General features: G+C 37.9%; 2 protein-coding genes across 5 annotated transcripts; both read right to left on the reverse strand.

The window, feature by feature from the left end:
- Window positions 1-23,267: 23,267 nt before the first annotated feature.
- On the reverse strand, window positions 23,268-24,161 carry LOC104242682 (large ribosomal subunit protein P1-like). The gene is made up of 3 exons (XM_009797758.2): window positions 23,928-24,161; window positions 23,618-23,827; window positions 23,268-23,501 (listed from the first exon to the last, which is right to left on the reverse strand). Exons 1-3 carry the CDS (start codon window positions 23,997-23,999, stop codon window positions 23,445-23,447), a joined length of 339 nt encoding a protein of 112 aa, XP_009796060.1. The 5' UTR covers window positions 24,000-24,161; the 3' UTR covers window positions 23,268-23,444.
- A 557-nt stretch (window positions 24,162-24,718) lies between these two features.
- On the reverse strand, window positions 24,719-30,424 carry LOC104242681 (serine/arginine-rich splicing factor SR34A-like). 4 transcript variants are annotated; one of them, XM_009797756.2, is made up of 14 exons: window positions 30,319-30,424; window positions 28,852-29,216; window positions 28,590-28,708; window positions 27,903-27,968; window positions 27,703-27,777; window positions 27,495-27,609; window positions 27,332-27,378; window positions 27,195-27,252; window positions 26,328-26,377; window positions 25,951-26,007; window positions 25,618-25,721; window positions 25,460-25,534; window positions 25,258-25,336; window positions 24,719-25,101 (listed from the first exon to the last, which is right to left on the reverse strand). In XM_009797756.2, the coding sequence occupies exons 3-14, from the start codon at window positions 28,674-28,676 to the stop codon at window positions 25,081-25,083; spliced, it is 834 nt and encodes a 277-aa protein (XP_009796058.1). In that variant the 5' UTR covers window positions 28,677-28,708; window positions 28,852-29,216; window positions 30,319-30,424; the 3' UTR covers window positions 24,719-25,080. The 4 variants fall into 4 exon arrangements, with proteins under 4 accessions (XP_009796058.1, XP_009796057.1, XP_070027181.1 ...); XM_009797755.2 differs by lacking the exon at window positions 28,852-29,216 and having other exon boundaries at window positions 30,319-30,422; XM_070171080.1 differs by lacking the exons at window positions 28,852-29,216; window positions 30,319-30,424 and adding an exon at window positions 28,781-28,804.
- Between the last annotated feature and the right edge of the window lie 41,665 nt (window positions 30,425-72,089).

Raw genomic sequence — 72,089 nt, forward strand, 5'->3', positions numbered from 1 at the left:
ATATAGGCCTGCTAGACTGACCCCTCATGACTAACCTCTGCCCCCAGACGGAGCACCACTAAACCCTCTAGAATAATGAAATCGCTTGTCCTGCAGCATCTGCTCTTGGCTTCGCTGACGACACCCTATATCCTCTGAGCTATCTCCACAACTAGCTCATAAGAAGTCCCCATCTCAACCTCTCGGTCCATAGTGGTGAGGATACCAAAGTGCAACCCTGCAACAAACCTCAGCACTTTATCTGCATCAGTGGGAAGTTTCATAAGTGCATGGCGAGACAACTCAGAGAATCTCGCCTCATAGTCGGTCACTGACATTTGACCCTGCTGGAGCTGCTCAAACTGAAACTGCAACTCTTCCCTCTAAAAGGGTGGAAGATACGTGTGAACTGGTCCCAAGTCAAGGGAATAGAACATGCTGGTCTTCCAAGAAGATAGGACTGCCACCATCTACGGGCCTTGCTCTCCAGCTGAAAGGTGGTAAAGTCCATCATAGGACTCCAATATCATCATGTTGTGTAGTCTGTCCCGATCAATAAAGTCTCGGGGGTCCTCATGTCGCTCACCTCCAAAGATAAGAGAATGTAGCCTGATCCACCTATCCAAGAGCTTTTGCGGCTCGTCGGCCACAACTGGTATGGGCTCAGGTATAGTTGCTGCAACTGGCTGGGCTCCGTCTACGGGTAGTGCGCCCGGGGTCTAGTATACGCCAGTTGCATTCCCTGGAGCCTGAGCGGTAGGGGTATGTGCTCCTGCTCCCGCCTGAGATATGGTTGGGTATGCTAGAAATAAACCAGCATGAGTCATAGAATCCATGAACCGCAGCATACGACCCATGACCTCCTGCAAACCTCGTGCGGACATGAAATCCACTGGGGCTGGCACCGCCGCAGGCACCTCGCTCCGCTTCTTAATGATAAGATCGTCCACTGGATTCACTGGTGGTAAAACTGGAGCAACTCAAGGACGCCCTCGTCCTCTACCTCAGGCTGGAGTCCTCCCTTAGCCTCTACCTCGGCCTATAGCAATATGGGGAGGAGCTCCTCCATGTTTGGGTACATCGTCCAGGCGCTTCACACCATCTCTAAGAGAATATAAGAAAGATAGTAAAACATCAACTTCACGATAGGAGATGAATAAAGAGTAGTTTCCTAACGCCCTATAGTCTCTCAAAGATAAGTACGAACGTCTCCTTACCGATCCACAAGACTCTATTAGGCTGCTCACAACTTGTGAGACCTACATGAACCTAGTGCTATGATATCATGTTGTCACAACCCAAATTCTCCTATAGGCTGTGATGGCGACCAACGTTGCCGCTAGGCAAACCAACGGTCAACTAACCATGCAATTCATCTTTTTTGATAAATTTCTAAATGGTTGAATCTCATTCATTAAGAAAATAAGGAGTATAAAATTTAATATAGTAAAACGAAGGCTAATGAGTGAGCAAGTGCATTGAAATAAATACTCCAAAACCATAAAGTCTACTAGTATGTGTTCTAAGACCTGGTATCAGAAGTGTATAAGTCACTAGTAGAATATACAAAACTCTAACTACTATCTGAAATAAAGTAGACTGAAACTAAATGCAAAAGAGAGACTCTGGGTGCTGCAAAACGACTCAGGAAGCAACATACCACTAGGCCTGGGGGTATCGGTGGTACGCGCCAGTATGACTGCCTGATGCACCTGCCTCAGATCCTGCACGATTAGTTTTGAAGTGTAGCATGAGTATATAAATAGCATATACCCAGTAAGTATCTAGTCTAACCTCGAAGAAGTAGTGACGAGGGATCGACTTCGACACTTACTACGGGCCAATAATAAAATATAAAAATTCTTATAGGCGTGGGTACATGAATAACAACAATAATAATAACATAATAACTACTTCAACAGTTTTAGGCCATTAAATAAATTATAACCTCTTACATCATTAAAGCAATATCAAGTGTATTCGGGCTCCAAACATTATCACGCATGATTTATGTCGAGGTCGTACGGCCCAATTCAGAATAATGCGTACATTGTCGAGGGTCGAGCGGCACGAACCATATATGCATCTATTCTATTGTCGAGGCGTTCGGCCTGCTCCACAAGAAGAGAGGATACTCTATGAATATGTGATTTAATAGTTATTACAAGGATAATACACAAAGGGCACAATTTCTATTAACAGTCAAATAACCCACCAAAACCCAAGTAAGTGAAATTTGGTCTTTTAAAATTCCTTTATCAAGTTCCAATATAATTTTGGGCACTTTAACTAACAAGTAGGGTGCAAACATTACAAGTATTTCATGATTTGGGTCCTAAACTACCCGGACATAAACATAATTAGTAGCAATGCACTGACTCTCGTCACCTCATGCGTATCCCCGACAATTAGAAGCAAATAGTAATTCAAATCACCTAGGGGTAAATTCCCTCTTTCAAGGTTAGGAAAAGGACTTACTTTGTCTTAAAGCTCACTTTTCGTCCCACAAATTCGTCCTAAAGCCTCAACTCAGTGTCGAACAATCCGAAACTAGTTAAATGTTACATAAATTAATCAATACATGTTCAAAAGTTCATAATTTAACTATTACAGTAATTACCCAATCCAAATTGGAAGATTCCTAAAATTCACCCCTCGGGCCCACGTGCTGGATTCCGGAAATTTTCAAAGATAAACGTTACCCATGACCTCAGGAATTCAAATGTTTGAAGTTGAATAAAATATCAATCTCTCTCTCCCTATACTTGTCTTTGATTTATTTACTTTACAATCTTTATTTTATAACACGTTATCAGCACGATAAACATATATTTATTCAAGCTCGAAAGACATAAAGAACATAATTTAATAGTAGTACTTATCTTAATAATACCAATAGGATTGCATCTCAGGTGTTCAGAGAAATGGAATTTATAACAAAGACTAGCCAATTACTTCACGAGAGAAGAAGTACTCCACTTCAAATATATAATCTGCTTTATGATGCTCGGAATGAACAAGATCTAACCACGGACGTAAGAGCGTCGCCTTACATTAGAGATGAAGACTGAAATAGAAATTAAATTCGAATTAAGTGCTCAAATGGCAAATGAAAACTTCAAGTTTATCATTGCATGTGCTATCTCTTAGTAAAGTTCTGGTTTGCTATGGCATAAACTTTTGTGTTAGTAAACTTCTAATTTACTGTGGCTACTTTTGTATTAGTTTATTGTTTTAAAATTTGCTCCTGAAGAAGTAATACAATTGAAATTTTCTCCTGAAGCAGGAAAATATTATGAAACTCTGTCTTTATGTGGTTAAATAAAATATATATAATTTTCACCGAATTCCATAATCATTTTCGTGGTTAAATCTCATTTTTGTCAAAACCTAGGTTTTTCAACTAAATCCATAATTTTCACAATTTTACATATTAAAATCTACACAATAATCTATGTATTAAGATTCATTAGGCAGGAATAACTTACCTTTAATAGCTAGGTTGAAACCCCTCTCTTTCAAGCTCCAAAATCGCCTAAGAAATGAAATAAATGAACCCAAAATGGCCTAAGTCCAGTTTTAAAAATGTTTCTGCCCAGTGGTCCTTATACGCAATCACAGCCAAGCTCTCGCAATCGCGAAAGCTAAACTGAGGAGCCCAGGAAAAAGACTCTACGCGGACGCGAGAGTACCCATGCGAACGCGATACATTGGGCCGCCTACTCCTCGCGAACGTAGGGACCAACACGCGAATGCGTAAAGCAACTGGGTTGCACAGGCCCAGGCCAGGCTTTTACGCGAACGTGGCCTTCCGAATGCGAACGCGAAGGCCAAAGGGTCCAGGCTTCCGCGAACGCGGCCTGTATATGCGAATGTGAAGGGCAAAAGCCCCAGTTCCCAAATCCTTCATCGTGAATGCGAGGGTCCTTCAGCTTTTGCGAAAAAGGAAACGAGAATAGAAAATTCTGATGTTTTCAACTTAACTCCAGCGGTTCGAAACACACCCGAGCCACTGGGACATCATCCAAATGCACCAACAAGTCCATAAACATGATACGGACCTGCTCGAACTCTTGAAATGTGTAAAACAACATCGACACTAAGAATCGCACGCCAAACCCAAATTGAATCAAATTATGAATTTCAAGTTTTCAGTTTGCTCCGAATACGCCGAATCATGCTTAGACTACTTTAAATGACACCAAATTTGGCGTGTAAGTATTAAATCACCATACGGAACTATTTTCAGGCTAGGAATCCCAAACGGACTTCGATAATACCAAAACCTACTTCAAACCAAATTTAAAGAACTTTAAAACCTTCAATGTGCCAACTTTTAGTATTAAGCGCCGAAACGCTCCCGGGTCATCCAAAACTCAGTTTTATCTTTATTTTTATATTATAATTAGTGTTTTGAGTTGAGAAAATGGGGATTTTTGAAGAAATCTTTCAAAATGTAAAATGATGATTTGAGGGACAAATTAGTATCGAAATTTGATAATTTTAGTATAGTTGAACTCATATCGGAATCGGTGTTCGGATTTTGTGAATTTTATCGGGTTCCGAGGTGCGAGCCCAGGGGTTGACTTTTTAGTTTTTGTTAAAGATCAAAACTTTATTATCCAGGATTGTCTCTTATGAGTTTTATTTATTATTTGAAGTTATTTTGGCTAGATTTGGGCCGTTCGGAGGTTATTTCACTGAGAAGTTCATTTTAGATTTGCAGCATAGTCGTCGCTTCTAACCTTAGAGTGTGGAAGTCTTTCGTCTTATGTCCTCGGTCTTGGGGGAACTCACAGAAGGCGTCTGACTTCCTTGTGGTTGGGTCAGACCTCATCTTTGGTTGCCACTTCACCTTCGATCTGAGCTTCACGAGTGAGTAGACTACCTCTATTGGTGACATACAAAAATTATGAGCAGATAGTAAGGGGACCATACCTCGGTCATTTCTGTGGATGTCTGATCTTTTCCTAGAGGGGCTTCCTTCATGGCGGAAGCTGGGGACGGGTGGTTTGATATAAGGTTGATGTCAATCTCTGCCCAATCGCGGCATTGGAGGGTCTCTCCTTGTGTTGTCCCTACGTTCCCTCTTGGGTTTGGATTGCACTGAGATGAGTCGCCAGGTTGGCCTATTGAGGTCTTCGTCGTATGCTCTGACCACAGCGCAATAGGCATTATGGATCTCGTCCCAGGTGGCCAGTGGATATTTCATCAATACGTAGCAACTTTGAGGTTACCCTCGACCCTTCTCTGTTTAGCCCGTTCTGGAAGGTTGTTATGGCCATTCCTTCTGAGACATTCGGTAAGGTTATCCTCACCTTGTTGAACCGAGCCAAGAAGTCCCTCAGTCCTTCCCCTGGAGATTTTCTAATGGCGAAGATGTTGTTTACCCTGGTTTCGACTTTCTTAGCCCCTTCATGTGCCATTAGGAACTTATCTTCCATTTCCTCGAATATTTCTAAGGAGTAGGCCAACAACTGTGAATACCACGTCAATGCCCCCTCCCCACCGTGAAGGTTTCGCCAAACTTTTTTAACAAGATGGAGGATACATTTTATTCAATGAGGTCGTTGCCTTTTACTAAGGTGACGTAATGGGTCATATGGTCCTTCGGATTAGTGAGGTAAGGGGGCATCTTGAAAGTTTTTGGTATGGCAAGAAGAGTTGCCTCCTTCTTGTATGGCTGTTCCACGAACCTGCCGGCGTCTCTTTTTGGCATCAGGTTATAGGAACCTGGTATTTTATCTACCTGTTCTTGATGCTCTTTCATATTTTCCTTGAGTGCCTTATTCTCGTTCTCCATTTCCTCCATTCGTTTTAATACAGCGGCAAGAGCGATGTCACCTGCACTGTTAGCAGTTGTATGGGTATTACCTGTAGCTGGGAGATTTAGCTGATCGTCCTGCCCACTCTTGTGTTGGGCCGCATAGACCATTGGGGTTTCCACGGTCATGCATGTGACCTGCTTGCTCATCACGCTGACCAAGGTATCCGTTAGCCAGGCTTCCAAGAGCTTTCTGATGGCTGGTGGTGCTCCTTCTTCCGATGATGCGGAAGCCTCTTTGCCGTTTTGTTTGGTCGTGCTACAGAAGGGTGCAAGTGACTTCCCTGATGTCGTAGGAGTTGTTTCTTCATCCTGAGTTTTGTACGCTTCATCGATGGCACTCATTAGATTGAGGGGGATGTTGTTTTCCGCTTTTGTTCCTTTTCCTTGGTCGTCTTTGTCACACCACCTTTTTGCGCGCCCGCCCCAAAGGGTTGAATGCGCGAGGAAGTTTTTCCAATTTAAGTGACAATATTCGAAATGGGATTATTTATTTAATTCAGAGTCGCCACTTGAGAAAGGTTTGGCTTTTGGTGTCCCAAGTCACCGGTTTATCTTGAATCCCATATCGAGGAAAATATTCGACTTTCCAAATGAAGTCTGCGAACCAGAAATTCTATGTAAGGAATTCTGTTGACCCGAGGGAAGGTGTTAGGCACCCTCGAATCCCGTGGTTCTAGCACGGTCGCTTAAATTGTTATAATGGCTAGATATCTGATTTATTACATGTTATTACTTATGTGCTTTCATTAAGTTTAAAACCGCTTTTATTATTATTTATTTTTTATGGAATTGCAACATTGTAAAAATGCATTTCGAACCATGTCACAATCAATGCGCCCATGGTTGTTAATACATTCCGACTCCGTTGAGATTTGGATTTGGGTCACATAAATGCGCACCCGAATTTAAGAAGGTAAGATTATTAAAATGCACGCCTGAAGCAATTATCGTATTATTATTTCTGGGTAAGGCCGTGGAATTTTGCTAAACGGCTCATCCCGAAGTCTAAGTAATTTTAATTAAACATTTATCGAGGGCCCCGCAATTTGTGCGTTTTATTTGGCGAGGCTCATCTCATTTATTTTTATCAGGATAATCCTAAAGTGCCTACATTTTCTATTAAAATTGTCTCTACAAAAATGAAAGAGAAAAGGTTTTAATTTATTTACATGCTTGAATTGTTATAGTTGAGTTTCGAATATGATTCGTAAATTCTGAAAAATGATACAAGCAAAGCAGTCCGTTGCCAATACGGGCACAGGCTCACGTATTACTACCTAATTATATTATACTAGGCATGTTCTCAGTTTGTCAAATTAAAAAAAAAACTTGGCAATCTAATTTTAATCCTAAAACAATTACATGCTGGAATTAACCAATATTATTTAACTAAACAATTTTCTTACAAGTTCCGAAATGGTCTATTCGTTTGATTTTTAACTTAGACGGAGTTACTACATCATTTATTTATTTACTTGGCAATCTAATTTTAATCTAAAACAATTACATGCTGGAATTAACCAATATTATTTAACTAAACAATTTTCTTACAAGTTCCGAAATGGTCTATTCGTTTGATTTTTAACTTAGACGGAGTTACTACACCATTTATTTATTTTTAAGCAATATATAGATAGTTCATCCGTTAAGCTATCGTTGGATGTTCCACTATATATACATTAAATAGCTACATGATTCCGATTTTTGTAAGCTAAATAATTTATATATACAAATAAAATTAAGAATATAATTCAAAATAAATTTAGAACTTCAATTCTTCATTTTTCGTATTCATGCTTCCTGTTTCAGTTTACAATAATCAGCGTGTCAGTTGTGTACCTGAATATTGGAAGCAAAAGAAAATGAAGATGAGAATCAGCAACAGTAATAACAATACAGCAACAACAACTGCCCAGCAACAGTAACAACCCAGTAACAGACCGGTGGAGTAGTAATCCCAAAAACAAAAGCTTCAAGCTTTCATGAAACAACAATTAATTCTGATTTCAAACAATGAAAGAAAGCAGAATATTTTTTTTAGTTTTTAATTTTATTTTTGAAAGCTTAAATATTTTTCGGAATTTTTTCTTTCTCTTAAATTTTTTCTCTCTCTATCTCTATCTGTCTTTTAAATCTGATTTCAAGACTTCTACTTATATCCCATAACCCATAAATCTTTTAATCAATTAAAATCAACTCATTTTCTCTACCAAACTCATTATCTTCTCACTCATCCCCATTATATTAAATAAATATATCACACCACCCCATTATATTTTGTCCCCCATGCCTAACATAAAATAATGCAAGATTCCCCCCACTAAATTTTGTCTTGTCCCCCTTTATATTAAACAACTATATCACAACCCATCCCATTACAATTTGTTCCCCATGCTTCACATAAAAAATTACAAAAATGTACAATTCCTAAACTACCCCTCCGGCCTTATTGCAATTACTAAACTACCCCTGAACGTACTGCAAATTACCAAACTACCCTATCAGCTATAACAAATCAATTAATCAAACTCAACCAAAATATAGCCAACATGACCAATTTCTACACGAATTCAAACAACAAATCTCATGAACATGAATTCTTCAACATTTCAACAATAAATCACATGAACATGATTTCAACAACAAATCATATGAACACAAATTGAACAACAAAGAACAACTAAAATTTGATTGAACAATATTTTAGCAACAAACAAACCTATTTTCAGATTTAACAACAACAACAACAAACAAGTATATTCAGATTTCTAAATTCAATAATATTAAACTTAAAATCAACTTTAACAACATTACAACAAACAATTCCTATATTAAACTTAAACAAGATTATGAGACAAATTCAAGAAATAATCATAAAAGATAAACAAGAAATCAAACTATACAAATTTCGGATTCAAGATCAACCAAACAAAGTATGAACATGAATGAAAATATTCAATAAAAATAACAAACAAACTTTGTTCAAACTTCGAATTAAACTTAAACAAAACAAATAAACATATTCAAATTACTAATCTTCAAATAGTCAATTAAATCCAACCAAAATTATAACAAAGATATATGATCCAAAATTAAGAAGCAAAACATTAACTTCACATTAAATTACTAAATTAAAAACGAACTTCAAACAAAGATGAACATGAATTAAATCTATTTTTAAACAACAAAACATAACGGATTCACATGATTTAAACAATGTTAACAATTTCTGAAAATACATAAAACACATGAAACAAATTGAAGAAACAATTAATGTAAACTTCAATTTGAATCTAACAAACATTAAACTAACAATTCCCTTTTTTACAAAAAATAAATAAAATTAACATGAAATAAACATGGAAAAAAAACAACTAATTAAGTTTCCATTTGAATCTGAAAATTAAAACAACAAAACACATGAACAAACTTAAAAAAATTTAATTCAACGATAAACATGAACAAAACAAGAATCGAGCATTCATCGATTTTAGATTCGAGAAATATCACAACGAAATACGGTCAAAAACCAACTAACCGGAAATGAAACGACGAACAACGAACGACAAACTTGAACTATGTATGGACTATTTTGACGACCCCAACTTTAAAATCAGCCCATGAATCTGTTTCCCGAGCTGGGCATGTCGCAACTTCGAACAAACCTGAAGGTTGGCCATGGCAGTCGCTAGCAGCAGCATCGGAGCAGCAGCACGCAGCAGCGTCGGAGCAGCAACGGCGACCCAGCAGAGGCGACCCAGCAGCGGTAACAGCAGCAACAGAAACGCCGGCAGCAGCACGACGGAGGAAGCCGGCGCAGCTGCCACGACGAGGCAGCAACATGGGTTACGAGCAACAAGCATGGCGGGGGAGGATGTGCTCGTGTGAGTGTGTTGACGCAGCTGTGTGCGTGTGTGTCGATGAGGAGCTTGGAGGTGGGGAGGTGACGAAGACGAAGAAGAAGGTGAAGCAGCAGCTACAACGCTGCGTTGTGCGCGATGACGAGGATGAAGAAGACGATGGGTTCTTGAAAGATCTCAACACAAAGTTAGCATCTTTACAAGAAGGTGAAGTGGGTGGTCGTTGGAGCAGGAGGATGACGATGGTGGACTGCTGGTCGTAAGGTGGTGGTTTGGGTGTTGAGGATGGAGGGGCAGCCATTGATGCTAGGGAGGGGAGCTTGAGGAAGAAGAAGGAGAATAAGGGGGGGGATGGTTTAGGTATTTTTTAGGGTTTTCATCTTTCTTTTTATTTGTTTTGTGTTGTTTGTAAGATAATAGGGGTGTTGGGTCATGGACTAGGTCGTAGGGAAGATTGGGCCATTTTTTTGGGCCTGTGGCTTGAAATCGAAGAAGAGGCTCAATTCCGACTTTCTTTATATTTTCGCTCTCTTTTCTTCTTTTATTTTTCTAAAAACTAAATTATAAAAATACTTAAATTATTATTAAGAATTAAATTAAGTTATAAAGGCGCAAATTAACTCCCAATAATAATTAACGCGCAATTAAGTAATAATTAAGCGTAAAATTGTATATTTGGACATTAAATGCTAAAAATGCAAAAGATGCCTATTTTTGTAATTTTTAATTTTTGTAAAACAAATTTAATTACTAACAATTGTAGAATTAAATCTTACATGCAAAATGCGACATATTTTTGTATTTTTTATTAATTTAGCAAATAAACACGCACAGACAAATACAAATAATTATTCAAAATATCACAAAATTGCACACCAAGGAAAAATCATTTTATTTTTGAATTTTTTGGGAGTAATTCTCATATAGGGCAAAAATCACGTGCTTACAGTCTTTTCCCTGGTTACCTGCCATGGAATTCTTGTATGCAAAGAAAAAAAATTAGATATTAGGTTAATAAGTTACGAAAGTTGTAGATCTAAATGAAAACTAATAGTTTGACTAAGAAATTCCCACAGACAAAGCCTCTATATGACCCAAAAATTAGATTTTGATTTTTATACAATTAGATTTTTAGAAAAACAGGGTTAATCATAGTCAATATTAATATTTAATGACAGATCTAATACTTTCAGGGCGCCGTATAATATTAAATAAGACTATCTTGGAGCAATAAAGACTAATAAATGTAAATGGTAGTAATAAATGATAATAAATAGCTTTTAGATAGTAAATAAGACAAAGATCACCCGACAAGGATGAAGTCATCAAATATGCTCTCTAACAATGATGGATGATGACAAGCAAGTGTATATTCTGATTCTTCTTGGATCGCAAGAGATGGGTAAAAGAAAAGAAGTGTAAAGTCAAGCTTTGCTTCGATTCAATAAAGTGAGAATCTTTGCACAGAAAATGTTGATGATATTCTTTATAAAAGGTCTGATCCCCCTCTAGCCTACAACTCTTTCTATTTGCAAGTGCACATGTACCACAAAACACTAGATAGTAAAATAAAAACAAAATATTCACTAAAATATTTTTTAAGGAATCTAAATTCTTAAACTAGTCATCACTTCGTACTGGAGGGTCAGCTTTTGCAAATCCTAAACTCGGACTCCATCTATGTCAAAATTAGTTGCCATGATTAATTAGTTTGAATTGTACTAAAATTTCCTGCACTTTTCTAACACAGTCTTCCTTACTTTTTATATTTCAATACTAGTTTTGAATAAATTGTCGTTGAAGCGGTTCTTTAACCGTATTTGATCGGGAGTAAAGATAAACAAAGGCTAAAAAAAAATTATATGAAATAAAGTACTTCCAACAAGCAAATCAAAATAATAGAATATCAGATTTAATAAATTGTATCAACGGAATTTACGGTTACATGTCCATGGTTAATTACAACCAGACAAGAATAAAGAATTTCAATTTTAACCCCCAAAAAAAAAAACAATTTTGGAATTATTGTAAGAAAATCAATAGGGAAGGATGGTTTCGAAACAGTGGATGCCGTCCAATTCCAGTGCAAACCTCGGCCTCTTTTGCTGCTGTGGTCGCGAAGATGACCGCGCCGCCGCCTCGTCGCCCTTCTTCAGTCCACCGGTTGAAGAAGTTGACGGCGGAGAAACCTCGTTCTTGCGATCGGATACAAGAGGCGAAACCCCTTGTTCTTGTTGTTTCTTCTCAGTACTGGCCGGTGCCCAAGAGCGGTTCACCTTTTGGCCAAACATCTCAGCAGAGAGAGCATCAAAAGAACTGAATATTGACATCATCATGATTGCTGTAATTTTTTCTTCATTCAGAAAAAACAAATAACACGAGAAATTAAAGTACTTATTGCTTTACTAAAACTTGTTTACGAAGAAAAGAAGCTGGAGAAGGAGGTGTATTTATAAGGGGGAGGAGGTTAAATATTGGAAACCTTTTCCCACGTAAAATTGAAACATATGGAATCAAGTGGATTTTTGAGGAGAAAGGAGGTTTCCCCTATTGTTCCCTAATTTATAATTCGTTGAATTGGTTCGCAAGTAACACTCTCCTGTCAACACGTGTTACTGGATTTCTATTATTGCTAACACGATGTTATAATTTTCTTGCGGATTTAACTGGGAAGTTTGCCTAATTCCTAACTAAAATTTTCTTCTGTTTTTAGTTAACGTGACGTTATTTAATTTAATGATTTTTAAGGAAAAAAAGATTTTTTAAAAAAAAATTATGATCTTTAAATATGTTATGACATGTATAACAACAAAACAATTTTATTAATAAGAAGTTTAAAGCTAATTCACTTTTAAATATAAAGATATATTTATTATTATTTTTAAATAAACTAATAAGGCAATATTGTTATATAAAATAGAACGGAAGAAGTAAATTTTCTTTTCTACTTTGGACCAAAGGAGATTATAGTATTAACTAAAGGTTAATTAATTAGGGAAATAATATATAATGTTAAGCGTGTCTTATTACCTATGGTTTGAGCATATGGATTATTATACCCCGTCTTGGAGCATGTCAGCTTATATTTGTTTATCCATTATTTTTTCGTGTGGATAGGTTTGGACCAACTCAATACTGGTGGTAGGACTTTCTTTCGTAACTAAATCAAAGTATTGCTGACCTGGTCAATGAGTTGAAAAGTTGACTATTATTCAAATTGTATATGGGGTCTCGATTAGTCAACAAAACTTCAAGAGGTCAAAGAGCAATTAATATTGACTTCGGCATAGGAGGTTAGAATCGGAAACTTCGGCCTGGCCTGTTTGTTACACGTAATGCTGCAAATAAGGATCTTTCCTCAACTCTGAGAATTGAAATATCCACTTAATTTCCAGCATTTTAACAAAGTTTGTGTTAGGTAAGAACCTGAAACTACAAGCTGCAGTGCTTTAAATTAAACTACAAGCATTTTAGAGATTAACACAACGTTTGTGTTAGGTAAGAACCTGAAACTACAAGCTGCAGTGCTTTAAATTAAGGACCAGAAATTTTCCTCTAAGTTAATTTTTGTTCAGCATTTTGGGTTAAAGATGAAGTAGATTGTTGACAAAAAATTAAAGGTTTTCCTAGTAAAAAGTAATTACTTTTCCTGATTCTCTTGTTTGAATCCGTCTCGGTTCTCTCATTTCTCAAGGTAATTAACCACAAGGTCCTATTTATGTATTTTTAATACCAAATAAATACAAACATATATCGTTCATACAAACATTATTAATCACTATAAACATATGTCTTTCATATACAAATTAATCACTTAATCATAATTAAGATATGGAAGTCACTTTAATTCTTAACTGCTTACGTTAAATTCCTTAGTTTAGTTTAAACACCATGAAATATTTACCATTATCAATTACCTCATATCACATTATTAGATTTATTTGCATAAACTCTAATTTAGCTTGCCAAAAGTTTCTATCGTTGTAGCTTCAACGAGGTTTTATTCGAAATTTGCTTTTAAAGGTTTCTTTTTATTAAGCTCATTTAGGTGAATCCGGGAGTCTCACATGTCATGATTTATTTGGATTACGTTACTCATTTTCCCCTTCAATTCACTCGTTATTCCTGCTCATCAGTTTAGCTCATATGATAGTTTTTACTGGTCATACAGTTAAGAAGGCAAATTAAATTTTTAAGCTTTGTGATCTAAATATTTATGTGGTTATAGATCTCTCATTAATGATATAATAAAATTTTAAAATTGAATTATTTAAATATATTAAAAAAATTCTTTTTGAGTGTCACACAAAATGGAAAGACGATATCGGAGTAGTATTTATATGCATTCTCACCAAACAATCTAGGTAGACAATTAAGTTGCAAGAAATCTCGCACATGAACAATACAGTCATAATAACCTTTCCGGAATACAATATAATCTTCCCTCAATTTCATCTTACAAATAAAAAGGCAAAAAAGTGAAAAAATGAATTGTATATCAACTTCCTGAATTTACAGAAGAGTACATGACCATGATCATGACTAGACAAGAATAATGAATTACTTAGAATTTTAGTTTAAAAAAAATCAATAGGGAATGATAGTCTCGAAACAGTGGACACCATCCAATTCCAGTGCAAACCTCTGCCTCTTCTGCTTCTGTTGGCACGAAGATGACGGCAGCGGCGATGCCTCTCCGGCCTTCTTCAGACCACCGGTTGAGGAAGTAGACGGCGGAGAAACACCACCAGTCTTGTGATCTGATACAAGAGGTCCAACCTCTTTTTGTTGTTGTTTTGTCTCAGTACTGGGTGCCCAAAAAGAGTTCACTTTTTGTCCAAAAACTTCAGCAGAGAGAGCATCAAAGGAACTGAATATAGACATCATCATCTTTGATATTTTATTGCTTCTAACTTGGAAAACAAATGGAGTTAAAGAAGACGAAAAACTGAAAGTATTGCTTTGTTGGTTTGTATAAGAAGTGTGCTTATAACCAGTGTTTTAAACTTGTATATGAAGAAAAAAGGATGCAAAGGAGAAGTATATATAGGGGTTGGATTAAAGAATAGGAAATCTTTTACCAAATAAATATAGAAAGATCTGGAAGTGGACATAGGGGAAGGAAATTTCGGCTATTCTCCAATACGTTGAATTGGTTCGCAAGTTTGGAACTTCGAAAACTAACACTCCCTGTTAACGCGTTGATATTTTGGGTCTATTATTTGTTAAACGACATGACATGATGTATATCTTCTGGATTTAACTGGAAGTTGCCTAATTCCAGTTATTCATTTAATTTAATGGGTATAAAAGGAAATATCAATAGAAACGTGTCATGATTTTTCTGGTTTAAGGATGAATACGTGTCCTTTTACCCCTTTTTTGGAGCGTGCTATATTGTCGAGAGAGAAAGAGTTGCGGATAAGATCGGACCAAAACTATATTGGTGGGGCTTTCTTTCATTAAAAACTTAAAGGACTGCTGACCTCTGATCAATGAATTTTGATTGAAAGCTGCTCAAGTTGTATATATATATATGGGGTCTGGTGGTCAACCTTCAAAAGTTCAAACACACCACGATTGACGTAAAGGAGGTTAGAGTCACAAACTTGATTTGTTAACAAGTGTTGAAATGTAGGAATCTTCTTCGACCTTGATTATTGAATATCTAGACTCGGGGAAATCCAACCAAGAAGCGAGACAATAACAGTGTATATGTGAGTCCGAAACTTAACTAGTGCCAAAAATGGCACAAAATACGTTTTTACTGTTAAAAAAAAAAGTTACATAAATACATAAATTGTAGTATTATACTGTGTTTTACTTTAACGAAAAGTTAGCCGTTAAAGTTAAACGCAGTATTATATTACGTTTTATTAAAAAATTAAATTTTTTAGGAAAACGCACTACAATACTGCGTTTAAGCAATATTTCCTTAAACGCAGTATTGTACTGCGTTTTCCTATAAAAAAACTATAAAATGGCCCACCTTAATAAACTTCTGCAAGACTGCAGAGAATATTTGTTTTTTTAGTGTAAAACATAGTATGATACTGCGTTTTACACTGAAACGTATTATTATACTGCGTTTTACACTAATTTTTGGGTCCACCAAGTGTTCTGCGGATAACTGACATAACAATAATTGAAATATATAAAACGTGGTAGTATACTGCGTTTTACATAAAAAAAATCTGCACCCCAAGCTCGAACTTGCCTTATTTAAAGGCGTTTGAATTTTATGAAAATCCATTCAAAACTTTCCTTCAAACTTCCGTTCATACTTCTCTCTTCTTTTTATCAATCATTTTTTTATAATGTCTGAAGAGCCAAAAATAAGGGTTTCATTATATTGGAGGTTGAGGTTGTGCTGGAGAATAACTCTGTGAGGTATAGCTCATCTCCACAGTGTAATGTTAAATTGCCGCTTACAATGGAGTACGATAAATTGGTATCGTTGTTACGTAAAAAAATGAGTGTGAGGAAACGTTCGGTTAACCTTAAAGTAACCGGTAGATTTTCGTATTCAGTGACTCCGCAGGGGTTTGCTTATTATTCTGAGTTTAACATCAAAGAGGATGAAATTCTTAGAGATTTTTTGCGGATTCTGGATGAATACAGGGAATTTATTGTAATAAAATTATTGGAAATATACGTCAAGGTTGAAGACGTTCCCAATAATGAGGGCGTGCATAGTAGGGATAACCCCCAGCCATCGGGTGGTTATTCTAGAGCAGTTTTTGCCGGACAGATTGTTGATGAAAGAACTTGCCTTGATTTAAACTTGACACCACCGGCGAATGAGCAGCCACAAAATAATTTTTTAACTTTATATAATCCACAAGATGACTGGTAAACTTTAATTTTTCTGCGATTTAGCGATGTTTATTTTATGTTTTAATTGGATTTGTATTAACACTCATATTTTTCATAGGGGGTACCGTCCGGATATGAATTTTACAAGTTATGACCCCGCCCTAGTTGGAATATGCGTAGTTCTGGCGTATTGGATTACGGTTGTCCATCCGGGAGTCATCACCAACAAGAAAATATACATCATGAAACGGCAAGACAGTACGACTTGTAAGTAAAGTGATATAGCTATATGTAAAGTATTTATCTAGTTGGGTAGCTTATCATTTTGTTCTTTTTGTGCAGTGAAAACGAGCATCTTGATGTTCCTGACCTCATACAGTTGCCCATAGACGACGTACTGACTCGTGATTTGGCAGATGCGCAGAGTCACGAAGATGATAGTAATTATGACAACAATGCGGATGAGTCTGGAGATGACACACCCTTCCATGATGAGGGTGATGACGAGGAGGAAGTGGATGCCGAACCTGAGCTGACGAGGGAGCATGCTCCTCCACCTCCCGCTAGACCAAGAGTGTACGAGTCCCATGTGACATTTCATGAGCGAAATATTCCCTACATTGATAATTTGCCAAGTATGCCGGACTTGGATGCCCTCACAAGGGATGATGACAAAATTCGGCCAGTGATGTGGGATGAGTCTAGACCAGCGGTGCTGGCAAAGGGCATGTATTTCCCCGATAAAGCTTGCGGGCACCTCTGCCTCGTGGGACAGCCTTGCCTCGTGGGGCACCCCTCCCTCGTGCCCTACCCCTGCCTTGTGGGACAGCCCTACCCCGATGGTAATCCTCTGGCGCCGCATACTCAGCCTCGTGATCCAACCTCGAGCCATCTCTCGCTTGATACAGGGTCCGACGAGCCAGCTCTTCCACTCGCCGGCCATACTCAACAACTGCAGCACTGTCGCCATGCTGCTGCATCTCCTGTCCCAACTGGTAGAACATGTGATGCCCAATAGCCTGCGCAACATTTAAAATATTTATTAAATAACGCTATATCACAATTATAAGATATTAATAAGTCACAAAAACATACCAGTACCTCGTGCCTCCCGGCGTATGGTCTGTACCGATTGCCAAGTACATGAATGGGGTTCCCGATCATCAGTCGGGTGTGACGGCGGTACCATGACGTATGCAGCTCAATAGTTGCCTCCTGGATATGCGAAGGTGGTGGCGGAATATGGTACTCTCACTGGTCCCAAATATGGGCCTGTTGCTCTAGCCATCCTACAAATGCATCGTCCACCCTGGTATGGTCATCCCGCTGATAATGTGTAGGCACCCATGCAGGCTCCCCCGGTATAAGCTGGGGACGGTGAAACTGGAGAAGCACACGCTCTGTGGCATGATGCTCAACCACATCGAAGAAGATCATCGGGATGGAAGTGCTCCAAAGCAGTCGGTCGACTGAGAAATAATCGGGCACCTAGGCTAGCAACTCGTCGTTGTATGGCGTCCAGATAAACTATAAAATAATAACATAAAAGTGAGTATGCACAACACAAGTGAATTTATAACAAGTAAGTTTAGGTACATATTTACCTGTCTGGCCACCAGCATATCTAACACATCCCTGACAAGGGGGAGATTATGATGAGCATCAGTCCCTCGGTAATTCCCACGTCGGAGAACCCACCTCGTAGCTAGAGGGAGAAACGGAGGTGCTACACCCGGCTCTAGTGGTGGTAAAGGTGGTTGCAACGGCAGGATCCGCTGTCAGGCCCAAACCTAAGATAAAAGGTTGACGTAAAATTTAAGAGCCATTTTGACCCTATAGAATTCAGAGTAATGAATAGAGTATTCGAAAATGTTGTCACCTATAGAAGCGGCAGAAAACCACATATGTCCACTTGGCTGCCCATGCTCGCCCGACACATACTCCTGTACAAGTATGCTAGAATAGCAGCACCCCAGTTGTACCGGGGTAACTCATCTAGCTGCTGCAGATGATGTAGAAAGCGCATACTCACTAGATTTCCCGAAGTTTTCGGGAACAAGACACCTCCAAAAAGAAGGAGTAACGCCAACCTCGTGTACCGCTCAATATGGATAGCCTCTGTCTCGCCGGTAATGTCTGGGTGCAATACCTCCATATGCTCTCTGATAGCTATCATAGAAACGCGACTGCCCCCTCTAAGTGCAGCCTTACCCTGTGGTCTGTAACTAGTATATTGCCTCATCAAATCTAAATACTAGGGACGCGCCATAGATCTCATGTACCGGGGTAGTGCAACGGCCAATCCAACTACATGCAGCCCATACAAAACCTGAACATCCTCAAGCGTGATGGTGGCCTCTCCAGTGGGCAAGTGAAAAGTGTGCGTCTCCTGTAGCCAGCGCTCTATCAACACCGTGATGAGAGACCAATCGAGTTGCACCCGCCCAATCTGAAAAATCCTAAGGAAGCCCGTAGCCTCGAGGCGATGGACTACGCGGGCATGGAAATGTCTCTACCTCAAAAAGTCCCACAAATCGTCAGGTCTCCTGGCGCGGAGAGTCTGATCCAATAAATGTCCCTCTCATACATAGGAGGACCTATGGTCGCCTTGCAACACTAATATCTGATCCTTGGTTGGTCCAGCATGCACAGGCGGCAAGTCCATATCATCTACTGTAATTTAAACAATATTAATTGTGTGTTTGTGTTATAATAAATTAAATAATTAATTATTTAATTGGACTAAGTAATTATCTATGGGTTCCAGGCTCGATATTTGAGGCCTGGTAGCACCAAGTTTTCCTTAATTATTATGTGTGTCAATTTCAATATTTTTAGAATTTTGTTAGTTTAATAAATTAAATAAGTAATTATTTAATTGGACTGAGTAATTATCTATGGGTTCCAGGATCGATATTTGAGGCCCGGTTGCACCAAGTTATCCTTAATTATTATGTGTGTCAATTTTAACATTTTTAAAATTTTGTTAGTTTAATAAATTAAATAATTAATTATTTAATTGGACTGAGTAATTATCTATGGGTTTCAGGCTCGATATTTGAGACCCGGCCGCACCAAACTATCCTTAATTAGTAATTATCTATGGGTTCCAAGCTCGATATTTGAGGCCCAGTAGCACCAAGTTATCCTTAATTTAAGTTTAAAATTTTGTTAGTTTAATAAATTAAATAATTAATTATTGAATTGGACTAAGTAATTATCTATGGGTTCCAGGCTCAATATTTGAGGCACGGTTGCACTAAGTTATCCTTAATTATTATGTGTGTCAATTTCAACATTTTTAGAATTTTGTTAGTTTAATAAATTAAATAATTAATTATTTAATTGGACTGAGTAATTATCTATGGGTTTCAGGCTTGATATTTGAGGCTCGGTCGCACCAAACTATCCTTAATTAGTAATTATCTATGGGTTTCAGGCTCGATATTTGAGGCTCAATAGCACCAAGTTATCCTTAATTATTATGTGTGTCAATTTCAATAAGTTTAAAATTTTGTTAGTTTAATAAATTAAATAATTAATTATTGAATTGGACTGAGTAATTATCTATGGGTTCCAGGCTCGATATTTGAGTTAATTTGACAACATATATTAATTTTTTATTTTTGTATGTTTATTTTTATAAATTAAATAATTAATTTTGTAAAGAGTAATTGGATAGAGTTTGTAGTTAGTACATACTTAAACTACAGCGACTCTACGCTAAAAGGCTCTATATTTTACTACGCTAAAAGACTTTATATTTTACTACGCTAAAATACTCTATATTTTACTTAATATTTTACTACGCTAAAAGGCTCTATATTTTACTACGCTAAAAGACCACTATTACATATAAAAATAACAAACATAACATACATATGAACAATAAATTAAATAAATAATTCAAGGCTAATAATTAACTATTTTTTGTCCCAAGGCTAATAATTTAATCCGGGTAAAATAACATACAAATTTAAACACAAACATAACACAAATCAACGTGAAAACACATTCAATAAAACAAATATGCATATGCTCTACGAGTTTCGACATAAACAAAATCGAAATACCTCGATTTAAGTTTTTTGAAATAGATCCAAAATGAATTTTTCAACCCGAAAGAAGGAATCCAAGGCTTGTGATGTGTGCGGGACCTATACTCTTCGCTTTTTGTGTACGGGTGGGGCCCAAGAATTTATTTTTTTTAAATCACGGGGTGGGGTGGACCAGCAGTGGTGGGGAACAATGGCTTCTGTCGTGAAGCCAAGGAAGAAGAAGGGTCCCTATAATTTATTATAGGAAAACGCGTTACAATACTACGTTTTCCTTAAACGCATTTATTATAGGAACAATGGCTTCTGGGCCCAAATATTATAGGAAAATGCAGTATTGTAGTGTATTTTCCTTAAAAAATTAATTTTTAAATAAAAAGCAGTATAATACTGCGTTTAACTTTAACGGCTAATTTTCCGTTAAAGTAAAACGCAATATTATACTGCGTTTTATGTATTTATGTAACTTTTTTTAACAGTAGAAATGTATTTTGTGCCATTTTTGGCACTATTTAAGTTTCGGACTCGTGTATATGTAACTTAAAGACCTGGAGATACTGTAATGTGAGACTGTCTGACTCAGTATTGGTATAGTAATTCCCAAGGGTGCATATATGGCAATAAGGAGAGAGAAAATACCAAAGTGATCTAATTAAACAGAGTTAAGGGTAGTGATTAATAATTAACTTAGCTCCCATCCTTTCTTGGGTGCCTAATAATAGACCTGCGGGACAATGAATATCAGAGAATTGGATCACTCCACGAGAGTTTTGGACGATCAGCTAATAGAAAAGAAAAGAATCGTACTACTTTGTTTACACGCAGATAATATTAACGGTAGTACTACAACAATATATCCAATGTGATGGGAGGGAGGTTAGTGTGTACGCAGACCTTACCCTTACCTTGTGAGGATAAGATAGAGAAGTTGTTTCCAATAGATCATCGACACATGAAAGTATAAGCACCACATTAATGAAAATATAGACAAAAAAGGACAGTACCAAGAAGCCATATAAAAGCAGAATAAAAACAACCAGATAGTAAGGTGATCAACAATGAAAGAAAACAACGGTTAGTCATAAAAAACTACTACCAACAGAAAGCGAGAGTGTGTGTCAATACTATTGCTATGACCACTCTAGACTACCTACTCTACTACCATAATCCTCGACCTCCATACCTTCCTATCAAGGTTCATGTCCTCGGTCAATTGAAGTTGCGCCATGTCTTGCCTAATCACATCTCCCAACCTCTTCTTTGGACTACCTCTACCTCTCCGTAGGACCTCTAATGTTAATCTCTCACACCTCCTTACCGGGGCGTCTGTGCTCCTCCTCCTCACATGACCAAACCTCCTAAGCCGCGCTTCCCGCATCGTGTCCTCAATAGGAGTCACACCCACCTTATCGCGAATAACCTCATTTCTAATCCTATCTAATCAGTTGTGCCCGCACGCACATCCATCTCAATATCCTCATCTATGTTACCTTCATCTTCTGGACATGAGCGATCTTGATTGACCAACACTCAGCCTCATACAACATTATTAGTCTGACCACCACTCTGTAAAGCTTACCCTTAACAGTAGTATTGTCGGGAAAAAAATATTTGGAGTATCGAGTTATGATAAGTCCTCTTGTTCAATAATTGGTACTCTGAAAGAATTAATGCCTAATGTTTAATGGTTGCTTAGAAGTTGAAAGATAGTTTGGTACAAATGGAAAAAGGACCACACAATGAATCGTGGAATTATTATGTGGATTATCTTCCCTTCCCAACTTTAAAATAGTCTTCCAAACCTGCATCTGCTGTCAGAGTAATATACATGTATATTCCAAGTGGGATTTAACTCTCATCTGGAGCTGGATACACTAATAAAACCTGGTGAGAGTCCGAATAAGTACTGCCTTTTATTTATTTTCTTAAATGGCGGTCTCATCAGCACGTAAAATGTATATCTGTTCGTCAAAACCCATTTAGATGGTCTTCCACAGTTATCATGGCTAAGACATAGACTTGGAATAATTTCTAGGAATAGACTACGAATAACTTCTAATCACTGTGAGACAAACAATTGAGATAGGACATCCTTGTGTACCAAATCACTAGCAACATAACACGCAGAATCTATTGCAGTAGTAGAACCACTAAGCGCTTAATGTGCAGATGACAAAAACAAAAGCCATAACAAACATTCATGTAACATATGTCAAAAACCATGAGAACAAAACTCGCAAATCACAGTAATATTTACACACCATTTTAGTGTCAACAAAGGTTACATCTACTGAATTTGACCTATCAATTTGCTTGACAAAGAACTTGGGATAAACCTGACCATGATAGATACTAATCAGCAACACAACAAATGGTAATTAGTTTGGCTATGGAGTTGGTAGTAGAAAACATAAAGTTTCTCACGAATTAGTAAATTACCTTGCCTCAACGTACTTACACTCTGTACAAAAGGATGGGTGCTAGTCTTGTCTCTTCAATAAAATTTGCTCCCCCCACCCCACCCCAACCCAAGGAAGCATCAAAGGAAATGTCCGGCGTAACCAGTAAGGGATCGTTTGTAGGAGGGATAAGGGATTATTAATTCCGGGATTAAATTTGAGATGAGTTTATCCCATATTTAATTGGGATAAAATTGGGGTATACTTAACAATCTCGAGATAACTAATGTTGTTTTCCAATCAAACAACACCTCAAAGTGAAAACTAGTACTGCAAATAAATGTCCTATGAAAGGAGTTGATTAATGACGGAGAAAACAGAATTGATCCCTCATATCACAAGTCAAGGACTCAAGTTTTTATGAAAAGGGAAAGGAAAACAGAGGATAAAGGATAAAACAAAACATGAATAAGCACTGGCACTATGCTGCATATATTAAAAGAAGTTCCTAATCAAACAAGCTCAATCCCAAGTCCTCGTCGTCGCTCTCCTCTTTTTTCTCCTCCTGCAAACACATAATCAATTACACACGTCATAATCTAAAAAAAAAATTAACGTTTTTCTCATCTGTTTACCAATCAAAAAACTTGTACATTCATAATAATATTGTGACTTTCTTACCTTTTTCTCCTCAGCGGCGGGAGCAGCAGCGGCAGCACCACCTCCGGCAACCGGCGCAGCAACGGCAACGGCTGCACCACCGCCACCTATCCCAACATTCAAGATGAGGTCCTCGACGTCCCTCTTCTCAAACAGCTTCGCAAAAAGGCTAGGCCAATAGGACTCCACTGAAATATTTGCTGCCTTCACCACCGTAGCAATCTTCTCAGCCTGAAATTCCATGTTCCATATTAAAAAAAAAACATTATGTAACTAACATTAGCTTTCATATGTAAGCAAGATTAATTAGCGGGTAACGAAAGATTATTACAGTGATGGGAATGCCATCATCGTAGAGAAGCAATGCAGCGTAGGTACAACCAAGTTCCCCAACTGATGACATTTTTGCACGATAGATCTAAATCTGAAACTGGAAAGGTATGAGAAAAATATAGCAAAATCGCTTTGAGAAGGAAAAGACGTTTTGATTATAGAAGAGTGGTAAATTAAGAGGTACGAAATATCAAGCCTAATCAAGGCGTACGTTACGGATTACAGGTAGCCTAGGTGTTGCCACGAATCTAACGGTTCTACGCAGAAATAGCTTTCCTGACCTTTATAATCGTTTTAGTAGTATCTTCAATATTTATTCTGCTATTTTCCCAACAGGGGCAAGTATCAATGTTTAAAAGAGTCCTTCGGAGACATCTTATAAAATTGGAACTATACAAGTATCAATGTTCGTTAGATTATATATGTCGTGTCCTTGTACTAGTTGTGAAAGGTAAATATGCATCAAATGTGTTGTACCACTTGAATTCAAATCGAATTGGTCAAGAATATGAAATGCCAATAATCACCTGTCCCATCTTAGTCGAAACCAGTCTCCATCTAAATTTTTTTCCCATGTAGTTACCTAAATTAACAGACGTGTCTTACACCCATTTTTTATAAAGCACCACACCTGTAAGCCGATAAGACAGACTACATCCTGCAATATTCATTCAAGGCCCGTCTTAATGTTATTAACTGGCTACCTCTTACACAGGCGTTTTCCGCAACAAAACTTCAGAGGTAGTTACAAGGATTATCAACAGAATAATACTTCATCATGGGTAAGTATTTAGGCGGAACATCAAAAGCTTCAATGAATGCCAACTTCGAAATGAGACAATCCGTTAGTCAACACTAAAATAGCAAACTCAACAAGCCAATGTCCAACTTTGATAGTCAGAACTCCACTAAGAAGCAAAACCACTTGAAAAAATAGCTCATACACGTTGATTGACCATAGACTACTAACAGCCGAGAGAACAGGATACTGCAGCTCTCAGATAAGAACACATATTACTAGTACAGACCTCCAAAGGTTCCACATTTAATACATAGCTCTAGTCCATAGCATATTCTAACCAAAACTAAGCACAAAGTTTTAGACTCTCCTTTCAAGAGGAGTACACCACTAAACAAATCTTGCATCAGCATCAGCCACTGTTTGATCGTGCCTGAAATATGACCATATTAAGCAAACATTAGAAAGGTCTTAAGGCACGGACAAATATAAATCATCCAAAGTTCTGATCAGTACTGTCTGCAACAAGACATAATTAAGCTTCTACCAGACTTAAAATCAAACATTAAATACAAAAACATAGCCTAACCTGCCGTGGTGATGCCGATCTGGACCTTGACAGTGACCTCGATATAGACCTAGACCTCGACCTTGACATTGATCTGGACCTGAACGCAAATGAAGAGCTCGAGGGTTTAAAAAACTTAAAAAGCTAAACTGAAAATAGAAAACAAAAGGCTATAATTAGTACCTACGACAACAATATTACGTAGCAATGCAATCTCATATACCTGGTTGGCTTAACAGGAGACGCAGATCTAGACTTCGGCGTTGGTGATCTCGAAAGTGATCGGCCGGGTGATTTGCTGCAGAAGATACTCCTGGTAAGACATCAAAAGGAAAAGGAATGTGCATAAACAGGCTCATTTATTATCTGGAACATCAATACCTCCTACTCCTCTTTGGACTTCTGCTTCTGCTCCTGCTCCTGCTCCTCTTTGGACTTCTGCTCCTACTGCGACTTCTTGAAGGACTTCGCTTGTATTCTTTCACCTATACGAAGGGGGGGAAAAATAAAGTGAGCATCAAACTAACATGCATTAACACGTTACATTGTGAAAACGAACATCCCTGCTACCACCCATACAATTAGGCAATCACCACCATCCCCCTTAAATATGTTGAGAGATTAAACATGAATTAAAGGATGTGTTCCCAAAAGTTCGGGTTGAAGGAAAAATAAAAAATGGTAGCATAAGGAAAAACAAAGATAGACAAATACCCGGATGTAGGTTCTTGTCCAAGGATTCCTGAACTCAGTATCATCAAGTTTCCTTATCTGAACAAGAAGAAAACATGTTAGCCATAAGCCTGGACTTTTCCAAAGGGAAATAATGAACAAATTAACTACTATCAATGGAGTTCAAAATTTAAACATTTGTGAGTACTGAAACTAGAACACAAGAATTACTCATATTTGAGGAAATTGTTAAAATCCAGAAAATAACCATGCTTCCAAATATTAATGAAACCAAGAACTTAAGGTTTTGGAAAAAGTAACCTTGCAAGTAGGGTTTGGACTCCTCAACAATAGAAGTAGATAGCAGCATCTAGACAAGTGTTTAAAACCATTAGATGGTGACGCTGAAAGAAACTTACAGCATACTTCATGTCTTCATAAGTTGTGTAGTCAACCATGCCAAAGGTACCTGATATGGATAATAAAATTCAGAACTACAGGCATAAACACAGCAAGAGAACAGAACACGAATGTCACCTAAAAACAGCTTTTCTGATTTATTTATCTTTGCTAAGGAGATTTCCTGAATATTTAATTCTCGCAAAAATAAAAATATAATATTTGCATTTTGTTCTTGCAGTCCATTTTTTTTTCAAAAGTTTGCTTGAAGCACAATAAAGGCCAAAAGCTAAGTGCATTGAAGCATGGCCTTCACCTTGCTGTCTCAGCACTTCACTACGAGCACCAAGGTGCTAGGCTCTACAAATCATTGACCATGCACTGTCTTGAAGAGGGCAAAACTAATATAGTTGGCAAAGTGATATATTAATCATCAAAGAATCAGTATAAATGAATAACATAGTGATTAGAATTAGAAAATTGGGAATTCAGAATTAAGAAAAATACATTAAATAATGAAGACCTTAAGCTGATATGCATTTAAATTAGAAATTAATTAAGGTTTTTGAACTAGAATGGCATGATTTTTATTCCATGCACTTAATTGAAGCTTTCTAATTCTTTTGTTCACATAAGTTATACTAGTTTCTCTGTAGCGATTTGCCCTTCCATGATATGTGTATTTTATTGTCTTTCTTCCTTCATTTGACAAAAACCCACTCTTTAGTTGCACTTAAATCCTCAGTAAACTTCGGCACTTTTTCTAATCTTTTTTGCCTTGGAGAACACCGTCGCATTCATGCAGTTTCTTCACCAGGATTCTGGGATTCTTGAGCATTGTGCAAATTCACACGTAAAATGATCCTGCAAGCTATGTCAACTCATACCTTCACTGTCACGAGAAACTTCAGCAAAGCACACTTCACCAGCTTTCCGCATATGATCCTGACACATTTCCAGCAGGTTACTGCAATTGCTACACATACGAGCCATCAAAAGCAAATATCTTAGCCATTTCACTTACCTTCAAATCTTGCCAAGAAGCAGAAGATGGAAGACCTCGAACAATAACTGTATATGTATGACAAGAAAAAGTTAAAGAGACATCTACATCATCAGGGACAATTACATCTACAGCATTCAAGACAGGAAACTTCATGAGACATCCAAACAAATTATAGCGGAACCTCGGTAATCAGAATGCCGAGAAACACCATAACGCCCTCCACCACCACTGCTGCCATAGCTGCCTCGGCGATCACTTGAAGATGATGGCCCTCTTCCTCCATGAGCAAGCTCAACCTATATCATGTATCAACCACGTGGATGCTCATATTTCCTACTTAGGTCTTTGTATCTATGAATATGACAGAACCAAGTAAGAATTGTTCTTACCCTCAGGCGACAGCCATCAAAGTTGTAACCATCTCTACCCCTGATGGCATCTTCTGCATCTCGAGAACTTTCAAACTAAAGAATAGAAAACAGAAAGGAAATCACAGACAATCAGCAAACAAAGGCAGTAATTGACAACAGCAATTCAACCCTCAAACTACAGAAAACCATATATATGTATATATACAAAATAAAAATACCTCCACAAAAGAAAAGCAAGGAGGGCGAGGTGGAATCTTCAACTCAATATCCAATATACGACCATACTGCAAAAGAGAGAATATCTAAAATCAGGAAGCAGCTTTCTAAGTTTATATAGTTTAGCAAGAATATATGCTAAACCAGCTCTACTTTCCAAGACAAGACTGAATGCTTCCAAATCAATGCCTCCAAACTGTTTACTCCCTATTGGGTAAATAGTATACTGGTGGTATTGACCACTAATGTCTAGCTTATATTACCAAGTAGGGAAGAAAGCACTCAGCCTCACACAGGAAATAAAAAGGACGATACAGTGTAGGATATCAAAGAAGTAGCATCCTCACCATTATGTTTTCAGCCATAACTTAATATGGGTACTGGTACTGCCACGGCTTAAGAGACTCACTTAAGCTTTCTCTTGCATAATTTTGCAAACAAGAAGCAAATCAAAATTTATCCATTTATACAGATGACATTGCTAAAATGAAATTCAGCGTACATCTCAGGATGCATTCGTGTGCAATGTAATCTCAAGCAAAGGCCATTGTATTTTTTTTAACAAGTATAATTTATGCACCAAATGTTGAGTCTAGATCCCTATGAGTTAAGTACAATTGATGTCTACATTCTCCTAAAAAAAAAGTCTTTGTAGCTGATAGTGTCTAAATAGGTGGAAGATGACCAACCTTATAAAATAGATCTTCAACTTCCGATTCCTTTATATCAGCTGGAAGGTTGCCAACATAAATCGTGCGTGAAAAACGGCCACTCATTCTCAGCAATGAAGGAAGAATTCACTGCAACACTGCACAAAGATGTAACTTATAAACAGTTGAACTTCCAGTTAAAACTGATGAGAAATAATTAAAACAATTACAATGCAAACTTCTATCATTCTGTATTTGACTTGACAATAACAGATTCAGGCCAAAAAATTATGAAGCAAACCAAGAGAGCAATCCTCCAATTGAGCTGTGCTCCACAAGCTCCATTGCCTAAATGCTCCATGATGCTCCAAAATAACAGATTCAAACAGAAAAATAATGAAACCAAGAGAGCAATCCCCCAGTTAAACTAAGCTCCACAAGCTCCATTGCTCATATGCTCCAAGATGCTCCAAATCAATAATTATTCGAATTAATATTTGATCTCCTCATCCACTCAATAACTATTGCAGATGATAGCTCTTCTGAGAGTGAGGAAGAACTTCCAACTATACATAAAAACCATAAACTCCACCCTGACTTGTCCCACTCCCCAAATACATCCCTAGGTATGATTCCAAAGCTCATTTTTGTCCAAGCGCTTGAAATCTATCATAAAGAAAGCATTCGTGTCATAAGATGAGGTAAGATCGCCATATACTTTATGCATTTTACCTTTTCTCAATTTACTTTTAAGACCTGAGAACCATCCTACAAGACATGCAATATATCCTTTCCTATTTAAGTTAACAGAAAACCAGTTTCCTGCAAATGATGTCATTTCCTGAACCCTAAGATAAGACACGAAAAAGGATTTCTAAGTAACCAGTGCTCAGTAAAACATTGCTAGAACTCTGGGGACAACTTCCAAGATAAGAATAGGATATGATTAAAATATTGTCCGTGGAAAAGGATTCACTTTGGCAACAATTAAATCATCTTCAATATTTGGTTGGGTCTAAAAATAGAGTATGTATGGGAATCGTAAAAGATGAAAGACAGTGCTTTGGTGATATCTTTTAAAGCTAAAGTTGACAAAAATGTTTAATAGTTGGCTGAAGCAAGTCATATAGTAAGATTCAGAATATTTGCACTTCATCAAAAAAAAAAAAAAAGGTTCGGAATATCCTCAGAGGAAAATGACTAACTAATAGTTACTTTAACCCTTTGCTGGAGAATTTTTCAACAAATAAAAGTAACCAAACACACCCCTGACATTCAAGAATTTTCTTATTACACAAGTAAAAAAAAAAATCTTTTCATGACATCTTGCAATTCCAGCATTCCAATTATTTCCTGACAGTCTCGCCCTTTGGAGCAAGTGTGATGTTATGGTTGAAGCTCTCTGCAGGGGAAATATGCTAATATTTGAAAATAGAACTTCACTGTTGCTTAACACAAGTAACATCACCTCAGGAGGTAAGACCAAAAAAAATTGGAGCTTTTCTAGCAAAAGACGATAAATGCTGAAAAACAACACCAAAAACAAAACAAACTCTAGGGATAAATGTATGAACCCATTCTGCCACGAACATAAATCAATTCGCAACACAAGGAAGGCAGGAAATACAGAAATATCGGAAGCCGATGAGCATTTTAATAGATTCGTAACTAGGGTTTCTTCCCGTCTCGACCCTTTCCAGGGAATGGTGATCAACAATGTACCCTAAAAGTAGAACAGTGTGGTGAGGAAGAATCCATTAGATATTACCTGGATTATCAATTAGGGTTTGATGAAATTGGCGATCAGCTTCTTCTCCGCTTCTTACCGGGTTCTCTCCTAGTGCTGCACTCGTGACTCGTCGTCGTTAGAGCTCGTGATTTTAGGGCTTTTTGGGCTATAAAGCGCACGGTGTAGATTTATGGGCTTTTTTCACTTTTAGCCCGCTCCAAAAATTATTTACGTTCTGTAGCCGAAAAAACGTATAAAATTTATATAATTTTTATATATAATATATAAAATATATAAATATACAAAAAATATATACTTTTTTAATTAATAGTTTGAGAGCGACTATACAGTATCATTTTTCCTATATTTATTACCTCGATTTTGCTTTATTTTCTTTTAACCCCTTCTGTTTGACTGTTTACAGGTTTTCTCTTTTCGTACTTAAGCGGTTGTTTGGTTATCGGGATTAGGATTATAAAAGCGAAATAAAATTTAAATTTTAGTATTTATTTGATATTTAGTTATTGAGTATTAACTAATATGGATATAAAATTTATATCAAAATGATGGTATTGGACAACCGATAGCGAATGTGGGATAATAATCTTAGAATTATAATTTTAGGATTATTAATCCCTAAATAACTTTCTCTGGAACCAAAAGACCCCTCAAAATTTTGATTGAGAAAAGTCATAGTCGTGTTATATATGAGATTTACTTAACTATAGCTAACATTTCATATGGCATCTATCCACAAATGGTGAAGTTTTTGAGACTGCAGACTAGCAACGAGGTTTTATAAAACGTGAAATGTATTAAGGATATTAATGAAATATAACGCCTTCGATAAATAAAGCGAGTTATACTGATCCTTAAAGAGGTAAGTCTAACCCATATTGAAATAAATGAGATATTAATTTAAAATTAAATTTTTATATGCAAAAAATTACTGACCGTGTATCAAATTAGTAGGTTATTGATGTAAGGATTAGTAATAAAAAATTGTAATAAGTGATTACTAGTGCATGAATTGTATTGCATGGATTAAAATAGACATTGTATTTACGTTTTAAATGTTATTTAATACATAAAGGTTATTTTGGTTGTTTCAATACGTATATTACTAAGCCATATTTTTTTTTGTCAAAAGGGAAATTATATATATCAAAAACTACATTACAAAGTGCTGGTTAGCTGGGGGTATTGTAATCCCCCCCTAAAACGGACATGTTCTTCCAGTGTATCAATATTACATGTCAAAAAATATCAGGTTACTTCAGTTCCTAGGATGTCTGCCCAAAATAATTCATTTGTAAACATCGGAGGAACTGTTAGCATGGTAGTTCTTCCAAAAAATTCTATTTTTGCTCCCTCTTTTACCAATGCATCGGCCACTCTATTTTGCTCTTTGTAACAGTCTCTCACTACTACTCCATCCTTTGGATCAACAACCTGTGTTCACATATAATAGGAACATAAGTTATATTTCCAGTGATTAGCAACCTTATTACCTATGCCGAGTCTGTAGCTACTTCCAGCGGTATCCATTCATTTTGTTTTGCAATTTGGAGACTTTTTAGCAATGCAATTAACTCTGACACGGTGTTGGTGGTGTGTGGCATGTTTTCCATATACCCCAGAACTCAGTCTTCATTATGTGTCCTAAATACCCCACTAATTCCTCCAATGCCTAGGTTACCCTTAGTCGCCCCATCAGTGTATAGTGCTCCCTCATTGGGGGCTCCCATTTAACTCTGATAGGAAAAAACTTCCTAATCACTCCTTTGTGTGCTATTGTGTAGTACTTAGTTGAGTTGGCAATAATGTTGTCAGTTGAGATGGTATCTTCCTTATTATTAAATAGATTATAGTTCCTCGTTAGCCAAATGTGCCAGAAGCAGAAAGGGATAATAGTTTCTCATAAGATAATGTTATTAAAGGACAGTTTCCTTAACTTATTCCATGTGGTTGGCCATAATTGGGCTAAAAAGATAGGATTCGATTGTTGGCTTTCAATAGTTCCTTCTGATATTAGATCATGCTAGAATTGGGTTGCATTGGGGCATTCAAGGATGATGTGATCACTACTTTTAGGAATGGTAGAGCAGAAACAACATGCAAGGTTGCACTTGATTCCAATTATGTGTAGGAAAGCACCAGTGGGAACCTGTCATGTGCAAGCAGCTAGATGAAGGTTTTTATTTTGTTTGGAACTTTTAACCTCCACATCCAGCTGAAGTTAACCCATTCCTCATTCATCAGAAGCTTATTGTTGTTGCTAAGGAAGGCATAGGCTGATTTGGTGGTAAAGGAACCATTTTGAGTCAGCCCCCAAATTAACATATCTTCCTTGGCAGAGTTTATAGGGATGAATGTGGATTTGATTGAGTTGGTTATATTCTCATGGAGGTTCATGGAGATGGATGAAGTATTTCAATTTTCAGAATTATAGATAGTGTCCACTTTGGTAGGAATATCATTGGGGTAAGTGGACCCTCAATCATGTCCCTAATGGTTGGATGATTGGGAATCCAGGCATCATTAAGGAAGCTCGCCCTATTTCCTTTGTGGAACACACATCTATTGGCCTTATTACATGTATCTCAACCTTTGAGGATACATTGCCAGATTGGGGACTTATGCTTCCTAAAGGTATGTTTCCAGTTACAATGTTTGGAGATGAGGACTCTAGCCCACAAGCTAGAGGTGTTGTGGTAAATCCTCCAGGCCAGTCCAGCATGGGAGGCTTTGTTCTTGCATTCAGTTTTCTATAATCCTAGCCCACCATGAGATTTCTGCTTAGTGATTTTGTCATAGTTGACCAAGTGCATTTTCTTCTTATTTGGTGTAGTACTCCAGATAAAATTCCCTTGAGTTCTATCAATTTGGTTGGTAGCCTTGGTGGGTATCTTGATGTATTGCATGACATGGCTTGCAATACTGCTAAGAGAGGCTTTAGCCCGGACAATTCTTCCAGTCATATTTAGGTAATTTGTTTTCTAGCCAGAAAGATTGGATTGCATATTATCTAATATGAACTTGAAATCACTATTGAAGGGTCTCTTATGGAATATTAGAAATCGCAGATACTTACCAAAGGATGTTGTAGCTTGAATGGAAATAGCACTTATAAGGTTCTATATAGTGTCAGGCTTTATGTTAGAGGAGAAAAGTACCCTAGACTTAGTGATATTTATTTATTTGCCAGAACCTTCATAGAAAGACTGCAGGATAGGGTAGATTGTGTTGTAGTTCCTGATGTTTGCATTTGCAAACAAGGTAAGATCATCAGCAAAAAAGAGATGGGATATCTTTGGGACGGACCTACTAATACTGATGGGAAGCCATTGCTTTTCATGTAGTCCTATAAATGAGCCTGGAGATCCTCTCCATGCACATGATGAACATGTATAGGGAGATGGGATACCCTTGCCTAATTTCCCTAGAAGGTTTGAAGGTATTAGTATTACCACCATTAACTAGGATAGAGATGTTAGAGGAGCTAATGCAGGATAGGATTAACTTAGTTAACCCAGGTGGGAAGTTGAAAGCTTGTAGTGTGTCTCGAATGAAGGACCACTCCTTCTTGTTAAAGGCTTTTTTAAGTCAATTTTAAGGATCATGTGAGCCTGATTCGTTCTCATTTTACCAAAGTGAGTGATATATTCTTGGACTATAATGGCATTATCTGAGGCCCTTTTGTTGGATAAAAAACTTGCATAGCTAGGGCCAATTATGTTAGGGAAGAGTGGCTTGATTCTACTAACAATGACCTTTGTAATGGTCTTATAGATGGTATTACAAAGCCCTATTGGTCTAAAGTTTTTTAGCATAGTAGCTTGGGGACACTTGGAGATGAGGCAAAGTAGAGTCTGGTTCATGGTTTCATCCATGGAATGTGTGTCAAAATAGGACTTACAAAAGTCTATCATTGATTTTCCCATAATGCTCCAGTATCTTTGATAGAAAAAAGGGTGTAACCCATCTGGACCAGAAGCCTTAAAGGGTATAACCCATCTGGACCATCTGTCCAAGTTTTCTCTTTGACAGTTTGAGAGAGTATGGGTCATGTCTAGATGATTGGTAGTGTGAATGGGGGCTTGGGTGTGGGCGGAAATGTAAAGGCTCCTGAAGAAGTGCTATGGAGTTCTTAATCTCCTTGGTCATAGAGCCAGTTCCCACTGTCATCTTTAAAGGGTAGGATCATATTACTCCTTCTCCTATTAAGAGTGGAGGTGTAAAAAAAACTAGTGTTGGCATCACCTTCAGTTAGCCAATTAACCCTTGACTTGAGTTTTCAGGAATCTTCCTCATTTCTGAGGATAAAGTCCAAATCTCTAATCAGGCTACTTTCAAGATTCAGTAGGAAGTTGCTAAACTAGTAGTTGAGGGATTTTTAGATTCCAGCAATTCTGGCCAGGATCCTTCTAAGTTTTTGTGGAAGATATTGACAAAGGTGTGCCTGTTCCACTTAGTTACTATGTTTTGAAGGTGCTGGTTGATTGGATTAGCGGAGAGTTTGGGGTGAAAGCCTCAGTGATGATACTAGGAAAGGATGGGGGCTAGTCCACATGGATTCAAACTTGAAGGGCCTATTAGTATTATTGACAGTATCCTCATTTAGCATTATTTGTAAATGGCAGTGATCAGAGTGGGTCCTAGGAAGATGGTTTACACAAGCCTCAGGGTACTAAGAAATCCAGCAGTCATTAGCAAAATATATGTCTATTCTTTCTAAAATTAAACTGCTCCTATTTTTATATCTTTTGTTGGTCCAAGTGTATTTATTACCCTTGTATCCTAAGTCAACTAACTTCATTCATTAAGGCACTTCCAAAAGAGGTTGCTACGGTTTGGTTTAATGGGGTTGCCCCTAGCTTTTAATGCTTCATTAAAGTCACCACCTACAAACCAATTTTCAGTATAAATTTTAGAGATAATAACTAAATTATCCCATAATAGTTTCCTATCAACTAATATGGTGCTAGCATAGATGACCGAAAATAACCAGGGAGTTTGGGAGGGGAGTACCTTCACCATGGCATGAATGCCTTGTGGAGTAGTGGACACCTCATCAACCTGCACACAATCTGCTTTTCACATCATGACAATCCCACCTAACAAACCCACGACTGGAGACTGGATGAGCATATCAAATTGTAAATCCTCAGTCAGCTTCTTATGATCAACCATTTTTGGCTCTAGCAGAACCAGCAGTGCTAGTTTGTGGAGTTGAACCATGTCAAGGCAGTGTCTCTTGAACTCTGTATTGTTTCCACTCCTAATATTTAACATGATGTAGTTCATTAAGGGTGGTTGCATGGTGGGGAACTGGTTTCTGTGAGCCTTCTCCATCCCCTAGGGAGGTATCATTAGTTCCTTCTGGTTCTTGCTCCTCATGTTCAGCACTGGGGTTAGGTTCAGAAGTGGCTTGATCACTCCTCGACTGTGGTGAGAGCCTAGACTCATGTCTTGGGACACAGGGGCCCTAGACTCTTGATGTTCTCCATACTTAACTTTATCGCCCTGATAGAGCCAGTAGAAGGGAGTCCGTGCGTAGAGGTCCATAACCCTCTCCCTCCATTTTCAAGGCATTTTTCCTTTTCAGAAGCTCTACGGCTCTATTGATCTTCTTTGTAATGTTCCCTAGTGGTAGAGACTGGCTCTTCTCTGCTAGAGCAGAAAACGATGAAGTTTGTTGGGATTGGGGCTCTTTAGTCGCAAACATTGGAGATGTCGCCGGGTCCGATTGAGTATGGACCCAATTGGCTGATTGGTTTGAGGAGTGATGGCCCAAACCAGTAGATCTTGTCAGGTGTAGCCTTGAAATTGGGCTAATGATGGGGGCCTCTAGCGATGCAACCTGGGCGGTCCCAGTTGACTTGTCCGTATCTTTTCCATCAAGCCTCGCCCCCACCTTTCTTTCAGAACTGTGCTTGGGCTAAGGTCTTATGAGTTGGGCTACTGGGGAATGAGGGTGGGATTGTGTTTGTTCATTGGTCCATTGGGCCTTGTTTGTGACTATTTGATTTTGAATTGTGTTAAAAAGTTTTGGTTTCCAGAAGCTTACCAAAATTTGCATCAAACATCTTTACCTGGATCTTTTGTGATTTTGGTGCATGATGTTGTTCATTTTCATTTCCTACTCTATTGTTATTCCCTTTATGGGTTGGTGGTTTGGCCTCTTCCATCTTGGCAAGGTTACTATCTTCCATCCATCATTATCTTCCTTTTTGTGGTGCATTTCTGAACATTAAAGGACTTCTTGTGATGGTGTTGGTGCAACTTTCTTGAACTTGCAATTTTTTATTGGGTGTCCAATTTTTCCACATGTTGTCCTGTGATGACCCAAAAGGTCATCACTTGATTTACGAGTCAATTATGTGTTCCAAGGCCTTAAAACCTCCTTTTATCTTACCTCAATTTGCGTGTGCGGTCCGGGCGTATATCCGGAATGCTTTTATGTAAAAATTTGATAAAAATGCTAATTTTACCTTTAAAATTGAATTTAAGTTGACTTCGGTCAATATTTTGGGTAAACGGACCCGGACTCATGATTTGACAGTCCTTGAGGGTCCGTAGAAAAATATGGGACTTAGACGTATGCCAGAAATTGAATTCCGAGGTCCCAAGCCCGAGAAATGAATTTTTAAAGAAAATTATTTAACTGAAATTTTAAGAGTTTTTAGAAATTTAAATGTGTTTGAATTTGATGCTATCGGGCCCATATTTTTGTTCCGAAGCCCGGTACAGGTCTTATATGGTATTTAAGTTGAGCATGTAAAATTGGTAAAAACGGACTTGATATGATGTGAATCAGACCCTCGGTTGTTAAAATTTGAACTTAAGAGTTATGGAGATTTTTCTTTGATTTTGATGCTAAACTCGTAGTTCGAGGCATTATTTTGGCGATTTGATCACATGAGTAAGTCCGTATGATTTTTTTGGGTTGTGTGCATGTTTGGTTTGGAGCCCCGAGGGCTCAGGTGAGTTTTGGATATGCCACGGGATGTTTTTACACTTAGGAAAGTTGCAGGTTTTGTTACTTCTGGTGCACAGACATTTTGTGCATCACGATCGTGTAGTAACTCTCGTGATCGCGAAGGGGAACTGGGCTGGGGGTGGAATTTTCCCTATGCGAATGCGAGACCCAGGTCACGAATGCGGAGCATTGGGGGGTTTGCTCTACGCGAACACGACCGGTCAACCACGAACGCGTAGCTTTAGGATAGGCTGGTTATGAAACCTAGGGAGAACTACGTGAACGCGACCCCTCTATCGTGAACGTGAAGGCCAGGTTGGGCTAAGCCTTCGCAAACGCGAAGCTTCTCCCGCGATCGTGTAAGTCCACTACTGGTAGCTCTTCACGAACGCGACAATGCTCTGGCGAACGTGATGAACACTGTCGCCCAGCACTTAAACAGTAGCAGAAACGGGAATAAGCCATATTTTCACATCTCCTTCCCCAAAGTCAGAACCTAGGCGATTTTTGAAGAGCAAAATCAACACCAAATCATAGGTATGTGTTCCTAAACCTATCTCCTTCATTTTCCATCAACACCCATTAGATTTCTAGGCCTATATTGTCCTTCCATGGTAGAATTAGGGATTTTGGGTAGAATTAGGGCTTTTTGAATAATTGGAATTTAGACCTCGTTTTGGGGTCAGATTTCGAAACTAATTCCATATTCAGACTCCTGGGTGAATGGGTGATCGGATTTTGGTCCGAACCTCGGGTTTTGATCAAACGGACCCGAGGTCGATTTTTTACTTTTTGGGAAAAATGATAGAAAACCTATAATTAAGCATTGGGTATGAATTCTTTAGCACTTATTGATGTTGTTAAATTAATTTGGGCTAGATACAATAAGTTGGAGGTGAATTCTAAAGGAAAAGCGGTGTTTGAGGCTTGAGTTGGCCGTGGAAGTTCGAGGTAAGTGTTTGGTCTAACCTTAGCTTGAGGGAATAGGTATTGTGCTTTATTTGCTATGTGCTAGTATAGTGTACGACGTATAAGTGTGGTGACGAATATCTATATGTTGGTGTCAAGTATTACCGTGAGTCTTAAATTGTGATCATTGTGTTTCTTAATAAGTACTTCAATTGCCAAAATTGTTGATTATCCATGTTGAGCAAGATGTATGATTATTTTCTTGGTATTTGTTTATTAATGAGCATTGGCTCTAGTTGAGGTTTATTTGTGAAGTTAATTGTTGGTACAAGTTTGGTTATAATTGATTCCCTTGCCGGGACGTATTTATTTCTTACTGTTGATTCTCTTGCCGGGATGTTGTTGTTGCTATTGTTCGGGTGAGGAAAGAGAGATAAAGCACGAAGGATGATGCCGTGCACATTCATACTTATGCATTTTGTGAGGAAATAATGATAAAGCACGAAGGGTGATGCCGTATACATTTTCATTGATATTGATACATATGGTGAGGAAGAGAAATAAAGCACGAAGGGCGATGTCGTGCACATTTACAATATTTACATGGTGAGGAAGAGAGATATAGTACGAAGGGTGATGCCGTGAATATTTTCATACTTGATTGCATTGGTGAGGATTGAGAGCAAAAGCACGAAGGGTGATTCCGTGCACTTATTGCCTGTTGTTATGATTTCTTGCTGTTTTAGGTTCAAGTACCTTAATTGTCTTATTCCATTATTACCGTGATTCTTTACGTTGGTATTTCCCCCATAGCATGTTACCCCTCCCCCATTACTTTTGAATTACTTCTATTACTGTTATTCTGCAAGATACTATTTCACTGCAGGTTATGATTGTTTGTGTGTCCTAGCCTCGTCACTACTTCACCGAGGTTAGACTCGACGCTTACTCAGTATATGGGATCAGTTGTAATGATACTACACTATGCACTCTTTTGTGCAGATCCCGGTACTGGAGCATACGGACCTTAGCTAGGGGTTGCTGCCTTCAGACCATCAATAGACCCGAGGTAGTCCTGCAGGCGTCCGCAGGCCTTGGCGTCCCCTTCCTATCTAGTTTTCTTCTATTCTTTACTATTTCAAATACATACATGTATTTATTTTGTTCGGACCCTATTTATAGTATTCTTAGATAGTCCGTGAGATTGTGATACCAGTTCTGGGTGGTTTATGTTTATGGATTCGTATTGGTATTAGCTTAATCGTTAAATTTCGTTCTTCCGCTTTATTATTTCCGATGTTTATAATATATTAGCTCTCAATTGTAAAGAAGTTAAAAATAAAGATGATAAATTAATCGGAATAGTTGGCTTGCCTAGCTTTCACTAGTAGGTGTCATCACGACTCTAGAGGGTGGGAAATCCGGGTTGTGGTAGTTGGTATCAGAGCTCTAGGTTTCTTAGGTCTCAAATTTCACGGACAAGCTTGGTAGAGTCTGAGGGATCGATACGGAGATGTCTGTGCTTGTCCTCTAGAGGCTACAGAGTTAGGAACAGTTTTACTTCCATTCTTCTTTATCGTGCGATTTGGTTTTTTAATGCTAATTGAACTTCTACTCTATTCTTTCACAGATGGCGAAAACACGTGCTTCTTCATCCGTTGACTAGCAGCCCGAGCCTTCAGCAGCAGCTCCCACGAGGAGTTGAGGATGAGGCCGAGGCCGTGCTAGGGGCCGAGGCAGGGGCAGAGCTTAGCCTAAAGCAGCAGCCCTAGCGGCGGAGCCTCAGGTAGAGCTTGATGATGAGGTTCCGTCCCAGACAGTTTCGGTGGGCCCAACTCAGGTCCAGAGGGGTTCATTGCTACCCTAGTACTTCAGGATTCTTTGGTCCGTCTAGTGGGGCTTATGGAGAGTGTCACCCAGGCAGGCTTACTTCTTGTAGCACTAATCGTCTCTCAGGCTGGGGGAGGAGCACTGACTCCCGCTACCCGCACTCCAGAGCAGATGGCTCCCCAGTTTCAGACTCCAGCAGCTCAGCTAGTTGGAGTAGTTCAGCCGGGTGTAGTAGCTCAGACCAGTGATGGAGCAGCTATGTCTGCCAAAGCTTTGTGGAGGTTGGACAGGTTCACCAAGCTGTTCACTACTACTTATGGTGGTATATCTTCAGATGATCCCCAGGATTACTTAGACAACTGTCATGAGGTTCTTTGGAACATGGGGATAGTGGAAACCAATAGGGTCGACTTTGCTGCTTTCCGTCTGTCAGGTTCCGCCAAGAAATGGTGGAGAGATTATTGTTTGGCCAGACCAGTTAGATTACTGGCTCTCACTTGGGACCAGTTAGATTACTGGCTCTCACTTGGGACCAGTTCTCACAGCTATTTCTCGAGAAGTTTCTTTCCGTCACTCAGAGAGAGGAGTACTGCAGGCGGTTCGAATGTCTCCAGTAGGGTTCTATGACTGTCACCTAGTATGAGACAAGGTTTATTGATTTGGCTTGTCATGCTCTTCTGATACTCCCTACCGAGAGAGAGAGAGAGAGAGAGAGAGAGAGGGTGGGGAGGTTTATTGAGGGACTCACTCAGCCTATTAGACTGCAGATGGATAAGGAGACAGGTAGCGAGATTTCTTTCTAAGATGCGGCCAATGTGGCCAGGCAGGTTGAAATGGTTTTAGCTCAGGGGAGCATTCAGGGGTATGATAAGAGGCCTCGTCATTCTAGAAAATTCAGTGGTGCCTTGTCTGGAGGCAGGGATTCCTTTGGTAGAGGCCATCCTCCTAGGACATTTCAGTCAGTACTTCAGGTTTCTCATGGTGCTCTAGGTGGCTGTGGTTCTCACATGCAGTATTCTGATCACTTACCCTACAGTGCACCACCAGATCCTATCAGTGCACCTCCGCTCCAGAGTTTTTAGGGTGGTTATCCAGGCCGTCAGGGTCAGCAGACCAAGTTTTGCTATACTTATGGTGATACGAGGCACATTGCTAGGTTTTGCCCTCGAGCCTCGAGCAGTTCTCAGCACTATGGTTCTCGTGTTATAGTTCTAGCACCAGGATTTTCACCACTCGCTCAGCTAGCTAGAGGTAGGTATCGTGGTATTAGAGGTGGAGGCCAGCTAGCAGGAGGTCGTCCTAGGGATGCAGTTCAGAGTGATGGGGCCCAACCCCGATGTTATGCTATGCCAGGCAGACCTGAGGCTGAGGCCTCCGATATAGTTATCATAGGTACGGTTTCAGTGTGCTGTAGAGATGCCACAGTTCAATTTGATCCAGGGTCCACATATTCTTATGTATCATCTTGTTTTGCCCCTTGTCTGGTTGTGACTCGTGATTCTTTGAGTGCTCTTGTATATGTGTCTACACCGGTGGGTGATTCTATTGTGGTAGATCATGTTTATCGTGCTTGCATGGTCGTTATTGGGGGTCTTGAGACCCATGTATATCTTTTACTTCTCGATATGGTGGATTTCGATGTCATTCTGCGGATGGATTGGTTATCCTCTTATTATGCTATATTGGATTGTCATGCCAACACCGTGACCTTAACATTGTCGGGGTTACCTCGTTTGGAGTGGATAGGGACTCCTGGTCATTCTACCAGTAGGGTTATCTCATATATGAAGGCTCGGCGTATGGTTGATAAGGGATATTTGGCCCATTTGGCGTATGTTCGTGATTCTAGTGCTGAGGTTCCTTCTATGGATTCTATGCCTATTGTTCATGAGTTTCCAGAGGTATTCCCTTCAGACCTGCCGAGGATGCCACCCAACAGGGACATTGACTTTTGTATTGATTGGGCTCCGGGTACTCAACCCATTTCTACTCTGCCATATCGTATGGCCACGCTAGAGTTGAAAGGATTAAAATAACAATTGCAGGACTTGCTGGATAAAGGCTTTATTAGACCGAGTGTCTCGCCTTGGGGTGCGTCGGTGTTATTTGTTAAGAAGAAGGATGGGTCGATGAGGATCTGTATAGATTATCGATAGTTGAACAAAGTCACCATCAAGAACAAGTATCTATTGCCGAGGATTGATGATTTGTTTGATCAGCTTCAGGGTGCCAAGGTATTTTTGAAGATTGATTTGAGATTTGGCTACCATCAGTTGAGGATTAGGGCATCCGATGTCCCTAATACAGCTTTTCGCACTCAGTATGGGCCTTATAAGTTCTTAGTGATGTCATTCAGGTTGACAAATGCCCCATCAACTTTCATGGATTTGATGAACCAAGTGTTCAAGCCTTATTTGGATTCGTTCGTGATAGTCTTCATTAATGATATTTTGGTTTATTCCCGCAGCCGGGAGGAGCATAAGTAGCATCTACGAGTCGTTCTTCAGACTTTGAGGGATATTCAGTTGTATGCTAAGTTTTCGAAGTGTGAGTTTTGGTTGAGTTCGGTTGCATTCTTGGGTCATGTTGTATCAGCAGGGGGTATTCAGGTGGATCCTAAGAAGATTACGGCAATCAAGGACTGGGTCACATCAACTACAGAGATCCTGAGTTTCTTGGGTTTGGCGGGTTATTACCGATGGTTTATGGAGGGGTTTTCATCTACCCTGATGACCAGGTTGACCCAGAAGGGTGTCTAGTTCAGGTGGTCGGACGAGTGTGAGGCGAGCTTTCAGAAGCTCAAGACAGCTTTGAGTACGGCGCCAGTGTTGGTATTGCCCACATGTTAAAGTCCATATACAATGTATTGCGATGCATTGCGTATTGGACTTGGCGCGGTGTTGATGCAGAATGGCAAGGTTATTGCATATGCTTCGCGACAGTTGAAGATCCACGAGAAGAATTATCTAGTTCATGATTTGGAGCTAGCAGCCATTGTTCACACGCTGAAGATTTGGAGGCATTATTTATATGGCGTGTCATATGAGTTGTTCATGGATCACAAGAGTTTGCAATACTTGTTCAAGCAGAAGGAGCTAAATTTGAGGAAGAGGAGGTGGTTGGAGCTGTTGAAAGACTATGACATCACCATCTTGTATCATCCAGGAAAGGCCAATGTAGTGGTCGATGCTTTGAGTAGGAAGTAAGCCAATATGGGCAGCCTTGCATATATTCCGGTCGGTGAGAGGCCACTTGCTTTGGATGTTCAAGCTTTAGCCAATCAGTTCGTGAGGTTGGATGTTTTTGAGCCCAGCCGTGTTTTAGCTTGCATAGTCGCTCGTTTTTCATTATTTAAGCGTATCCGAGATCGGCAGTATGATGACCCTCATTTGTTTGTCCTTAGAGACACAGTGCAGCACGGAGGTGCCAAGCAGTTTGCAGTTCGAGATGATGGAGTTCTAAGGATGCAGGGTCGCATTTGTGTGCCTAATATGGATGGACTTCTTGAGTTGATTCTAGAGGAGGCCCATAGTTCCCAGTATTCTATTCATCCGGGCGCCGCTAAGATGTATCAGGATTTGCGGCAACACTATTGGTGGAAGAGGATGAAGAAGGATATTGTTGCATATGTAGCTCAGTGTTTGAATTGTCAGCAGGTAAAGTACGAGCATCAGAGACCTGGTGGTTTTTTTCAGAAGATTGAGATTCCTAAGTAGAAGTGGGAGCGGATCACTATGGACTTCGTTGTTGGACTCTCATGGGCTTAGAGGAAGTTTAATGCAGTATGAGTTATTGCTGATAGGCTGACCAAGTCAGCACATTTCATTCCTGTGGCAGTTTCCTATTCCTCGGAGCGATTGGCTGAGATCTATATCCCGGAGATTGTTCGTATTCATGGAGTGCCCGTGTCTATCATTTTTGATCAGGGTACGCAGTTTACCTCGCATTTTTGGAGGGCAGTACAACGTGAGTTGGGTAGCGGGTCGAGTTGAGCACAACATTTTACCCTCAAACGGACGGACAGTCCGAGCATACAATTTAGATTTTGGAGGATATGCTCTGAGCATGTGTCATTGACTTTGGAGGTTCTTGGGATCAGTTCTTGCCATTAGCAGAGTTTGCCTACAACAACAACAACTAGTCAAGCATAGGGGTGTGCATTCGAATCAGTTTATTGATAAATCGAATCGATTATTTGTTATTGGTTTATCGATTTATCGATTTCGATTTCGAAATTTTCCTAATTGAGTTATCGATTTCGATTTCGATTTTGTCCTCTTCGGTTATCGGTTTATCGATAAACCAATAAGATATACTAAAAAGACAAATATACCCTTATTCTATAATACTACCATTTCCTTCACTTAAGTCCCTAACCGGCTAACCCTATTATTTCTTCCTTCAGCGCTGCTTTCTCTTTAGTCTTCAGTCTTCACTTTCTGCTTACAAAGTACAAACATAGCTCTGTTCTATCGCCACTCGCCACTGTCGCCGTTGATTATCGCCGTTTCCAGAAAGCTCTTGGCAGGTACCATATAAAGATTATAGTTGTTTTAATACTAATAAAGGTTCTATTTTTGTGATAGATGATGAACAATGACAAAGTTTTAGTGATGCATAATTCCTTTTTAATTCTTAATGTTCTTCTAAGTGGATACAAACCAAAGCTGAAACTTTTACTTGCAGTTGCGCTCACTTGACATCTCTAAGACGAGATTCAATTGGTAAGACACTGTTCTTTTAAATTCAGTTTTTATTGAAAGTTGCTGAAAGTTTTGGGTTGTCTTGTTTTATATCTGAAAATAATTGTGAAAAAGGGTTCCTTTATCTAGAACATCAAGAGATAAGAGAGGTTTACCTTGAATTTTTGATTGTTGTGAGCAGCTTGTGGTTAGGGTTTATGTCTGAGTTCTTATTTAAAGTAGGAAATTTGAAAAAGTAGCTTCATCACATTGAAAGTAATAGATGCACTTTCTTGCTATCCATCAGGTGCTAATGAAAGGCACATGAAGTTCTGTTATGTATTCTATTCCTTGTTATAGTTTGGTATCAGTAAGAACTTTGCACTAAAGAGTCTAATAAAAATGTTATTTTAAAAGGGACCATGTCTTGGCCAGGTTAATGAATCTGATAAAGAATCTAGCGTAGGGTGAGACAACTATTAAAAGTAGTATGTATTTTTAAGCTGCCCTGAAGTTTTAGTTTGGAATGTATTCATGTATGTTGACTGCAAGTATGTGTAAATGAACTGAAGCTACTTTTTCCTAGTAATTTGATAAGGAACTTATTTAAATTGATTTCTTTCCAGCCATAATTTTTAGGTCAAGAGCGAGGAGTGCTGACATCGTCTTGCTTTGCTTCATTCAACTCGTTTAAGACTGTAAGTTACATTCTTCATTCACTTCATATGGCTGAAAATGATAAAATTGATCAAGTGGTTGATGAAAGTAGAGGTTCTGAGTCTACTGCTGCAACAACTCACTCGACAGTTACAAAGAAAGGAAAAAAACGATCTCGAGCATGGGATTTTTTTGAAGAAAAAGTTGATGCTAAAGGAAATAATAAATATGCATGTAGATTTTGTGGACAAAAATATTTTGAGACAAAAGGCAAAAGTATGACACAAATGAATAGTCATATCAGTAAATGTCCAAGGAATCCTTATAAAGTTGAAAAAGGTCAAAAACTATTACCATATCAAACAGTACCGGGGGATAATAAAGGTGATCTTATTCCATGAAAATTTGATCAAGAAGAGTGTAGGATGGCTTTGTGTCATACAGTGATTGTTGATGAACTTCCATTTAGTTTTGTTGAGAAAGAAGGCTTTAGAAACTTTATGAAAGTGGCACAACCTTGTTTTCATATTCCTTCCCGTACTACCATTACACAGGATTATTTTGCTCTTTTTAATGTGAAAAAAATAAATTAATGAAATTTTTTAAAGGAACAAGTCAAAGAGTAAGTCTTACCATTGATACATGGACTTCTATTTAAAAAATTAACTATATGTGCATCAGAGCCCATTGGATTGATAGTGAATGGATTATGCATAAAAAAATTATTAACTTTTCTCCAATTACTAGTCATAAAAGTGAAGATATGGCAAGGTGTATTATTGATTATTTGCATGAGTGGGGTTTGCAAAAGATTTTCTCTGTCATAGTTGACAATGCTAGTTCAAATGATGTGATCGTGGAGAAGTTGTCTGACAAATTAGATGATTGGGGAACCAATTCCATGAATGGTCAACACCTTCACATGAGATGCATGTCTCATATTGTAAATCTTATTGTGAAAGATGGTTTAAAAGAGTCAGGTATTTCTATTGCTCGTGTTAGATGTGCAGTCAGATACATTAGACAGTCTCCTGCTAGGTTGAGGAAGTTTCAGGAATGTTGTAAAAGTGAAAATATTGTCAAGAAGTCTTTATGCTTAGATGTTCTTACAAGGTGGAATTCCACCTACTTGATATTGAGCGGGGCTATTGAATATGAGCGTGCAATTAAAGAATATTCTGATCGTAATATCGTCTTGTCACGTTATCTTATGTTTGATGCTATTTCAGATGGAAAGCCTGTAGGTATGCTTACAAGAACTGATTGGGATGATGTAAAGAGAATTGCACAATTTCTTGAAATATTTTATAATCTCACTTTGAAAATGTCCGGATCACTTTATGTAACATCAAATGCCCATTTTCTTGAAATTGGTCAAGTTGATGATTACTTAAATCGATTAATAACAAATGAAGATGAACTTTTGAGTGAGATGGCATCAAGTATGTGGAAAAAATTTGAAAAGTATTGGGGTGAACCAACAAAAATGAACAAAATAATTTTCATTGCTTGTGTTATGGATCCTCGCTACAAGTTTACTACTGTTAGTTTTGTACTTAAGAAGATGTTTGGAGATGAAGGGACAATTATTGAAAAAGAGGTTCATACTTATATGAGTTCATTGTTTAATGAGTATGTCTCTAAGTCGGTTTCAAAAGATACTGGTGGTAAAGTTTCTACCTCTTTGCCAAGCTCTTCATTCAGCACAATGGAAACTTCAACTCCTGGTTTAGGTGAACTTTTAGATGAAATAAGGAAACATAAAGATGCAAGTGGAGGTGTAGATTCTAAAATAGAATTGGAAAAGTATCTTACAGAAGATCCTGAAAATGAAAGACCAGACTTTGATATCTTGGCTTGGTGGAAGGTGAACACACCTAGATTTCCTATTCTTGCTAAGATGGCTCGAGATGTGCTTGCTATTCCTATTTCAAGTGTGGCATCTGAAAGTACATTTAGTACTAGAGGGCGTATTCTTGACCAATTTAGGAGTTCATTAACTCATAAATTGGTTGAAACTCTAGTGTGCCTTCAAGATTGGCTTCGGAGTGAATCACTTTCTGTAAATGTTGAGGAAGATTTAGATTTTCTCGAGACACTCGAGGAAGGTTTGTATATTTTAATTAATTTTATTGTATTGCTTAAGATATTTAAATAATATATTAATTGCTTGACTTGTTAATATATATTCTTATTAGATTTTACTAATCTTGGCAAAGAAGCTTCCACCGACGATGTTTGCTAGAGTTTGTTAGCTGCTATGTAAGTTCTCCATTTTAAATAATATACTTATAAAAGAATGTGGCGTATTACAAAGTTCTTAATATTTTTCTTAATTTCTTCCAGGTTCAAAGGTTAGGACTTTCAGCAAGGGATACCATATTTAAGGAATGATCATATTTAAAGCTCAAGGGAATGAAGTTCAAATTAATGATGTATTTTATTTTGCTTAGAGGAAATGTATTAGAACTTACCAGTTTGGTATAAGATTTGGAGAGGATGAGGCATTTTAAGAGTTGACTCAACTACCTCTTGAACTATGCTTTGGAAATACTGTTTGTTTTGTTAAACTAGTATTGTTAACGGATTAGTCACCTTTTAAAGATGTTGCTAGTTCTAGTTGCCCTACAGCAGGGAGAGAGTACTAGTTCATGGTTTGTTTTGTCATGCTTTCTTAGACTTGAAATAATGTCATTTCACTTGCGACTTTAAAAAGTAGTAGTTGGATTACTACTACTCGCAGCTTGAATTACCATAAGTTCTTTTAGTATGCTAGCGTTCGGATATAACAAGTGAGAGGTTTAAGTAATGACACTCAACCAACATGAGTGATATATCGATGGAATGTTAACTGTTTCTAACACTTTTATTGTTCTTATGGATAGGTGGGCGATTGTGTATCTTGCCAGTTGAAACCACTCATCGTACCAATCTTGAGCGAAGGAGAATGAGATGCTTATGGAATCCAACAACCATCCATTATTAAAGGATGATTGATGAAAGGAAGAAGTATTTTGAGGAAATTATTCTATTAGCGTTTCCTGTAACATGGCATTTGCTAAAAAAGTCTTATTTTAGCTTTTTTTGTCCATATTAGTTAGGCGTGATTATAGTGATATACTTGCTTGGAATCCCGCAAATTTTTTTATTGGTATAATCGATAACCGAATTTTAAGCCCCCAAAAATCGATAAATCGAAATCGAAAAAATCGAAACCTTATTGAAACGACAATGATAAGCATATGTACAAATCGATAACTAATAAGTAATTATCGATAAGGGTCAAAATCGAATCGATACATCGAATGCACACCCCTAGTCAAGCATTCAGATGGCTCCCTATGAGGCATTATATGGTAGGCGGTTTCGGTCGCCGGTTGGGTGGTTTGAGCCGGGAGAGGCTCGGTTGTTGGGTACAGATTTAGTTTAGGATGCCTTGGATAAGGTGAAGATCATTCAGGATAGGCTTCGTACCGCTCAGTCCAGGCAGAAGAGTTATGCCGACCATAAAGTTCGTTATCTGGCATTCATGGTCGGAGAGCGAGTGTTGCTTCAGGTGTCGCCCATGAAGGGCGTGATGAGATTTGGGAAGAAGGGCAAGCTAAGCCCTAGGTTCATTGGTCCTTTTGAGATTCTTGATCGAGTGGGAGAGGTGGCTTATTAACTTGCGTTACCGCCGAGTTTATCAGCTGTGCACCTAGTGTTTCATGTGTCCATGCTTCGGAAGTATCACGGCGATCCATACCACGTGTTAGACTTCAGCACTGTCCAGTTGGACAAGGACTTGACCTATGAGGAGGAGCCGCTAGCTATTCTAGATCGGCAGGTTCGTCAGTTGATATCGAAGAAGGTCCCTTCAGTGAAGAGGTCAGCCTGCCAAGGCAGCTACCTGGGAGTCCGAGTTCGATATGCGGAGCCGATATCCCCATCTTTTCCCTGACTCAGGTACTTCTTTTCTATGTCCGTTCGAGGACGAACGATTGTTTTAGAGGTGGAGGATGTGATGACCTTTTGGGTCATCACTTGATTTACGAGTCAATTCTGTATTCTGGGGCCTTAAAAACCTCCTTTTATCTCATCTCGATTTGCGTGCGTGGTTCGGGCGTATATCCGGAACGCTTTTATGTGAAAATTTGATAAAAATGCTAATTTTACCTTTAAAATTGAATTTAATTTGACTTCGGAAAATACTTTGGATAAACTGATTCGGACCCGTGATTTGACGGTCCCGGAGGGTCCGCAGAAAAATATGGGACTTGGGCGTGTTGATACCCAATTTTTTCCAAAATAATTTTAAAATACATATATGTCTTCAAAATCATGCATTAGCATCAATTGGTATTTTTTCCATAATTTCTACACCTTTTATTAATTCGCCTAGTATTTTATTTCTAATAAATAATTACAAAATCGCATCATAAATGAGTTCAAAAATATTTCTTGATTTAATTTACTATTTATGGTCTCATTAAGTCCAAATTATTCCATAAATAGCCTAATTGATATCTTTTGGCTATAATTGCAATGACTTTACAATTATAGCCCAAGCATACAATTCTTGCATTATTTTTCCAGAAATTAGTCTTTTGTATTTTTAAATACAGGAATAACCTTTTTTTAAAAACATTTCTATGCATGAAATTCATTTTTATAATTAGTAATTATTTTACAAATTATTTTAATTAATTTATTTGGGGTATTTACAAAGTGGCCTTATTTAATCTCAATTTCAGCCTAATTAACTAGCCCAAATATCCTTATAATCAGCCTAGTAAACCCAAGCCCAACCCCTTTACCTACCCGACCCAAGTCTTGTGGAATCCTGGTTGTTGATCATTTTGATTAACGGCCCAAATTATTCCTACCATAATTAAACCTAAAGACCCCCCCCCCCCCCCCAAACCTCTCATTCTCTCTTCTCACCCCGCCATCACCCCTTTCCCTTCTCTCTCAGATGCTCTCTAATCCTAACCCTAACTCTCCCTCTCTGTCACTCATCCACCGCCGTCCATGGTGGTTTCTCACCACCCCCAAGCCTCTAATGGCCTCTCCTATGCTGGGTACCGTCGTCTCTAAGGTCCTCGAGGGACCAGGGTCAGTCCTCTCACACCTTTGGCCCTCTCTTGCCTATTTCAAGCCGTTCTGGTTCGATTTCGAGTAAGAACTTCCTATTTCGCCTTAAACCTATGGATTTCGAAGCCTGTGTCTTCATCTCTGTGTTATCTGTTTTAAAACCCTAATTTCGTCCTTTGAACTTCTCAGATCTGTACAAGATCTGAGATGGATTGAACTTATTTCACATGATTTTTGTGAAAATCTTCTGATTTTCGAGTGGCTTTTCACTTTCCTAAACTAGGGTTTCCTGAAAATCTTTTTCCTCAAAACGTTTTCTAGTTTTAAATGTTTCATCTTCTATTCTTATATGTTTTTGACCGATTATATTAAGTTTGCCTCAACCCTAACTAGTTTATGCTAAAACCCCAGTTTTTTGACATTTTTGTTTGGATTCTGAGTTTGTCCGTGTTACTTACTACATGATTTTGTTCTGTGCTTTGATTCGCATGGTTTCTCCTTCGTTTAATTTTAATGTCTTGTGATTTTACCCTAATGTGCCTCTATTCAGGTTCCTGATTCGATTCTTGACTAATTCTGTGTTTATACTTGGCTTATCTATTTATTCATGGAAACCTATTAATTCTCCTTAAATTAGTATTATTTTTTTTGAGTATTTGATTCACAATTTGCTATATTGATATTTATGTGCTAATTTCTCGATTATTCTTTTACACCTTTTAATTATTTTCTTACCTTATTTTCATTAGCTGTGACACTTACATATTCTTCACTAATTGTTTCCTTAATTAAACTCCTGTTTATTTACCCCTAATTGCCTACTCTGTACCTAAGTCTCTTTTTGATTTCCTTCCTTAAATATCTGTCTTGCTCTTTACCGTTGATTGATTACCCCTTGATTAGGGGAGACTTTACTGATTTACGTATGATTGATTCTGTAAATTTTTCTTATTGCTACATAATTAATTCTTTACCTTATTCTGTTTAACTCTTGACTACTATATATACTCTCTTCTATTCTCACTTCTACACACGAACACTAGTTCAAAAAACTCTCTTACACTTAAAAGCTCTCTTTCTTTTCTTCTTTTTTACTTGCAATTTTCACTGACCTAGCCGGCTGTAAGCCAAGGCTAGCTATTGCATACATCTGCTCTACACTCTGTGTTTTTCTCTCCTTAACTGATATATCTTGATTCAGTTTCAAAGTCCAAAACTCTATGTGTTTTATTACTGTTCTAGTTCATTAGTTATGACTCCCAATCCGGTTTCTTGTTTACCATCATGCTGTTTAATATGTAACTAGCATGTCTAAATTACACTACTTGATTACTGTTTCACCTAGCATGTCTAAATTTGGTTTCTGTTAAAACCTGTGATTAGTATGTCTAATTCTGCCTACTACTTTATCCAGCATGTTTCAATCTGCTTGTTAAGTACACCAGCATGTTTGAACTAGGAATACTCATGATGTTTGCCTAAGCTGTTCACTTAGGTTCTTGCTTAATCTGCTTTGCTCAGTTGTCTAGTATCTCAAAACTGTGTGCCAACTTGTCCAGTGTTAATATGTTTTTTTTCTACATGGCTGTTTGTGATCTTTGCTCTATGTCTCTTCCAGCCATTCTTATGACTAACTTCTTAATCTTGTAAAACTATTGAAAACTTCTGTGCATCCTGTTGTTTATGTGTTGCTACTATACGCTAATGTGTATTCTATGTGTCCCCAATCCCCCACTATCCCTGTGTGAAATTTGTGTTGAATGGTGTTAAACTTGTTTTTCCTATAACCAATCAGGCTGCTTGCTGATTTTTCAAAAGTGTTTATCTAGTTCTCAAACTGTTTTACTACTAAATCACTTCTTATTTTTCAGAAAAACCTCTTTACTTATGGAGTCATTTTGGTACTATTTTCTTGTCAAAACTATTTCAAGCACTCTCACTCTACTCTTAAGTCCCTAGGTTCTGCCCCTCCAGTGTGTGTACGGCCTTGGGATCTTCTTGAGATCTCTTTGAACTCTGGCATAGTGGGATGGCTATTCCACACTGCACTTACTCAAGCCTTATTGTGAAAAGTCTGGGTGCGAGCATTTCCGGGGATCCTTGAGGTCCTTAGGGAACTCTGACACATCTGGACATGAAATTGACTATGAAATCCTTGGCATTTGAGACTACTGAAGGCCTGACATTACCAGGATTTGCTTCGGGCCTACTTCAGGTTCCCTATAATTAATTTCTATTTTATTTATGTAATTTATTCAACCATTGGTTTGTAATAATTAATTGTAAACTGATATTGGGGTGGCTAGTAAAAAGGGAGGGTAGTTATATGATATTGCTGGTAATCCTGGGTAGAAAACATGCTATAGGTTTTATATTGTGTGAATCTGCATTAGAAGCCATGTCTTAGGATTGATATGCTCATTTACATTCAAACCATGTCGAACCTGCATTAGATATCCTGTTTTAGGGCTTCGCACTTATTACTTCAGCATGTTTTACATCACTATTCCATGATTCAATTTTGCATAAATAATTCCACTTAGAAATCCTGCTACTAGGTTAATAATCTCGCCTTAATAAACTGTCATCCTTGTATGCATTAGATACCATGTTTTTAGGAACTTTGTTTGCATTTGTTTGAACCTGCTTAATTCAATTGAAATAAGTCAATGTCCATGAAAAGGTATAAAAGTAACTTCCTGTATAGATATCATGTCTTTAAGCACGAATCAGTATAAATCACCTATTATAATTTGTGTCACCTAGAACATCATGTTTGTAGGTTGAACAATTTCTAAAACTGGTAATCATCTCCTGTAATTGTGATTGCATACAATCCCACGCCTAGGCAAGCCTTAGGTAACCTATCTCTATATGAAATCGGAAACTGCGTTCTGATTGTGTTAAACTGCTAAAGTTTTACAGGACTTAAAATCAGTAGGCACATCGATTAGGACCCTGCCATTGAATGTTTTGCATATTCTGTATATTAATGTTCACCTGGAGATCCTATCCTAGGATTGTTTCTAAAAAGAAACTACATGTATTTGTGTTTGAGACGTGCTGTTTATTTGTTGTATCTGTGCGGAGATAAACATGAGCCTTTTAACTACTTCTTGTCCCTATTTGCTGGTCCTATATGTTATTTGACTGTCGCCTAGATTTTTGCCATTTTAAATACCTTAGGATTGTCTTGAACTGCCCAGATTTAGAGTTCCCAAACACCTCCGGGACCACAAGGAAGAGACGGGTAACAACACGTTTAGAATTCGTTAAGTAAAACTCTCTTAATAACCACTAAAGGGTGGGATAATGGGTAGAAAAGGATATGATGAATTGTGCGCTAATGCAACGTATAGCCCCTCATTGAGGAGTGATTACCGGGTATTGCATAGATGTGGTCCTATAGGATAAACAACTTAGGACCCCCCTTTATCCTTTTACATATGTGTGCTTAGATTGCTTAACTATTAAAATCAATGTTCCTTTCACATATGTGTGCTTAGACTGCTTAACTATTAAAACCAATTTTCCTTTACATATGTGTGCTTAGACAGTTTATTTTCATCGGATTAATTCACAAAGTAAGTTTGGACGGAACCCACCGTTGTGGACTTTGAGGGGTACCTAACACCTTCCTTTTGAAGTAACTTCAAGCCCTTACCCAATCTTTGGTTGTATAATTAGTGTTGTAAATGACCTATAATAGGTTCCCTAATGCACCTTAATTCGTTAGATGGCGACTCTTCAATTCCTTATATCCCTTTTCCCAAAAGGAAAAGAGTTGTTCAATGTCAAAAACCCCTTACTAATCCGAAAGGAGAGGAAAAAGGGGGCGCAACAGGGCGTATGCCCGGAATTGAATTCCGAGGCCCCAAGCTCGAGAAATGAATTTTTGAAAAAAATTGTGTAACTGAAATTTTAAGAGTTTTTGGAAATTTAAATGTTTTTGAATTTGATGGTACCAGACCCGTATTTTGGTTCTGGAGCCCGGTACAGGTCTTATATGGTATTTAAGTTGAGCCTATAAAATTTGGTAAGAAACAGACTTTATATGACGTGAATCAAACCCTCGGTTGTTAAAATTTGAACTTAAGAGTTATGGAGATTTTTCTTTGATTTTGATGCTAAACTCGTAGTTCGAGGCATTATTTTGGCGATTTGATAGGACGAGTAAGTCCGTATGATTTTTTTGGGTTGTGTGCATGTTTGGTTAGGGCTCGGGTGAATTTGGGATAGGCCACGGGATGTTTTTACACTTTGAAAATTGCAGGTTTTGCTGCTTCTGGTGCACAGACATTTTGTGCATCACGATCGCGTAGAAACTCTCGCGATCGCGAAGGGGAACTAGGCTGGGGGTGGAATTTTCCCTATGCGAATGCGAGACCTAGGTCACAAACGCGGAGTATTGGGGGTTTGCTCTACGCAAACGTGACCGGTCAACCGCGAACGCGTAGCTTTAGGATGGGCTGGTTATGGAACCTAGGGAGAACTACGCGAACGTGACCCCTCTATCGCGAACGTGAAGCTAGGCTAGGCTAAGCCTTCGCAAATGCGAAGCTTCTCCCGCGATCGCGTATGTCCACTAGTGGCAGTTCTTCATGAATACGATAGTGCTCTCGCGAACATGATGAACATTGTCGCCCAACACTTAAAACAATAGCAGAAACGGGAATAAGCCATATTTTACATCTTCTTCCCCAAAATCAGAACCTAGATGATTTTTGAAGAGCAAAATCAACACCAAATCATAGGTATGTGTTCCTAAACCCATCTCCTTCATTTTCTTTCAACACCCATTAGATTTCTAGGCCTAAATATTGTTCTTCCATGGTAGAATTAGGGATTTTGGGTAGAATTAGGGCTTTTTGAATAATTGGAATTTAGACCTCATTTTGGGGACGGATTTCGAAACTAATTGCATATTCGGGCTCGTGAGTGAATGGGTGATCAGGTTTTGGTCTAAACCTCGGGTTTTGACCAAGCGGGCCCGGGGTCGATTTTTTACTTTTTGAAAAAAATGATAGAAAACCTATAATTAAGTATTGGGTATTAATTCTTTAGCATTTATATGTTGTTAAATTAATTTGGGCTAGATACAAGTAAATTGGAGGCGAATTCTTAAGGAAAAGAGCAGTTTCAGGCTTGAGTTGGCCGTGGAAGTTCGAGATAAGTTTTTGGTCTAACCTTAGCTTGAGGAAATAGCTATTGTGCTTTATTTGCTATGTGCTAGTATAGTGTACGACGTATAGGTGTGGTGACGAGTATCAATACATTGGTGTCAAGTGTTACCGTGAGTCTTAAATTGTGATCGTTGTGTTTCTTAATAAGTACTTCAATTGCCAAAATTGTTGGTTATCCATGTTGAGCAAGACGTATGATTATCTTCTTGGTATTGGTTTATTATTGAGCATTGGCTCCAGTTGAGGTTTATTTGTGAAGTTAATTGTTGGTACAAGTTTGGTTATAGCTGATTCCCTTGTCGGAACGTATTTATTTCTTACTATTGATTCCCTTGCCGGGATGTTGTTGTTGCTATTGTTTGGGTGAGGAAAGAGAGATAAAACACGAAGGGTGATGCCGTGCACATTCATACTTATGCATTTGGTGAGGAAAGAGTGATAAAACATGAAGGGTGATGCCTGTACATTTTTATTGATATTGATGCATATGGTGAGGAAAAGAGATAAAGCACGAAGGATGATGCCGTGCACATTTTTAATATTTACATGGTGAGGAAGAGAGATAAAGCACGAAGGGTGATGCCGTGCACATTTTCATACTTGATTGAATTGGTGAGGATTGAGAGTAAAAACACGAAGAGTGATGCCCTGCACTTATTGCCTGTTGTTGTGATTTCTTGCTATTTTTGGTCTAAGTGCCTTAATTGTCTTATTCCATTATTACCGTGATTCTTTACGTTGGTATTTCCCCCATAGCATGTTACCCCTCCCCCGTTACTTTTGAATTACTTCTATTACTGTTATTCTGCTAGATACTATTTCACTGCAGGTTATGATTGTTTGTTGTGTCCTAGCCTCGTCACTACTTCGCCGAAGATAGGCTCGATACTTAATCAGTACATGGGGTCGGTTGTACTGATACTACACTCTGCACTCTTTTGTGCAGATTCCGGTACTGGAGCATACGGACCTTAGCTAGGGGTTGCTGCCTTCAGTCCATCAAGAGACCCGAGGTAGTCCTGCAGGCGTCCGCAGGCCTTGGCATCCTTTTCATATCTAGTTTTCTTCTGTTCTTTACTATTTCAGAGACATACGCATATTTATTTTGTTCGGACCCTATTTGTAGTATTCTTGATAGTCCTTAAGATTGTGATACCAGTTCTGGCGGTTTATGTTTATGGATTCATATTGGTATTAGCTTAATCGTTAAATTTCGTTCTTCCATTTTATTATTTCCGCTGTTTATAATATGTTAGCTCTCAATTGTTAAGAATTTAAAAATGAAAATGGTAAATTAATCGGAATAGTTGGCTTGCCTAGCTTTCACTAGTAGATGTCATCATGACTCTAGAGGGTGGGAAATCCGGGTCGTGACATGTCTATAGAGTCTACACCTTCATAGATCACTGATTGTTTATGATCCCCTATGATTACTGTTGTTTCCACTGGGGTTTCAAGTGGGAATTGGATACAGATGCATGCATACCTTCCTCTTAGTATGGAGGATGTGCATAAACTAATTTTTAATAATTTGCCAAGTTTTCTCCCAACTATTTCCAGTATTTCTTTATCATAAAGTTCAATTGGTAGTTTTGGCAGACGTATCCAAATGACCGTGGAAGATAATGTAGCTTCTTGTGAGATGAATTTTGGTTCCCATTTACGTACTGATAGAAAATTCTCATAAATGAACCATGTGCCTAGATATAGTGCCCTAGCCATATTTTCCCCTTTATGATTACTGAAAAGCACCACTGCTGGTATAGGCATTTTTTATCTTCTTGTGAGAGGGAAATTGAGCCATCAATACCTTTTCATTTATCATCTTTAACGATTGTGGAGGTTCCTCCTCGTAATACTCTGTTTGGCTTATTGCATGATTGTTAAGTAACATTTTCTTGTAGGATTGTGTTGGTGCTTCTTCCACATCCAGAGAAAATTCGGAGTTGATTTAGAGAGAAAATTCTCATTTCGGAAGCTTAAGTTGGGAGAATTCACTAAGGTGTGATTTTTTAGTAAACAACCTCGGAATCGGAATTTGAAAGTTTCAACAGGTTCGTATGATGATTTTGGACTTGGGTGTATGTCCGAATTGTGTTTTGGATGACCCAGGAGCGTTTTGGCGCCTATTGTGGAAGTTAGCATTTTGGAAGAATTTCATGAATTTGGGGTGGAGGTGTATTTTTATGTTATCAATGTCCGTTTGGGATTCCGAGTCTGGAAATAGCTCTGTATGGTGATTCTGGTATTGGTGGCATGTCCGAAAGTGGATTAGGGGGTCCCTAGGTCATTTTGGAGTCGTTTGGCGAAAGTTAGAAATTTGAAGGTTTTTTTGAAGTTTGACTGAAAGTGGACCTTTTGATATCGGGGTCGGAGTTCGATTCCGAAAGTTGGAGTGGGTCTGTAATGTTGAAGGTTACTTGTGCGCAAAATTTGAGGTCAACTGGACGTGATTTGATAGGTTTCGGCATCGAATGTAGAAGTTTGAAGTTCTAAAGTTCATTAAGCTTGAATTGGGAGTGAGATTCATGAATTCGACATTGTTTGATGTGATTTAAGGCCTAAAACAAGTTCGTGTTATGTTTCTAGACTTGTGTGGGTGTTTGGTTTGGAGCCCCAAGGGCTCGGGTGAGTTTAAGAGTAACTTCGAAGTGTCTGGTGAAGAAATTGGATTGCTGGTTCTGGTATGATCGCATTTGCGATGTATTGGTCGCAAATGCGACCCATCGCATTTGCGAAGGTAAGGTTCACATTTGCGAGCATGGGGGTGTTGAGGGAAAGATCGCATTTGCGATGACTGTCCTCTTCGCATTTGCGAAGATCCTGGTCGCAAATGTGACCTAAGCAGGGACAACTTGGCTTCACATTTGCGATGCTTTTGTCGCAAATGCGACCATTGCATTTGCAAGCCAGATGTCGCAAATGTGACATCTGTGTTTGAGATAAGGGCTTTTTATTCCGAGACTTAGCCCATTTCCCACTTGGTCTTAGGCGATTTTTGAGAGCATTTTGAGAGGGGTTCTATCATCATCAAGAGGTAAGTGATTTCTACTAGTTTTGAGTTAAATACAAGGTCTATATGGATTTAGACATGAAAATTTTTAGAAAATTTGGGATTTTGAAGAAAATCTAGAAATTGATATTTTGGATTTTGACCATAAATTTGGGCATGGAATTGGAAACAAATTATATATTTGAGTTAGTGGGGTTATGGGTAAAGTTTATATTCGAAATTTTTTGGAATCTGGGTACGTGAGCCCGAGGGTGATTTTATCGACTTTTCAAGCGGAGTTGGGAATCATTGTAAATAGGATTATAATGAGTATTTGAGTATATATTAATGGGTTTGCGTAATTATTGACTAGTTTTGGAGTGTTGGGCATCGGTTTGAGTTGCGGGAAGGGTTTGGGAGCAGGTTATGGAACTTCGAAGCGAGGTAAGTCTCCTTTCTAACCTTGTAAGAGGGAATTAACCCCATAGGTGAAATAATCCAATATGTGCTTCTATATGTGGGGGATACGTACGCAGGAGGTGACGAGAGTCCATGTGTAGCTACTATTATGCTTAAGTCTGGGTAGTCTAGGACCCAAAAACATGCTATACTTGCAATATTTGTAACCTTCTTGTCAATTTAAACTGCTTAAATCATATCGAATTAGTAAATAAATTTATAAAAGGCTAAACTTCGTTTTCTTGACCGTTAAAAGAGGATTGACAATTTCTTGGATAATTGCTCCTTGATGAATTCTTGGTTGTCTGTTTGATTGTATTTTCTCTTATAGTGGAACGGGCCAAACGACGTGGCAGATTAAATATATGTATCTATGGTTCGCGTCGTTCGACCCTCCGGCAGTGCACAATTAAATATTATGTTGGATCGGGCCGTACGACCTCAGCATGATTTGCGCATGACTTAGTTGATTATTTTGGAATTTTTGATAATCGAGGTGGCCTCATTGGCCGGAGATATAATTTGTTAAAAGATGAAAAATAAATTTGGAAATTTTCTATTTACAAAAGAATTATTTACCTGCCTCATGTTATTGAGTTTACAGTCGCCTTATAAAAATCCATAATTTATCATATTATTAGTATATTATTGTTGGCCATAGTAAGTGTTGGAGTTGACCTCTCGTCACTACTTCTTCGAGACTAGACTAGATACTTACTGGGTACGCGTTATTTTCGTACTCATACAACACTTGTTGTATATTTTGTTGTACAAACACCTGTATGTCTAGTAAACTTGTGGGCTCAGCGGCATGGTTGATACGTCGACTTAGTTGAGCTGCATCTTATGAGACAATTCGCATCCAGTAGAGTCTCCTTCAGAGTACTTGTATTTTCTTTTCTATCCAAATTTGTACTCCTGACAGTTATTGTATTTTATTTTATTTCCTAGTAAATGCTCATGCACTTGTGACACCGGATTCTGGGAGGATTATGGGATATTCAGTATTGAAGGTTTGGAAAACATTATTACTATTCTGTAAAGTTCATCTTTTACTAGTTAAGTTAAAGGAAATTTATGATTTTAAAAATATTAAAATGAGAACTTAATCAACTATTTGGTGTTGGGTTGCCTGATAGTGGTGTCCGGCGGTATCACAATCTTTAACGGATTTTGGATCGTGACAACATGATATCAGAGCACTAGGTTCACTTAGGTCTCACGAGTCATGAGCGAGTCTAGTAGAATCTTGTGGATCGGTACGGAAACGTCTGTACTTATCTTCGAGAGGCTACAGGGCTGTTAGGAGCACTTTCCTTCTTGATTCTTTACCGTGCGATTTGATTCCTTTAAGGGTTATGCCTTTATTTCATTCATATTCAATCTTACGCGACGTGAAGCGTTTGTTATCTACCAAGAGTCGAGGAATTGTAATGATACTACATATGTGGTGCAGGATATTTCTCCATGTGTATTTAATTGGGCTATTATCGTCGCCTTGTGGAAGGCTGTTCTGTCTTTTCAGCTTAGTATCAGCACTACCTAAGGCTTTGAGATTTAACAATGATTGTTATGACAATTCGGCATTGCTATCACACAGTATTAATGTAATGGTAGAGTGTTTGCCTATGCATTGAAGCAGTGAATAACTTTGGAAGGAGGTTTGCTCAGTGCATGATTCAGAGATTTAGTATTTTATTTCCGGCGGAGGAAAGGCAATCAGACTATGAACGTTCCGATTTAGGTTGATGGAGTAACGAGACTTGTTATTTCGAGCATGGTGAAATCTTCATCTATGATGTGGCGTCGTCGTCCTTGATTGAATATAATGTGTTAAGTTCGCTGGTGTTATGGTTTTTTTCAATTCGCCTTTGGGGCAGAGCATTGTGAATGGTGCCGGGAAAGCAGCTGCCAGAGGTCACAATGTGCAGTGGTTCAGGATCCAATCGGCGTCCCTAGTGTTGATGGCTCGAGAAAGATGATTTTCGGAAAGGTTTAAAGTTAATAGCGATATGTTGGTTCAGGCGCTACAGAGATAGATCTTGACTTAAGGCAACAACTGCGCAGCGAAGGATGGGGAAGTACATGTGGGAGACGTCATGCAATGGTTAAATTTCTAGAAGGTCAAGTGGAAGAAGCTGAAGTCGAGTAGTTACTTAAAGGAGAGGGTTTAGCCAAAGTGAGAGAGTGACAGAGTAGCATGTGGATTCTGTGATAGGATAACTACACGCCTTGAGAAAAGTTTAGAGCGATTTGGGATTTATGGTGGACAGTGACTAGGTCTACAGACTTAATTTGGAATATTGGCTATTATACAGGGGAGATTGTTCTTCCCTTTGTGGGTTGGTGGTTTGGCTTCTTCCGTCTTGGGTAGGTTACTATCTTCCATCTATCACTATCTTCCTTTTTATTGTGCATTTCTAACATTCAGGAACTTCTTGTGATGGTGTTGGTGCAACATTCTTGAACTTGCAATTTTTTATTGTGTGGCCAATTCTTCCACATGTTGTCCATAAAGTCCATTCACCTTCATATATCACTGATTGTTTATGATCTCCTATGATGATTGTTGTTTCCATCGGGGTTTCAAATGGGAATTGGATACAGATGTGTGTTCCTCTTAGTGTGGATGATGTGCCCGAACCAATTTTTAATAATTTGCCAAGTATTCTCCCAAATTTTTTTCAGTATTTCTTTATCACAAAATTCAGTTGGTAGTTTTGCCGGATGAATCCAAATGACCGTAGAAGATAATGTAGCTTCTTGTGAGATGAATTTTGGTTCCCATTTACATACTGATAGGAAATTCTCAGAAATGAACCATGGGCCTAGATATAGTGTCTTAGCCACATTTTCCTCTGGATCAAATTTGACAATGAAAAAGTCTTATCCTAGGCCAATCATTATTAATTATTCGAATGATTTTCAGAGGTCAGTTAGTTTATATCGGAGATAATGGTAAGGCATTCTACGACCAAAGACCTTTATGATTACTGAAAAGCGCCATGACTGGTATAGGTTTTTTTTTATCTTCCCGTAAGAGGGCAATTGAGCCATCAATACCTTTTCCTTTATCATCTTTAATGATTGGGGAGGTTCCTCATCGTAATACTTTGTTCGGCTTATTGCCTAATTGTCAAGTAACATTTTTCTTGTAGGATTATATTGGTGCTTCTTCCACATCCATTTGATTATTTTTATTAGGTGGTTTCGGTGGAATAATTGGTGATGTAGTGATTGTATCCATATAGGTATTCTAGTGGGAGGGGAGACTTTCTCTTTCTAGAAAAGAGTGGTGTAACGATCCATTATGATTATCATGAGGAATTACTAAGCCATATATTCTTATTCACCTTCTAGTTTGTATAAAATAATATATTCATTCATTTGAATAATTGTTCAAATATTATTTATGCCAACAACAAAAATACAACCAAATAACATGTTCTGCGATGTTGTATATTATGCAAGTACCAAAAGGTGATCAAATAACCAAATAACATTTGTGCAAGTATCTATAACGCATTATAACTAAGTTGTCTCCTTAAACATATTTCGTCAGCATTACTGGCCCTTTTGACAACTAGGCAAAAAGCACATAGAAAATACAAGCCTAGTAATAGTTTATTTGGCTAAACTTTTACAATTAACTTATTTGAAAAGTATTTTTTTTCTAAATGCTTTTCGAAAAATTTACTTTTCGCGAAAAACAATTTGTGTTTGGCTAATTAATTTAAAAACTAATTTTATATAACAATTAGTGTTTGGACAAACTTTTAAAAAAGTGATTCTCAATGTATATTTCTCAAAATTATTTTTAAAAAAATTTTTTTTAGGAAGAAATTACTTTTTTGTTTCTCAAAAATTATTTCTGCTTCTGCACGACGACGGAGTAAAGAAGCGTTTAGCTAAATTCAACTGGTAACCACAATGATGAATCGTGTGCTGAAATATGTTGGAATTCTTACCAGTGGGTTTACAAGTAAGAGTATATTAATTTTTAGCTAGAAGTTGTGCACACCTTTAGAGAGGAAAAATAAGAGAGAAATAAAAAAGAAAAATACCTAATAATACCCGTTCACTGTGATCAGGGGCGACCAAAGGGAGAAGAAACTAAAACAATAGCTTTAGGTCCCAAAATTTTGGGGGCACAAATGTTTAATTTTTTTTTTTTATTTGTGTTCGGTATTTGAATTGAGGCCCCAATAAATTTGATTTGCACCGCATAAAGCTTAATAAAATTGAAAGTGCACTTTAACAGGATATTATTCATAAGGTTCGAACCCGAAATATCTGATTAAGGTAAGTTAGATCATATTCATTATTCCACCATAATCTTCAAAGGTGGAGCCCATTTTTTACCAATAAAATATTATAAGTTATTTTTCTTTAATAAAAAAGTTATTGAGTATTTTGATGTAGAAAAGTTAAATATTGTATAAAAGTAAATATAACTTTTAGTTGTTATTGATATAACTGTTTGAGCAAAAATTTGATAAAGAGAATCACTTCCCTAAGCCATTACCCTAAATATTTAGTGATTCTATTTAAATGTAGAAAAGTTAAATATTTTATAAAAAGAAAATATAACTTTTAGTTGTTATTGATATACTGTTTGAGCGAAAATTTGATAAAGAGAATCACTCCCCCTATGTCATTACCTTAAATATAAAATTTTGTATTATTTACATTTTACGATTCCTATCATTAGTGAAGTACTTACATTATTCTTTTCTTTTCGCATTTATCACTAGAAAATGTATAATAAACTTCTATAGTTCCTTTTTTGGTGTCTCTAATAGTTCAAATCTCATCTTTATTATTTCTCATCAGAAAATGTATATTAAACTCTTTCTTGATTTATGCAAAAGTGTATGTTTTCGATAAGCTATATTATTCTGTACAAAGAAAAATTGTCTTTTTTTTCTCTAGCAATTAGAAGAGCTTAAAAGCACCATTGAATAAGCTATATCGTGCATTTTTAATATTTTTTTCTCTGATTTCAAGCATTGCAACAAGTATATTGAAAAATCAAGTAATTATTTTGATATTCAGTCATCAACTTTTTGAATGTGGTTCTATTTTGTAAGATCAAAAATATCTTAGTAGAGATTTAATGGTTTATAAAAATTATAATTAACAACTTTACATCTCAAAAAGCTATAAAAAAAAGAGAAAAAGATTTTAAATAAAAATACACATGAAGGTTTTGTTTCAAAAATGGCCTCCGATTAAATTTTAGCTTTAGGCCTCTATTCTTGTTGAGCCGCCACCGACTGTAATTGACAAATAGTAATGTGACTGTTGAATTATTGACAAATACTTGACCTCGGAAGCTATGAAGTACTCTCTATATTATTTTTTCAATGGACTTACCTGATGAAGTATACTATCATTATCAAGGATCTTCACGATAAAAAGTTAAAATCGAAAAACGGAGGTCCTAAAATCAAATACCACTGTCAGTCACAAAAAAAAAGTATCAGTCATTAGGTTTCATGTATCTAATTAACAAAACATATTAAATAAATAGGAATTGTATCAATGTTAAAAATAAACTACGTATGTAGTGTAGACACTAGTAAAATTTTAAAACTGGAGGTTGATTTACCTTGTGTCTGGCTCAATGGATGGAGGGTGCGGTTGATTAAATGAAAAATTGACAGTCATATCAAAGTGATGACATTCCAGATTTACTTTATTTGGAATCAAAGTGAAAGTGGCATGACTCATCTTCTCCATCAACTTCTAGAAAAACATCACACCATGATTTATTACTTCCTCTCTCGCTTTACCTCGTTCACATATAAAGAAATGATATTTATTGCACACTTCCAATCCACCACCTCCTTCTTTTAGTCAACCAAACATGAATATTTTCCCTGAATAAGTGGACTTTGGGTCTAATTCAATCCAAAAAGTTAGCTCAAGAAATGAGAATTATTTGTAATCACACACACTCTTTCTATATATAAAAGAAAATACAAATTGCCTCCTTTCACACCCATGACCGAACATCTGGGGTATGAACAATCTAAGATGAGGGCCCAACATCAAAAACAAGAATTACGTGTCTCTCACTCTAATACTATGATAAAGAGATGAACCTTGATTCTAACTCAACTCTAAAAATTAGTTTAAAAAGTGAGAATTATTCAAGACCATATTACAAATTGCCTCCCACCCAACCAATGTGATACTCTAACAACATATCTCATTTTTAGGCTCATAAAGCACGATTGATGAAATAAAAAGATTTTTTTAAAAACTAAACTATATTTCTTTTATTATCAAATACAGAAATTAAATTATTAAATTATTAAATTCCTTAAGATTGTTGTTCCTCTGTACTTGTAAATAATGATTCTGGAAATTAGAACGTTAGCTTATAAACGTAAATATAAATAAAAAACAGAAATTAATTCGAGCCCACTGAATTCACAGTGTTTCCTTAAGGAATTTAATCCCCTCCTAGTACCCAAGGTTATAGATTATTTCCTCCCAGGATAGAACGAATTACACACTGGTGTAGCGGTACTTCAAACCCCAGTGTTTCAACGAACACAAAGTTCGGCAACAAATCACACTTATGGATGCTTTGTTTGTAGTTAAAAACAATGCAGAATAAGGAGGACAACTCAGAAGTCGAATGGAAATTCTGAGAGGAAGGAATGCAAAGTATAGCCAATGTTGAATTCTTACTGAAGAGAATATCAAATTGCAATTCGTTTTTCCAGTGTATACGCAGTGTATACAGAGTGTATATCCAGTATATGCAGAGTGTATATCCAGTGTATACAGAGTGTATATTAAGTGTATACAGAGTGTTTCAAGTGTTTTTTCCGATGTGTTCTTCTTTCTCTCCAACTTATGCTCTATTTATAGCAGTTATTTGAGAGAAATCCGCCCCTTCCATGGTGCAACAAGCACTAGATCATGGAGAAAGCACTTACATGGTGGTATATACACTTGCTTGGTGGGAGGAACACTTGCACCATTGTGGGAGGTGCACTAGGCTGCATTGTTGCTTAGTGTTGCAACACAATACACGGATTGGAAAACATCCGTTACAAACACGGATTATATCACGTTAATATTCACTATTAACAAATAAATTTGGTCCAAAAAATTAATCAATCGATCGATCATTTGACCAAATCCGAATCCAAATCCCATTTCCCATTCACTCTAATTTTAAGACTATTTCATCTTAAACAAAAACTCAACAATCCCCCACATGAATGGGGAATGGCTATATCATGGAAGTATGCATGAAAAACTTGTGTGATTTGCAAACAAGAATTAATTGCATCTGGATAAGTAGGTTTCCCTTTGAACTTTCCGTAGTGAACTTATGTCGGATATACTCGGTCAATCGGTAGATTTGATATCTTTGAACCGTCGAACTTTAGTGTATACCTAGACAACCATAAGTCACACAATCAATCCCTTAACAGTCTTTGGTTCTCATTGTTGTGTTCGTTTCATCCATGAACACTGCCTGGTTTCATAAGTGCGTAGAGAATTGGCCTTGCAAAATTCTCCTTGAAGCGGCTAACACTTCACACATACATAGGTGATTCCTAAACGTGTCATCTCATAGATACACTATTTGATATACCCTGTATCAAATTTAGAAATCATTAAAAAGCCTTAATGCTTTATCCTTGGTACTGAACATTGTCTCATCACGAGAATGGACTAAAACAAATTTTGTTGACAATGTTGAACCGTCATTAATGACTTTGTTTGATCTCCTTGAACCTAGATCTTGGGATCTCCAGTCTTCTAGGTAGAGTTACCGCCACAATGACTTGTTCTCGGCCATAGTCCCATTCCCCTCGATGATTTCTCAACTACCTCTCTAGTTAGGCCTTTTGTAAGTGGATCTGACACATTATCACTTGACTTTACATAGTCAATCGTGATAATTCCTCTAGAGAGAAGTTGCCTAACGGTTTTATGTCTTCGTCGTATATGACGAGATTTACCGTTATACATAACGCTCCCAGCCCTTCCAATTGCCGCTTGGCTATCACAGTGTATGCATATTGGTGCCAACGGTTTGGGCCAAAATGGAATATCTTCCAAGAAATTCCGGAGCCATTCAGCTTCTTCACCGGCTTTATCTAAGGCTATGAACTCAGCCTCTATTGTAGAGCGGGCAATACATGTTTGTTTGGACGACTTCCAAGATACCGCTCCTCCACCAATAGTGAATACATATCCACTTGTGGACTTCGAATCAGTTGAACCGGTGATCCAATTTGCATCACAATATCCTTCAATCACCGCAGGATATTTACTGTAGTGCAAATCAAAGTTTTGGGTATGTTCTAAGTATCCCAAAACTCGTTTCATTGCCATCCAGTGAGATTGGCCTGGATTGCTCGTGTATCGACTTAGTTTACTTATAGCACAAGCTATATCTGGTCGTGTACAATTCATGATGTACATTAAGCATCCCAACACACGAGCATAATCCAATTGTGATATGCTTTGGCCTTTGTTCTTTGCTAGTGCAAGATTCACGTCAATTGGAGTCTTTGCAACTTTAAAGCCCAAGTGCTTGAATTTTTCAAGTACTGTCTTAATATAATGAGATTGTGACAATGCCAGGCCTTGAGGAGTCTTTTGGATCTTAATCCCCAGAATTAAATCTGCAATTCCCAAGTCCTTCATATCAAACTTGCTAGTTAGCATACACTTAGTAGCATTTATGTTGGCAATGTTATTACTCATTATCAGCATATCATCCACATATAGGCAAACAATGACTATGTGATTTGGAACATTTTTAATGTACACACATTTATCACATTCATTTATCTTAAAACCATTTGACAACATTGTTTGGTCAAATTTCGCATGCCATTGTTTGGGTGCTTGTTTTAGTCCGTAAAGGGACTTAACAAGTCTACATACCTTATTTTCTTTACCTGGAACCACAAACCCTTCAGGTTGTTCCATGTAAATTTCTTCCTCCAACTCTCCATTTAAGAAGGCCGTTTTAACATCCATTTGATGAATTTCAAGACCATACACTGCAGCTAATGCTACTAACATCCGTATGGACGTAATCCTTGTAACTGGGGAGTATGTATCAAAGTAGTCAAGACCTTCTCGTTGTCTATACCCTTTGACAACAAGTCTTGCCTTGAATTTATCAATAGTGCCATCATCTTTCATTTTTCTCTTAAAAATCCATTTAGAACCCAAAGGTTTATTTCCAGGAGGAAGATCAACCAATTCTCATGTATGGTTGTTCAATATGGATTCTATTTCACTATTGACTGCCTCTTTCCAGAACAATGATTCCGAAGAAGACATAGCTTCTTTAAATGTTCGAGGCTCATTTTCCAATAAGAAAGTCACAAAATCTGGTCCAAACGAAGTAGACGTTCTTTGACGTTTACTACGTCTTGGATCCCCCTGATTAAATGTACTTTCTTTTGTTTCTTCCCGAGGTCGTTTAGATACTTCACCAATCGACTCGCATTCCTTTTTATACGGATATATATTTTCAAAGAACTCAGCATTATCTGATTCTATAACCGTATTATTATGAATGTCGGGATTTTCTGATTTATGAACCAGAAATCGATATGCTTTACTATTAGTTGCATATCCTATGAAAACACAATCAACTGTTTTCGGTCCTATTTTTACCCTTTTGGGTTTAGGAACTTGCACCTTTTGCCAAACACCCCCACACTTTAAAATAATTCAAGTTGGGCTTCCTTCTTTTCCATTTTTCATATGGAATGGATTGTGTTTTACTATGGGGTACTCGATTTAGTATTCGGCTGGCCGTAAGAATGGCTTCCCCCCACAAGTTCTGTGGCAAACCAGAACTTATCAACAATGCGTTCATCATCTCCTTTAATGAACGATTCTTTCTTTCCGCAATCCCATTGGATTGGGGAGTGTAAGGGGCTGTTGTTTGATGAATAATTCCATATTCTAAACATATTTGTTCAAAAGGAGATTCATATTCACCACCCCTATCACTTCTTATCATTTTGATTTTCTTGTTAAGTTGCGTTTCAACTTCATTTTTGTATTGCTTGAATGCGTCTATTGCTTCATCTTTACTATTAAGTAAGTAAACATAGCAATATCGAGTACTATCGTCAATAAAAGTTATGAAATACTTCTTTCCACCGCGAGATGGTATTGACTTCATGTCACAAATATCTGTGTGAATTAAGTCTAAAGGATTTGAATTCCTTTCAACCTGCTTATAAGGATGTTTAACATACTTAGATTCCACACATATTTGACATTTTGATTTTTCGCATTCAAACTTAGGCAATACTTCCAAGTTTATCATTTTTCGCAAGGTTTTATAATTGACATGACCTAAACGTACATGCCATAAATCATTTGACTCAAGTAAGTAAGAAGAAGCTGAAGTTTTATTATTAGTTTCAACAACTATTACATTCAGCTTGAAAAGGCCCTCAGTAAGGTAACCTTTTCCTACAAACATTTCATTCTTACTAATCACTACCTTGTCAGATACAAAAACGCACTTGAAACCGTGCTTTACAAGAAGTCCAGTAGAGACTAAGTTCTTCCTAATCTCGGGAACATGAAGGACGTTGTTCAAAGTCATGACCTTGCCAGAAGTCATCTTGAGAAATATCTTACCGTATCCTTCAATTTTTGCTGTAGCAGCATTTCCCATAGAGAGCGTCTCTTCGGGTCCAGCAGAAGCATATGTAGAAAATGCTTCCCTCACAGCACAAACATGGCGAGTGGCTCCAGAATCAATCCACCACTCCTTTGGGTTTCCTACCAGGTTGCATTCAGAAAGCATGGCGCACAAGTCATCAACATCATCATGCTTTTCTACCATGTTTGCTTGACCCCTTTGCTTGTCTTTCTTCCGAGCACGACACTCCGTAGATTTGTGTCCGGTTTTCCCACAGTTGTAGCAATTTCCACTGAACCGCTTCTTGCTTGGGTTGTATTTCGGACCAGAAGCCTTCTTTCTCTTTTTGTTATCTTCAACAATATTTGCTCCCATTATTGTTGAATTTCCACGGCCTCTTCTCTCAGCAGCTTTGTTGTCCTCTTCGATTCTCAATCGAACAATGAGATCTTCAAGGGACATCTCCTTTCGTTTGTGTTTCAAATAATTTTTGAAGTCCTTCCACAATGGAGGCAACTTCTCAATTATTGTTGCTACTTGGAATGCTTCATTGATGACAAGACCTTCAATGAAAATTCTGTTAGTAAAATTACTAAAAAATTTACTTTCAATATCAGTATTTATTTGAAACATACCTTCAGCAAGTAGATCATGAATAATCACTTGCAATTCCTGGACTTGGGTAATAACAGACTTGCTATCTACCATTTTGTAGTCCAAAAATTTTGCGGCGACGAATTTCTTCATCCCGGCATCTTCAGTTTTGTACTTCTTTTCAAGTGCATTCCACAATTCTTTTGACGTCTCCACGCCACTGTATACATTATACAGATTATCCTCCAGCCCGCTAAGAATATAATTCCTGCACAAGAAGTCAGAATGCTTCCATGCCTCAATCACGAGAAAGCTATCATTCTCTGGAGTTTCATCTGGAAGATCAGGAACATCTTCCTTGATGAACTTCTGTAGACATAACGTAGTCAAGTAGAAGAACATCTTTTGCTGCCAGCGCTTGAAATCCATCCCGGAAAATTTTCCGGGTTTCTCTGCCGGTGCCAACGCCGGAGTTCGACTTGTCGATGCGTTGGCAGTCATCATCGGAACAGCTTGATTTCCGTCATTCGCCATTTTTAATGTAAAAATGACACAATCAAACGTTTAATAAACGTTTAAAACTGGAGTGAAAAATCACGTAGATTTTAATCTCCAACAAAATGCCACGAAGGTTTTAAAACTGGAGTAAAAATCACGTAGATTTTAATCTCCAACAAACCGCCACGAAGGCTTAACTCTCCAAACGGGAGTACACAAAAAACCACAAAGGTTATAGTTTCCAGAATAATAAAAGTAACACAAATACAGAAATTAAATTATTAAATTATTAAATTCTTAAATTCCTTAAGATTGTTGTTCCTCTGTACTTGTAAATAATGATTCTGGAAATTAGAACGTTAGCTTATAAACGTAAATATAAATAAAAAACAGAAATTAATTCGAGCCCACTGAATTCACAGTGTTTCCTTAAGGAATTTAATCCCCTCCTAGTACCCAAGGTTATAGATTATTTCCTCCCAGGATAGAACGAATTACACACTGGTGTAGCGGTACTTCAAACCCCAGTGTTTCAACGAACACAAAGTTCGGCAACAAATCACACTTATGGATGCTTTGTTTGTAGTTAAAAACAATGCAGAATAAGGAGGACAACTCAGAAGTCGAATGGAAATTCTGAGAGGAAGGAATGCAAAGTATAGCCAATGTTGAATTCTTACTGAAGAGAATATCAAATTGCAATTCGTTTTTCCAGTGTATACGCAGTGTATACAGAGTGTATATCCAGTATATGCAGAGTGTATATCCAGTGTATACAGAGTGTATATTAAGTGTATACAGAGTGTTTCAAGTGTTTTTTCCGATGTGTTCTTCTTTCTCTCCAACTTATGCTCTATTTATAGCAGTTATTTGAGAGAAATCCGCCCCTTCCATGGTGCAACAAGCACTAGATCATGGAGAAAGCACTTACATGGTGGTATATACACTTGCTTGGTGGGAGGAACACTTGCACCATTGTGGGAGGTGCACTAGGCTGCATTGTTGCTTAGTGTTGCAACACAATACACGGATTGGAAAACATCCGTTACAAACACGGATTATATCACGTTAATATTCACTATTAACAAATAAATTTGGTCCAAAAAATTAATCAATCGATCGATCATTTGACCAAATCCGAATCCAAATCCCATTTCCCATTCACTCTAATTTTAAGACTATTTCATCTTAAACAAAAACTCAACAATCCCCCACATGAATGGGGAATGGCTATATCATGGAAGTATGCATGAAAAACTTGTGTGATTTGCAAACAAGAATTAATTGCATCTGG

This window comes from Nicotiana sylvestris, chromosome 3 (genome assembly GCF_000393655.2).
Source record: "Nicotiana sylvestris chromosome 3, ASM39365v2, whole genome shotgun sequence".
Taxonomy (NCBI): Eukaryota; Viridiplantae; Streptophyta; class Magnoliopsida; order Solanales; family Solanaceae; genus Nicotiana; species Nicotiana sylvestris.

What these genes read in the sequence shown, in the direction of transcription:
- LOC104242682 (XM_009797758.2), bottom strand. Translation starts at nt 23,999, where the DNA reads ATGTCATCAGTTGGGGAACTTGGTTGTACCTACGCTGCATTGCTTCTC. An exon ending in ATGATGGCATTCCCATCACT is followed by an intron (nt 23,828 to 23,927) that starts GTAATAATCTTT and finishes ATGGAATTTCAG; the next exon opens with GCTGAGAAGATTGCTACGGT. An exon ending in CCGCCGCTGAGGAGAAAAAG is followed by an intron (nt 23,502 to 23,617) that starts GTAAGAAAGTCA and finishes ATGTGTTTGCAG; the next exon opens with GAGGAGAAAAAAGAGGAGAG.
- LOC104242681 (XM_009797756.2), bottom strand. Translation starts at nt 28,676, where the DNA reads ATGAGTGGCCGTTTTTCACGCACGATTTATGTTGGCAACCTTCCAGCT. An exon ending in CTTGCTTTTCTTTTGTGGAG is followed by an intron (nt 27,778 to 27,902) that starts GTATTTTTATTT and finishes TCTATTCTTTAG; the next exon opens with TTTGAAAGTTCTCGAGATGC. An exon ending in TTGATGGCTGTCGCCTGAGG is followed by an intron (nt 27,610 to 27,702) that starts GTAAGAACAATT and finishes TACATGATATAG; the next exon opens with GTTGAGCTTGCTCATGGAGG.